A 72,089-nucleotide genomic window follows, 5' to 3' on the forward strand; every position below is an offset into this window, starting at 1 on the left:
AGGCAACAACAAAAAAATAACCCGCAGATCAAGAAGTTGCCTGCTGCTCTAAAGCTTTGACTGACGAGGTTAGGCCTACTATTGAGAGCAGATCTCAGGAGACAGAAATTGAGGCTTTGTCTTCATCCAGTGATAAAAAGTGGTTGCCCCCATGCAAAATTTGTTCCAAGGGGAAATTTTTTTTTTTTACAAATTTTGAAATATATAAATTTTTAAATTTTCATAATGTGTGTGGAATTGCCCCACTTGCCATGTTTTTGTGATAAAAGTTAAATATTTAAAAATTGTATTTTGTTTTGTGAATTATATCTATATTTGTTTGCAATCATATAAGTAATGCATGTCTAGTTATACCCTCAATATTATATTGTGGTAGTGTTAATTTTAGATTTTTTACAAATATTTTAGAAAAGTAGTGTATGGAATTACCCCAAGTTACCTTACATATTTTAGAGCTAAATTAAATTGAAAGTAAAAGGGTAAAAAAATATTTGGTTTGTATTTTAGAAGTACATTTTTAGACGTAAATTTAAAATGAAATTAAAATACTAAAACAAATTTAGGTTATTATTTTAGAGATAAATTAAAATTAAAGTAAAACGCTAACAAAATTTAGGTTAGTATTTTAGAGGTATATTTTTAAAAGATAAATTATAAAAGAAAGTAAATACTTAAACATTTTAGGAAAGAAAATTTTCTGAGCACATTACCGACAATAAAACCTGGGATACATATTTATCCTCAACCAATGGGTGAGGACAGATGATGACTCCACTTCTCTTTGACTCCGGTAGCGGTATGCAGCTGGCGTCTCGCTGACTCGAGCCCGCAGGTGGAGTAGAAGGGACTATGATGACATCAGGGTGAAGGTCAGTGTATGCTGTTTGATAAGATACTTTTGACAGAACATCCAGTACACGTATCGGATGGGGTTTAGCAGCTTGTAGAGTAACCTCACTTGATGGCTACACAAATTTAAAAAACAATCGTTATTACACTGCAGTAAAATTAAAATTATATTGGAATGTTATACACAACGGCTCTATATAGTTAGTTTTGAAGATTTTAAAGTGATTCTTAAGCGTTCTGTTTGTGTGATGCAAATCTTTGGTCTTTGAAAATGCGGCCAATAAGGGCGCCTTTATCATAGTTCTAAGTGAAAATAAATTATTTGTTGCGAACATTTGTAAAACAAAAAAAAATACCGACAATAAGAGAGTATACATTATTTTACAAAAATAAATGCCTTTGAATATGTTTATCATAAAAAAATCTTAAACTAATTTATTGAAGCTTTGTGTTGTTATATCAACATGAATTGACAGTATGATCACTCTTGTAGAAAGTAAACTGCAGGTCTTGTTCAGCCTTTCTGTAATGAGCATCGTGTTAGGTAAACGTACACTTGACAGTTTTTTAATAGCTACGACTTGTGGCTTTTTCTAGTTCATTTACTTCTATTTTTATAGTTGAAATGCTGTTTATTTCTGGTGGTTTAAGCCGAGCAGAAAAAAACCGGCATATTGTAATTTTGCAAGATTCACCACGCTTCATAGGCTTCCTTGAGATCTGATGAAACTAGAGCAGATTCAAAGTTTTAGATACAGTGGCTTATTAAGCAGTACACAATGTCTACTTTCCACGCATCCAACCTACCTTACTGAAAAAACTGACGCTATAATAAAGTCCAACCGCTAAGACACAAAGTACACCTATCATCCATCTACTCTGCGATATTTGTAGTCTAAAGTTCATTATCTCAAACAAGGTAAAATTCTTCTCGGAATTGTATGAACTGGAAAAAAACAAATTCTTTCAGGTTTATTAATCAGTAACAAATTATTTAAACTAAAAATATGTAACGTGTTTAAAAGAAACCGCGATCGTAGCTTACTTTTAACGTTGTGTAAATTTGATGTCTTTTAAAAGAATTTGCGAAGAAAAACGAAGGTATACAATCGCATTAGCATACCACGCTTAAATTGAGTCCAATAATGAAAGCGCGCGGTGGGTTGTGGTCCAAGGTAACATAGACACGCAACAATATGGCGGGCGCAGATAGTCCAATCTGCGATAGGACGTGCATGGTTGCACACGCTTGGCATTTGTGCTAGAATGCCGCTTATAGGTCAACTAGGCATGCTGCCCAGCTTCGCTTAGGCTTTGGAAAACATTGAGAATTTGAATGCTTAATTAATTCGCCCGAGGGTCGGTATACGACCTCAAGAGTTATGAAGAGGTTCCTCCGTGGACATTTTGTTTAAATTTATAGCTCATATAAGATACCGGTCAGTCGAGGTCAGTTTTGACCCCCTCATCGTAGACTTTTCGGCCAACCGGCCCCCGTGTTCTGTCGCCCCAAGGCAAGGTCCTGCCAAATTTGAAGCGCCTGCGGCGCCGGGAAGTGCCCTATCGGACACCCGACAATCTAGATCTAGATCTAGATTCCTAAAAGAATTTTTTTTTTAAGTTTAGCCCGAGCATAATTAAAATAAATACATTAACCAAGTTGACTTGGTGTGTCTCGAACCCGCACCACCTGCGTGGTTTAATGTACACTAACATCTCCGCTATTTAGGCACCTTATAATATAAGGAGAATGAAACACGTATTTTAAAATCTTAACTTACGCGAATATACCTATTCTTTCAAATTAATTTTTTTATCCCAAATTAGCCAGTTCCAAACAAAGATTTTGTATAAAATAAATAAGTCTTGAAATAGTTTAGTCCTAATATAGAAATTTATTTTTGGAATTGATTTTAGAGAAGTTAGAGTCTAAATCTAGATCTTAGCGTCTACGTCTAGATCTAGTTATTGCGTAGATTTAGATTTAGATTAAGTCTAGATCTAGAATCTCTAGATCTAGAATCCAAATACATAAAATAAATTTTATGAGTTTAGGCCGGAAAAATTGTATTGTATACATTTCATAGTGTACGTAGATCTAAATCAAATTTGAATGAAATAGTTCATTTCTTTTTATTCTAAACACGGCAGATGACGTCATTAGTTAATGTATAAGCAATAGTGACGTCACAGTTTTATGCGTTCTTTTTCACATATATTAATGCTTTTCCGGTTGCATAAATAATACTGTTTCTCTACATTCGAATACGCCTTTAATTTTTATTTTTCTTCTTTAAATAAAATTGTGGTTATACATTTAAAACATCTAACATATTATTTTCAACAAAAGTCCGTATAGTTCTCCATATATCGCTGCCGTTTCTGACGTGATGTCCGGCGAAAATATTTTGCGGACAGACAGAGAGAGAGAGAGGTGCGAACGTGGGGTTTTATAGATTTAGATGCGTAGTATTAGAACTGGATTACAATGGAACAGCCTTGTATATATATATATATATATATATATATATATATATATATATATATATATATATATATATATATATATATATATATATATATATATATATATATATATATATATGTATATATATATATAAATATTATATATATATATATATATATATATATATATATATATATATATATATATATATATATATAATTCTCTGTATGCGAGACACCACCAACAACTAAGCTCAGCAGACCATATCAATACCACCACTACCCTCACCAGTCTGGTGAGCTGTTAACAATCGTATTGACGGCTTTTAGGGGCAGATAATTTAGATTTGAAACTAGAGGGAGATAATAACATGTTCTGCTTGCTCTTTTCATTGTCCCCTGTAAACTGTCGTACAGACGGCTGCTTTCACGGAGGCGGAGTATGGGGGGGGGGGGGGAGGGGAAGAGGAGTGGAAAGTTAGGGTGAGAATAATCGTCCTTCACTAGCTACTGATAGTGTCTTAAAGCAAAATATTTTCAGTGGCAGCTTGGAAGTGTCGAATTCACAAAATATGAATTACTGAAAAAAAAGAAATTAAACTAAATAGCGGCGTATGTTACGTCGCGGGTCAGCTTGCAGGGAATAAAGAGCTGTCCGGAATACCAAACATGATTGGTACTATAAGATTGTGTAAAACAAAACTAGAAACTCAATTAAAGAAAAGTCAAGAAAGCTAAGGAGGTTGAGGGTGGAGTTAACTGGCCGTACGGCGTACAAACTGTTGACACATAATACTGAAAAGTGTTAAAACAAATACTAAATCGAAACATCACCTTTGTTGTCAATCAAAATTATGTTTCCTTTTAAAATGGATTAAACTCGAAATCTCAAATTCAGTGCCGTGATGAGAGGAGGGTGTGGGCAGGCCCAGACCCTGGACATCCACATCAGTGAGGGAGGGGGGGGGGGGGCGACATCTAACAGAGTGAATGTTTTTCATTGGAAGAAAGTTACAAGTTTTAGTATGTTGTGTCATCTTAAGGATTTATCCGTTCCCAGTCAGAATGAAAAATTTGCGAGTTCACCCAAAATGTTGTATGCACTCCTCTACCAATGATACAGACATGTTAATCATCAAACTGTCCATATTGCACAACTTTTATAGAGGAAGGGGCAACGGTAAAGGGTAGTGATATTGTAGTCATATGATACTTTTTAGGTATAGTGTAAGTAAAGAAATAAGTTTTAGAGAAGTTCATAATCAGTTTAAATATACCATTCATTATAATACACGGACGTTTTATTGAAAGGCTTCGTTCAAAGTTTTAGTAACGTAGTACCCGAACTTGGAGACCCTTTTTTGTGGGGTCGGCGTAGTCGAGTCGGTAAAGCTCATGGTTGCTAAACCGAAAAGTCTCGAGTTCGAGATGAGGCTCGTTAGATAAAGATAGTCACTCTTCTAAAAAAAAACTGCTGCCTTATAGTTTGTTCTTGGTTGGACAAAGGCTTATGCAGCAATCCCAAAAGAAAAGCAGGCTGAAATCGAAGTCAATATCCTCAATGTCTCATAACCAGTTGATACGTATACTTCATTGTGTTGGAGGGGATCTCTTCTAACGAAGAAGAAGAAGAAGAAAAAAAAAGCACTTTGCTCATTACCTGTCACCCACCACTAAGTTCTACCTTACAGAACGTCAATGATAACTTTTGCGTCATTTTTTTGGATATCCACAGCCGTAAACAGGGTTTTTACGAAGTATAGAGGAAGCTATGTAATCGTGCACAAAAAATAGAGATTTTATAAATCTCGATGTTTTACACCTTTCTGAGTAAAAAAAACAAAGTTTTGCAATCTTGACCGTATGTCTGTGTGTGTATGTCCGTATGTATGTGTGTCTTTAAACACGATAACTTAAGTACCGTTACAGCTAGGTTCATGAATTTTCAAAATATAAGTATTTTATCACATTTGTCGTTCTGTACTAACTTTTCAGCGATTTTCGGTAACCGGAATTGGAACTTATTCTACTCTTAATTGTTCAGATAGATTAATAAAATTTCACAAGTACGTAGACTATTTAATTCTCTGCACACTATCAAATTTTTAGTAGTTTCCGTTGACCGAAAAAAGTAATTTACGCTATTTACGATTTCTCAAAAAAAAAAAAAACGCATGTGAATTAATAAAGTACTAAAACTATTCCGTATTATTAAACACATTTTGTTTGGCGTTTACTTGGTGCGCAAGAGATTTTTTTCTACTTTAAATAGTTTTAGTACTTAAAAATTTATTAAAAATCATGTCTATATCCCAAGTTGCAAACCTCCGTAGTGTTATAAAAGAATATGTAAGCACTGCCTCAATGTGGATGATCTCACCCACTGAGGTGTTGTGTTTAAAAGGGCTGACCCTTAGAGAAAAAAAATCGACGAAACGACTCTGTTGTTGTTAGACACTGGCTTTATAGGGTGCGCGGATATTTGACCACAGGTGCTTTTACCATAGGGGGTTTGACCATAGCGGGTTTGACCACAGCGGGGCTTTGACCATAGCGATGCTTTGACCATAGGGGGTTTGATCATAGGGGGTTCGACCATAGGGGGTTTGACCATAGGGGGTTTGACCACAGATGTTTGACCCCTATGGTCAAAGGTCTGCTAAAAACGTACTTGCGAATTATTACTTGCGAGGATAGGCTAAATTGATTGGCATTATTAAATACTCACCGCGAAATTGAAATTTTAGCGGATGAGATTCTTGATGAATTAGCCAAGTCTAAGAAGACTTGAAATACGATTGTAGGTAAGTAATGTTATAAGCACTTTTATCTGTTTGCTGTGTTAAAGTATTGTTATTGCGTCTTCTGAATTTGTTATATATATTCCGCATATTCACTAGTAGGCTACTTGAATCTTCTGTAAATTTTAGAGCCGCAGATAGATCAAAGTTTTCGGTATGGAGTATTCTTCTGACAGGAAGTGTTATTGCAAAGATTTTTGAGATAACTCTAAGAGAAACTTGAAACTCAAGACTCCTAATTGCTCCTAAAAGTTGAACCGCTGTTGAAGAAGTTGTTGTATCGTGCCAGGATGACATAATTTCAAGTGCATTAACAGTTGATTTTTGAAGCTGTATAAAAACGTTGACAGACTCATGACGCTCAATCCATCTGGTTGCGCACAATCGTTTAAGTCGAGATGCTGATGCTTTAGGTGTTAATTTCTCTATTGAATTTGCAAGCAAAGATTGTCGTTTTCGGTGTGTTAAAAAAGTTGTATGTGCTATTAAGGATTCTTATACAGTTTCTCACAGCTAGTAGTTCGCAGGCATCAGAAAGTGCTAGATTTAGACTGTGAGATGCGCAATGCACGTAAATAGCCAAATCAAATTTCTCAGCAACATATTGTTACGCCCCATGGAGTCGACCACTCATTGCAGCGGCTCCACCATATCCTTGACCAATCACAAAATTACCGACTATGTGTACATTTTAGATATATCTGGATTTAGAGTTTTTGCCCGGTTATAATAAATCCCCTTTACTCCGTGTATGATGAAGTACTGAGGTGTAAAACAGTGAAAGCTAAAAAAATATATGTGACTTTCCCTATACTCTGTATACGAGAAAGTAAAAATATAAGTATTAAAAGTCCTTTTGATTGCTAACTACTAAAGTTCTAATATCAAAACCACGGGTTCATTAAGCTCTTTATCTGCGATAGCAACCTATCTAAGAGAAAAAAAAAACCTCTAAAATCTAAGAATTGTTAAATTGCAGATTGTTCTTGGGCGGACACAAGCTTTGGAAGTAAGTCAAGAAAGATAAGCAGGCTGTTCTTAGAGTCTACAGGCATCGACTATTAGCACACAATACTTAATAGGGTTGAACAAAAAGCACAAAATACTTAATAGTGTAGAACAAAAAAGCACAAAATACTTAATAGGGTTGAACAAAAAGCACAAAATACTTAATAGTGTAGAACAAAAACACTTTAAGGCCAGTGATCTCTCATGTTTAAATGATTTAACACTAAATCTTAAAATAATACCACTTAGCTATCTAATGCTGAAGTTTCAAACCTCTACCGCCAAATTGATCATTGTATTGTGAGGTGAAATATGGTCCCCCCCTTCCCCCCCCCCTCCGGTCCCCATTACCTTTGTGTACTTAGTCTATTTTAGATCGCCTTTATTGCCCGCGAGGCACCGTAAAGTGTACATTAATCTTTCGGCCTCACAATCGTGTACACGCTGGTGTAGTGAACTTTTCTCTTGGTCTAAACATTAGTTTTTTTTTTTATATAAGCGTTGTTTTCTAAAAAAGTAAAATTTCACGTAAAAATCAATATATGGGCACACAGGTAAAAATAAGGAATGAGAAAATAGTCTTTGATACAATCGGCCAGTACTATTGCACAAGGTAAATCAAAATATTTACAGTAGGTTGCGACTAACGATTAAGACTGGGTTATAATTGGAAACGTCACTGAAAAATGCTTCACAGAAAAAAAGTATTAGGAACAAAAAGTAACGGGAAAGAAAGTCATTAGAAAAAAGTCAGAAATGTGACTTTTTCATTTGAATTCGTTAATACTCTTATTTTCATTTAGTATTCAGAAATTAGAGCCAATAAACATACAAGTTATTCAATTTAATGGAAACATGTTAGATATGTGTGCGTATGTTGTATTCGTATGGTAATACATATAACGCATATAATAAATATTTAGTTTGAAATATGTAAGAGTAAAACAGAAGACAAAAACAACACCGGGCATGCAAATCACAATCATATAAATCTACATACTAAACCCAAAAGCCACTCATTTTACTCTCAGGAATATAAAATCATTTATATAATCTCACAATCAACGTAGTACGATTCTAGAACTCACCAGACTAAAAAGCCTTCCTTGTGTTTTTAAAATCTTTCTAGATAAACACAAAAGCAATTCACAAACCATAACAAAACAAGCAGCCAATCAGAGCTTTGCGAGTAGAGCATCAAACAAAGAGATGATCTAGCCAGTGGCTTTAAAACCATAGGTGTGTCCAAAATACATCCTGTTAAGCGAAGCATTTATATAAACATTAGAAACTATTTTCTGACTAAAAACAAAATTGCCATGAGAAATCTTTATTACTGTCTCGTATACAAAGTATAGTGAAAGTAATTGTGCAAAAAATCGAAAGCTTGATTTTAAGAAACAGCTTGGCAATTTTGTCAGTATGTCAGTGTGCCTGTCTGTGTGTGTCTGTCTGTCTCTCTCTCTCTTTCTCTCTCTCTCTCTCTCTCTCTCTCTGTTTTTTGTTCTAAAATACCGATAACTTGAATACCGTAGACACACTTTTAAACATAGTTATAAGATTTAATTTTAAAAGTTGATACAAAAATACAAATTCAATAAAATACCTATTCATGAAATTTCGTCATCTTAACTGAAACGGTACCGAAGTAATCTTGTTTATAGACACACGCACACACATAGTTCTTCACGGACAAAAAGCCCTGTTTTTCCCACTCGATTACGCGTAAAATGCAAAAAATTAGATATATCTGGATTTAGAGTTTTCGCCCGGTTATAATAAATCCCCTACACTCTGTGTATGATAAAGTACTGAGGTGTAAAACAGTGAAAGCTAAAAAAAAATTATGTGACTTTCCCTGTACTCTGTATACGAGAAAGTAAAAATATAAGTATTAAAAAAAAAGGAATAAAAAAAATTTCTACATCCGGATTATATGAAACCGACACCCACTTTACTATTATAAAAAAATTCAGACGTTTGGGTGTTATGTTGATTTTATGTGTCTATTCATTGAATAAGAAAACACATACGCCTATGCTGTCAGTTGTTACTTTAGTTTTAAAAAAATCGATTTTTACTAATGCCCCCCCCCCCCCCCCATAACCTCACTTATCTTATCGGCACAAGCAATCGCATAAACACGGCCCCATCCTTCTGACTAATAATACAAAACGGAATGTAACACTGAATTGACGAAATAAAAGTTTTAGTATTAAAATAAATCGCAATAAGTTAATATTTTCGTCAAGGCAACGTAGTGTCATTCAGGCGATATTGTCTGCGTCTCGTTCTGCGTTGCTTCGACATAGATGAGGTTGAGGTTAAGGTTAAGGTTAAGGTTAAGGGTAAGGTTAAGGTTAAGGTTAAGGTTAAGGTTAAGGTTAAGGTTAAGGTTAAGGTTAAGGTTAAGGTTAAGGTTAAGGTTAAGGTTAAGGTTAAGGTTAAGGTTAAGGTTAAGGTTAAGGTTAAGGTTAAGGTTAAGGTTAAGGTTAAGGTTAAGGTTAAGGTTAAGGTTAAGGTTAAGGTTAAGGTTAAGGTTAAGGTTAAGGTTAAGGTTAAGGTTAAGGTTAAGGTTAAGGTTAAGGTTAAGGTTAAGGTTAAGGTTAAGGTTAAGGTTAAGGTTAAGGTTAAGGTTAAGGTTAAGGTTAAGGTTAAGGTTAAGGTTAAGGTTAAGGTTAAGGTTAAGGTTAAGGTTAAGGTTAAGGTTAAGGTTAAGGTTAAGGTTAAGGTTAAGGTTAAGGTTAAGGTTAAGGTTAAGGTTAAGGTTAAGGTTAAGGTTAAGGTTAAGGTTAAGGTTAAGGTTAAGGTTAAGGTTAAGGTTAAGGTTAAGGTTAAGGTTAAGGTTAAGGTTAAGGTTAAGGTTAAGGTTAAGGTTAAGGTTAAGGTTAAGGTTAAGGTTAAGGTTAAGGTTAAGGTTAAGGTTAAGGTTAAGGTTAAGGTTAAGGTTAAGGTTAAGGTTAAGGTTAAGGTTAAGGTTAAGGTTAAGGTTACGGTTAAGGTTAAGGTTAAGGTTAAGGTTAAGGTTAAGGTTAAGGTTAAGGTTAAGGTTAAGGTTAAGGTTAAGGTTAAGGTTAAGGTTAAGGTTAAGGTTAAGGTTAAGGTTAAGGTTAAGGTTAAGGTTAAGGTTAAGGTTAAGGTTAAGGTTAAGGTTAAGGTTAAGGTTAAGGTTAAGGTTAAGGTTAAGGTTAAGGTTAAGGTTAAGGTTAAGGTTAAGGTTAAGGTTAAGGTTAAGGTTAAGGTTAAGGTTAAGGTTAAGGTTAAGGTTAAGGTTAAGGTTAAGGTTAAGGTTAAGGTTAAGGTTAAGGTTAAGGTTAAGGTTAAGGTTAAGGTTAAGGTTAAGGTTAAGGTTAAGGTTAAGGTTATGGTTATGGTTATGGTTATGGTTATGGTTAAGGTTAAGGTTAAGGTTAAGGTTGAGGTTGAGGTTGAGGTTGAGGTTGAGGTTGAGGTTGAGGTTGAGGTTGAGGTTGAGGTTAATGTTGAGGTTAATGTTGAGGTTAATGTTGAGGTTAATGTTGATGTTGAGGTTCAGGTTGGGGTTAAGGTTGAGTGTGGTGGGGGGAAACCTATTATAGACAGTATACGACTAAGACATGCTAACAACTTAAGTCCATTCACTTTTTAGTATTTTAATCTGATTCCAACATAACTAAATGCGTTATTTATAATGAACGTTTACATCAACAACTGAATTGTCAAAGTGAATTTTCTGAAATCTTTACAGCTTTCTTGTTGTATTTTACTCTTCCTGTTAAAGTAGCAAGTGTTGAGAGGTCATTTAGCAAACTTAAAATGATCAATGATTATAAGAAGAATTCTAATAGACAAACTAGGCTACGTGATCTGTCCATCCTTAGTATAGAACATAAAGAAGCAGCTAAAATGAACCTCAGAGAACTGATTAATAATTTTGCAAACATAAAAGCGAGAAAAAAACAAATCTAAATAAATTATGAGCAACTTTTTAATATTGTGTTTGGTTATTTATAATTTACAGGCTTAAATTCAATTTTTATTTAATATAAAAGTGATATAAAACGAAATGTAATTAACATTACATGGTAGGCTACTACATAATAATCTAATATATAAAGCTCAATTCTGTATGTAACACATGTTTGTCGTGGATCTTCCATGGATTTAAGTGTTAGATAATTAAAGTCCTTATGGTATAAATTTATGAGTTAAAAGATTAATATTGATAGTTTTGGGAAATAATTTTCATTTATCAAACTGAAAGTAATAATTTTCGGCATGTTCATTAAACAAAAGTTTAAAAAAAAAATATCATCTTGTACAAAAATTCTAATTATGTCTTTATTTAGACCTATAGCACTTACTTCCCTTTGATAAATTAGGAAAACACAATTACTTCCCTTTATAAAACCATTGCATTAGTGGAAAAGAATTTACTTTTTATTACTTTGTTTTGGTGTTGGGAAAAAAAAAAATTACATAATTAGCGGGGATTGTTCAAGTGCAAATGTTGTAGGTATTTTACGGATAAGCTTGGAGTATTATAATTGTTCATTAAATTGAAACAGGCGCGTTCGTTTAGTGAGTGCAAAAGACTATGAATAAGTTGGGGTACTATAGTCTTTTATTAAGCTAAAACAGGCGATTCCGCCCCGGGCTAGACTGTGAGCACTTTGCGTTTATGTTCGCGTTAGTGTTTTCTTTGTGTTTAGGTTGGGTTTGCGTTTTCACAGAAGCCAGAGCAGGGCCTGGCCGGGACGGCTAGTACAATATAATTTAATGTACAATCAGGACGTGCAAAAAAATTGGACAGAGCATTTATGCAAATTAAAACCTCTCCCTAATGTTGAATTCAGTAGTAGTCGATTTCTTCGCTGCGCACTTTTAATGCCGTTGTAGCATAGCGGCTGACGAAGGGGCCCCAGAGACGTAGAGAGGGGCGGGGCGAAGGCGCCGACCTTAGGGGGCGCCAAAATGGGATGGCAAAACAAATCGAAAGTCTGAGAGGGGTGGGGCTGCAAATCGAAAGTCTAAGGGGGGGTGCAAATCGAAAGCCTGAGGGGGGAAATGCAAATCGAAAATCTGAGGGGAGGTGCAAATCGAAAGTCTGAGGGGGGGGGGGGTGCTAATCGAAAGTCTGAGGGTGGGGGTGCAAGTCGAAAGTTAGTCCCCGGTCGCCGGGAAGGGTCGCTACGCCTCTGAGGGGCGCACTAACACTTTTTGCATAGGGGCCCAAAAATCCTAGCTACGCCACTGATTACAAGAATTCATATGGTCTTTATGAAACCAAACTATATTTTCTATAAAAAAAAAAACCCAAAAAAAACAACAAACTTACCAAAACAACCGATCTGTTTTACGAAATTTTTAAGAGTTGTGATTAAACTTTGTTGCAATTTGACAAACGTGGCACTCCGCACAGAACTCTACTGAACAATGCATTGTTTTATGGGCCCAACCATTGACACAAAGATGAAACGCTCCATTAAGTAACAAAGGTAGCTCGCAGCATAGGTAATTGAATCAATACACAGAAAGAGTTTTAGCACTTGAAATAACCAGTCGTTACAAAGTCAAAGAGAAATAATAGCATGAAACAATTGTTAGGTATTTATAATTGATTCAATGTAGTGTCAGAGAAAAATGAAAGAATCAACTATGAATTATGCATTTCTTTTGTAATACATTTTTGTGAAATTGTATAGTCGTAGATGTGTTTTGGTCTACGTAAAGTTTGTGTTACCATCAATAATGTTATACCTAGTCGTACACACACTACCATCAATAATGTTATACCTAATCGTACACACACTACCATCCATGATGTTATATCTTATCGTACACACACTAGTTTTGCAAACGATGAAGTTAGCCGTTTGTAATACAATTTTATAGAATCAAACGCTGGGTGTTTGACAGTAGCGTAGCCAGGATTTTTTCATTAGGGGTTGGTTTTATATATATGTATACATATTTTATATATATATATATATATATATATATATATATATATATATATATATATATATATATATATATATATATATATATATATATATATATATATATATGTGTGTGTGTGTGTGTGTGTGTGTGTATACATGTACATCTTGCTAAATATTTGTGCTTAACGTCAATATATGTTGTCTGAAACTCCGCGAATTACGTGCAGAACGATAGTGTTGCCAAAACAAACAAAAAACGTATTGAAGTTAACATTTTGTTTTATTGTACTTCTTGTACGCCGGTATGAAATTACTGGCAGCCGCGCAGTTAGCAAAGTCAAGGTCACACCTGCAGGCTTGATTGCCACAGTACGTGTTGAAAAACCCTGGAACAGAACAATGAGAGAAACACAGGTACAAGTCAGATGAATTGGCACGTGATTTTTTTTTAACAGGAATTCACAAACCATTACTTAACATTACCGTTGAGCAGTGGCGTAGCGAGGTCGGGTGTCACCATGTGCGACAGTTGATGGTGATACCCCCAGAGGCGTAGTGACCCTTCCCGGGGACAAACTTTCAAATTTTCGATTTGCGCCTCCCCATCATACTTTCTATTAGCACCCCCCCCCCCCCTCGAGCTTTCGATTTGCACCCCCCCTCAAGTTTTTCTCTATATATTTTGCTATTTTTTGCCTTGGTGTCACCCCCCTAAATGGTATCACCCGGTGCGGTCCGCACCCCCCCCCCTCGCTACGCCTCTGGCGTTGGGGGTTGGGGTAGGGGCTAAATTGTGACGATGTGTGATGATATAGAGTGGAAGGGGGCGGGGTCTGTTCATAAAGTGTGACGATTCATTCTTTTATTTTGTAAAATAATGTAAGAAACGGTATTTTCTTCGATAAATTCCAGTTTTAAAAGATTTTTTTTGTGTGTAAAATGTAACACAAGCTTATGTTAACACTTACGAAATCGATACCATTGTTATTTCATATTCTTTCTTTTTTTTCGGTGGAGGTAGGGTGGGGGCGATTGAAACTTTCGGGGAGGGGGGGGAAGGTCGGACTAAATTTCCCGAACAGTGGGAGTTGAAGGTTTAGAAGATACGTCATATTTTAAGGAGTACTTGCTTTGTATGACAAAGTGTGAGGACTGGGATGTGGGGGCAGTATAAATTGCTTTAAAAATCTTGATTGGGATTTGGGATGTCTCCTTAATCACTGCCAAATGTACGGCTTTAAAATTTATAAACAACAAGAACACGTAATTCAGTTATAGCTGTTAACTAGTTATCTCCCTTTATAGTGCCAAAAATCTTTAAGTTAGTTTTAAATACTATTAATTGTTGCGTTACCAATCCTATATTCTTAGACGTGAGACTTTGTTCTATAACACTGAGTTTAGTGGCGTAGCTAGGATTTTTGGACCCCTATGCAAAAAGTGTTAGTGGGCCCCTCAGAGGCGTAGCGACCCTTCCCGGCGACCGGGGACAAACTTTCGATTTACACCCCCCCCCCCCCTCAGATTTTCTATTTTCACCCCCCCCCCCCCTCAAACTTTCGAAAAAGGGCCCCTATTTGCCTTAGGCCCCTATGCCTTGCTTACGCTAGCTTTACAGTAGCTACGCCACTGACTGAGTTATTTAAATGTAAACAATGTCTGCGCTAAATTTCTTGGATAATATCCCACGACCACGAGATTTCACTTTTAACACTACCGCCCAGAACACCATAGTGCTCACAGGATAGCCCTAGGCGTCAAATCTCACCCTAACGGGGCTCCGATGGACGCGCCTGATTTAATTTAGTGAATGTCTATAATACCATTTCTTACCCATACCCTATCGCACTCTTTAAACCGGGGTGCCAGATAGCATCCTGCGGGGGCACCGGAGCATGCTGCTGGCTCAATTAAGTCAGCGACTATGCAACCCAGAGTAGCAATAGCCTATCGCAGTCTTTAAAACGGACGTAGGCGCCGTAGTGCTCACAGCGGAGCTCGGGACGTTGAGGGTCACGAAAATCGCGGCTGCGCCTGTTGCATTTACTCTACGGGGGAGCCGGACAACGCGTCTGGCTCAATAAAATGAGCGTCTATAGCAACCCATTGTATCCATAGCCTATAGCAGTCAGATGTCTACAAACCACAGAAACAGTTTTTGCTCCAGCAGACGTAGTCGTAGAAGACTGTGTAGGGGCTACAACTCTCAATTCTGCCATAGCACTCGTCGTGAACTTGGCAACACCTGTAAGTAGAGAACTTTATGACATTTGCATGGCATACAATGAGAATAAAATGATTTTCATGTGTGAAAAAAATGAACTCATAGGGTGAAAACTCTTATTTGGCTACATTGTCACACTTACGGGGAGAAAACTCTATCATTTGCATACGTTATCAATGCGGTTGTGTTATCCTGCTTGCACAATCCAAACAAATGGTACAAGACACACGCGGCACACATTTAAAGAAAACTTTGTACTCACCTGTCCGTATCATCGAGAGGAGTTCCGGACCCCCCAAACCCACAGTAACAGCCGTAGCCGTTGTAGTCCAACAGGGCACTTCTGCCTGTCACTGTGGACAGGATGTCGTTTAGAGCAAACAGCCCTCTCTTGCCCCTAGACACTCTTTGTGCGCCGTCTGAACACCAGGCTCATGTGAATAAACTTGTGATGGTTAGTAAACCGTTTACAGTTTCAGACTTAACATTAAGTTACAACAAAGTTTAGGGGCTGGCGTGGTCTGAAGGTAGAGTGCTAGTTGCTAGACTGCTAAACAAAAGTCTCGAGTTCGAATCCCCAGTTCAAGTCAATGTAACGTCCCTGAGTCCACTCAGGTCTAATGGGTACCTAACTAACGTTAGGGAAATGAAAAACGGCTTGGCATAATGCTGCCCACATCATTAATTCAAATGCCGAGTTCAAGAAACATATAGTACAGTTTAATTAAAACAACTTTAAATTTATACAACCACTAAATATTTTCATAAAGTTTAAAATATGCATGATTGTTAACTAAATTTATGGCCAGAGTTTCAAATATCTGATAGCAGGTCTAGACCTGCTTTACTTTTCAGAATTTGGAATTTAACAGGAACGCCTTCTATTCAGGGTGTTAAGAAATGATACAAACAGCCCTCGGTGACTTCTTTCGATTATAAAACAGCTATGTTTAAAAGTTTAGTGTTAAAAGTGAAATCTTGTGGTCGGTAGTATTTACTACTGTATGGACGCCTAGATCTCCATAACATTTTATTTTCAATATTCTTATTTATATCTTATAAATAAATATTAATTTAACAAACAAATAAAACATCGAACTGATACTGACATCTCATGAATTAAATTGGAGAAATAGAGGTAGATTACACTTGAACTTTTTAAAGACCTTGCCAAAAAAAAATCCAAGCCTGTTAAGTCAGCAAAAGAGAGCATGAGCCCTAAGTTATGCGATCAGAGTGTTATATCAACTAGGAAAAGTAAAATCTTGGACCTATTTTTACACAAGCAATATTTTACATTGCTAGCTTTATTTTTTTATTCATGATATGTTCTAGTCCAAAATTATTTTTAAAATATTTTGTCAATAAATTATAATTTTAAAATTATTTTCGTGTGTCGCTATTTGACTCGATCATTTCCTTAAATTTTATCCAATCCCCGGCAATTAATTTTGCCATCTCCCCAAGACATCCCTGTTGGCTTCAGTTCTTCAAGAAGACTCCGCCTCCAGGTCTGTCTTGTACGCCCTCTCTTCCGCTTTCCTGACGGTTCCACTCAAGCGCTAGGCGTGTCACATTTGGGTGAGCCTTTCACAGCGTGTGTCACACCCAGTGCCACCTTCTCCAGTTTATCTGCACTGTCATTGGCTCCTGCCTTGCTTTTCTCCATAATTCTATGCTTGGTACTTTGTAATGCCACCTCCATTTCAAAATCTGTCTAAGGCATTTGTTCATGAAGTGTCGCTATTTGATTACGGCTTATTGTTAGACCTAACGTAAATAGCTATTATTTCAATTCGACTCGAGGTTTACTAGACATAGGCCAGTTTGTCAGAAAACAGACTAGCCTTGTACTTGTATCGCAAATATACATAAAATAGTTGGCATAGTATCACATAATGGATTGCTTTAACATTTTGAAAAACAGCGAAGACGACGTAGACCAAAGCATTTGAGAAACTTAGAATGAGGACGTCGGTATTGATGCCAGCAAAACGGGTTGGCTTAGGCAAGCCAAGAGAAAACATCGCCTGGCAACATTGGACTGAAACACACATGTGGTGAGTATAGCGGTTCGGCTTAACAAATTCCTGGAGAACTACTCTTAAAAGTGAAGCAAGATGCTATGGAGTTACATGGACTCAACTAAAGAGAGTCGTCCTAAACAGTCCAGTGTATAAAAAATGTATTTGCTGTCTTTGCCCTTCGGGGCTACACAGGATTAGGTGAAATCGATTCGTTCAAAATAGGTCTGAGTACTTGTGTCGGCAGTGTTTCTTCCAGACTTTTTTCTCCGGGGGGGGGGCACTTGAAATTTTCGGGGGGGGGGGGGCGGTAGACTTTCTTCGGGGGGGCGGACACTGTTAAAAGTATATATTTTCTATATAAATTATATAAATTTCATTTCGTTCGGGGGGGCGGTAAAATTTTTTCGGGGGGCTTCGCCCCCCCCCCCCGAAGAGATGCCTGGAAGAAACTCTGTGTGTCGGTTAAGCTCATGGTTGCTAAACCAAAAGTCCCAAGTTCGATTTCCCGGGTAAAATAGCTAGGATCAGGGGCGTAGCAAGGGGGGGGGGGGCGGGGGGTGCGGAACGCACCGGGTGACACCATTTAGGGGGGTGACACCAAGGCAAAAAATAGCAAAATATATTGAGAAAAACTCGCGGGGCGGAGCAAATCGAAAGTTTGAAGGGGGGTGCAAATCGAAAATTTGAAAGTTTGTCCCCTGGGAAGGGTCTCTATGCCTCTGGGGGGTGGGGTAACACCATTAATTGCCGCACCGGGTGACACCCCACTTCACTACGCCACTGACTGGGATGGCTCATTAATCACTGCCACATGAACGGTTTTCAAAAGTTATAAACAACATCGGAAGTAAACACAAAACACGTAATTCAGTTATAGCTGTTAAATAGGATCAATAGCTGGGGACAGCGACTTATTTAGGACAGACAACTCCAAAAGCAAACAACTGCTGCCTTGCATATTGTTCTTGGTTGGATAACTGTTATGAAAGCAAATCCAAAAAAAAAAAAAAAAAAAAAAAAAAAAAAAAAAAAAAAAAAAAAAAAAAAAACCTGAAATAATATTCAACGGGTTATATGGCGCATAACAAGTTAACCTAATTTTGTTGGAGGGAATCTCTTCCAACACTAGAATTAAGAACGAAGAAGGAGAAAATAAAAGATTATTGAAGCTCGATTTGGGACGGAGTTGTCTAGCGGTAGAGAGCTGGAGTGCTAACCCGTAAGCCTCGAGTTTGAATCCGGGTTCAAGTCAGTAGACCGTCCCTGAGTCCACCCAACTCTATCTCTTCATATTTATAATTTAATCGCCAATGGCTTTATTGTATTTATAATATTTACAGTCCTAAGTTGGGCTCATTGTGATTTATTTGTTTTATAAGTTAGAAATACACGGTTTTAAACAATATCAATTAGAACGTGGCCGGGAGAGTTAAACAGCAAAAGATAAACACATTGTTATCTACTTACCCAATGTCTGCAGTAGCAAAAATAATACAACAAATACGAGCATTTTCCTTTGCCGCTGCATTTATAAAGGAAAAATAGTTTGCATTTAAAATATCTATTTTGGTTTTTAAAAAACGCATAAGTTATAACAAAATTAGATCTTCTTCTGAATTATTTACTTCTTTACAAGCAATTGAGCTACTAAAAACATTTTCTTGAATGGAAGAAGTATTTACCTTTCCTATTGACAAAAATGTATTTTGGTAAATGAGAGTATGAGAGTAGATGAAGAACTTTTATATAGCTCGCTCCCACCTGTGGTTTACCCAGGATTACCTGTGATAATATTTGCTGCATGTCCCTGACAGGTCTTTGATGCTCCTCGATCGAATCATATTTTCATTAACTTCCTACATCTGTTTTGGAGCACTTTTATGTGAAAAACATTATATTTTCATTGAAACAATACTTGCAAACATTTTGATGTATTTTCATTTTTTCACTTGGTAATAAAATGTTCAAACGAATTTGTAAAAATATTTTTTTAGTTCATCTACTTAATTTGCATTATATGTTGACGAGTTAACTTTTGATGATATTTTAGTTTCGAAACTGATAAAAAGAGGAACAATAGCAATTGATGGAAAAGAAATGAAAAATACAAGGTTAAAATTTTAAAGTTAGCTAAGCGATTGTCTATTGACGATATAAAACTCTTAGGGGGATCGGAGAGATCTGATTTCGGGCCGGCGTGTGACGAAATTTTCTTTTAAATACATTTTCGAAGCCATTATTCATGATTTTAAAAAGAGTTTGTGAAGTACTTTTTGAAGCCATTATTCATCATTTTTAAAAGTGTTTGCGTGTGAAGTACTTTTTGAAGCCGTTATTCATGGTTTTTAAAAAAGGTTCTTTGTGAAGGAAAAATCAAAACTAGACCAGTTAATTCAATTACCGATCTCAGTAAATGTTGACTTAATAATATTTTGTTTCATTTCTCCAAAGTGAAGTATAGAATATATAAGTATAGAAATATTTAAAATAACACACCGTAAATAAAAAAAAAAAACAAAAAAACTTTGAACTACTGTACATGTAAAAGTACATGGGTTTTCGCATAATAAATAAACCCATTTACAAAATGAGATTGGCGTTTGTAAACATAACTGTTTACGTGTCACCACGCTATGTAGCAAGTCAACCCCCCCCCACCTCCCATCCAACGCTATACGGTATACGTATGCTACTGATAAAAAGCTGTCAGTAAGTAAAGCTGCTTTTATGTTTAACACTGCAGTATTCTCAATTAAGATTTTTTAAAATAATATCTTAATTAACTGATTAACCTTGAATTTATAAACGATGAGATCAGTGTTTCTTCAAGACTTTTTTCTCCGGGTGGGGGCACTTGAGAATTTTGTTTGGGGGGGGGGGGTGGCGGTAGACTTTCTTCGGGAGGGGGGGCGGACACTATAAAAAGTATACATTTTCTTTATAAATTTCATTTCTTTCGGGGGGGGGGGACGGTAGGCTTTTCTCGGGGGGGGGGGGGGGGAGGCAGAGCCCCCCCCCCCCCCCGGAGAGATACCTGGCAGAAACTCTGGATGAGATGGAGGTCTGTCAATTATAAACAGCTAGCAGAGAGACCACACCACGCACGGGTGGCGTTAGCATGTCCATTATGTATGCTTCACATTGGTTTTGGATATTCCTTCAGCGTACACATTGGTATATTTTTTTATTGTGAAACCAACTTTCAAAACAATCGCTATTGATGGTGGAAAATATTGGCATTAAATAAATAATTTTATTTTCATTTGTTTATTTGTGCTGGTACATTAAAAACATCATTTTCAGTTCAAATAAATGTCACTGTGAGCTTATTTACACTTGTATAATAAAAGCAACAAAACACACGCATTATACTTTAATAAATACAACAACTTTACACTGTTTTAAATACCTCACATACGACGAGCAGCACATATGTAACACTAACATATTGTATTACACACAAGCGACATAAATAGTTTGTAAAATATTTTTTTAAATAATTAAAACACCTAAGCTTCAAGTAAATAATAAATAATAAGTATAGAAAGAAATATAAGCTAGAAACTTGAAAAATGATATTATATTCAGAAACAGAGAAAGGAGGCTTTTAAAAATAATTAAAATGCGATAGTGTAAAAACATGAGATTCGTTTTGTATGTAGTTTGTTTGTTGCCTCAGTCCACAATCACCCCACTGTAGTTTAACCCACAATTGTGTCTCAGTCCCCCACTGTAGTTTAACCAACAATTGTGCCTCAGTCCCCCACTGTAGTTTAACCAACAATTGTGTCTCAGTCCCCCACTGTAGTTTAACCAACAATTGTGTCTCAGTCCCCCACTGTAGTTTAACCAACAATTGTGCCTCAGTCCCCCACTGTAGTTTAACCAACAATTGTGTCTCAGTCCCCCACTGTAGTTTAACCAACAATTGTGTCTCAGTCCCCCACTGTAGTTTAACCAACAATTGTGTCTCAGTCCCCCACTGTAGTTTAACCAACAATTGTGTCTCAGTCCCCCACTGTAGTTTAACCCTCAATTGTGTCTCAGTCCCCCACTGTAGTTTTACCAACAATCGTGTCTCAGTCCACGTTAACCCCACTGTAGTTTAACCCTCAATTGTGTCTCAGTCCCCCACTGTAGTTTAACCAACAATTGTGTCTCAGTCTACATTAACCCCACTGTAGTTTAACCCTTTCGAGTTGTAGCCACAGTGCCGATGGTTAGACAACCAGTTACAGCCCAACCTGTAGACTAGAGCCCCACTGCTACCTGGACAGGTACTCGTTGTGTACGTGTACCTGGTCCACCTGCTATCTTCGTCATTTCTGTCTACCCAATGACCTATAGACACCTGCTTAGCACAGCCATGAGGATGGGAGACTATAATGGTCAGCTTGTCCACATCTTTATCTCCCCTGCATGTGTCCATGACGTCAACACACAGCCCATCAAACCGCTCCACCATTTTTTGCATCTTGTCCCCAATGAACAAGTCATGGGTCGCGCAAAACACCAAACACCAGTCACTGTCAATGTCAAAAAAACCCTCACCCCACCCGTAAACATTGACCACTGGACTTGTGTCCTCATCAAACCATAATCTACACCTGCATTTTAACGCCTCGCTGGGATCAAAAACTACATGAGTAGACGTCGCTATTACGACATTCCACCACTCTTTGCTGGGAGTATCTGAATGTTCACATTCAGGACATGGACAAGTTCTATAATCGTCCATTCCTTCTGTGAACTTATTCAAACGCCACACCCTTCCGGTCCCTGTTCTCAGTGAGTTCTGTCCCCTGGTGTTGTAGCTAGGATATGGATCTTTAGTGCCGGGTAAAAACTCTGGTCTGTCTAGACTGGTGAACGGAACGGCTATTCTGACCGTAATGTCGCCAAGAGCTTTGATTAGGTCATAGACTTCTGGGTGAGAACTGGCCGGTAGGGCATCAGTGGTTAATGCCTTGATGGGCACAAACCCAAGGTGACCAGGGTTCTTCAGACAGCTTGCTAGTTGTGTGTGTAGATCTGCTTCACAATGACATTCAAGGCATTCTTGTACTTCGTGTGTACCTATAAGGGTAAATACCATAAAGACAATTACCTTTCAAACCATAACATCCATGAACACTTGAAATAAAATTCATGTTTATTAAGTGATTTTGTCATATTAAAGGATGATTTGGTCAGAATTATGTCCTGTCACCTCTACTTTCCCCAATTTGAGTTAGGTACTCATAATTGCTGAGTGGACTCAAGGACGTACTACGGAACTGAGTCCGATTTTTGCATTCATTCTTTCTACCACCCGACTACGCCTTACCATAAATACTATCATTGCTTCAAATGTTTTTTAAAGTAACATTTGCATTTAAAAGAATTGTCATCAATGGATTTAACGAAGTACAAAAGTAATTACAAAAGAAATGAATGACGTATAAAACAAAAATAAGTACCGGCAAATAGATGAGATTGGTCACAAGAGTCTGTTGTGTTGAAGACTGCGCCAATGATGTCATGGATGCTGTAGGTCGGGAAGAAATTTCCCATCTACTGGGTAAAGTTATTTAATTAATTAATTAAAATTAAAGCAGAAAAAAATTAAAATTGAAATATAAACAAATGTTGATATACCAAACTAACTAAAATTTATTTGTTAAATAAAAATATTAACTATAAAATTAAAATTACTTTTTCGCTAAAAGGTGGTTTAAATTATACCATCGATGTGTACTTCACATGTCAGCTAAATTCAATATTATCATAGCATAGTTAGCTTACTTTATATCGTGAATGTGTATTATTAAGAATAATTTCATATTTAAAACATTAATGTATGTGGTATTTGACGGCGGTGAAAGGGGGGGGGGAGGGGAGACACACACATTATAACTGCGTAAATCTTGTATTATCTACAAGGATAAACAAAAATTATTTCATACCTGGTAGAAAAAAAATGACAGTTCACGAAAACGTAGCTCAAGCTATAAATATTTAACTTGGTTTAACTAAAGGTATAACACATTTCCTATTTTTTATTATTGAAGATTGAACAACCAAAAACGTAAAACAAAATATACACAATTTCTATGCGTCTTTTCAACTGAAACAAAGCTATTACTACTAAAGTGTTAAAGATTAATCTCTAGGCACATACAGACGTCAACACTCAAAACAGAACATTTCACGTCATCCGGTTTGATCCGATGATTGTCCAGAATATTCTATTTTAGAACGCCAAAGTGTCGTGGGTTTCTACTCATGCACACATTAAAAGATTTACTTCCTTGCTGTGATGCGCGACACGCCAACGCCTTCACTATATAGGACGGTGACAGATGTGAAGAGCTGATACGTATGTCTTGAGAGTCACTTACAAACATTGGTTTTTTTTTTTAAAAATTAGCAGCATCTTAAGCGTACACAGGAGACGATTTCTAAAACGGTCTGGATTGTACACATCCACGGAAGTCGGTGTTTTTGAAATTTCAACCAATGTGTGGACGTCATATATAAATAAACTCTAATTAGTCATATGTCAAAATAAACTCCCCACAGAGATCAACTCTCCAACAGGGCCGGCGCTACCTATAAGGCGAACTAGGCGGTCTCCTAGAGCGCTATCCATAGGGGAGCGCAAAAATGTGTAATCGCCATTATTAAAAAGTACCCAAAAATTAATTACTTTGCGTAGCGATTTATTTCGGTGGATAGCCGATTTTTTCCCGAAAGCCACTTGCCCGAATGCCGTTTGCACGAAGGCCGATTTCCCGAATGGACACTTGCCCGAATGGGACAAATGCCCGAAAGCCACTTGCAATATATATATATATATATATATATATATATATATATATATATATATATATATATTGCGGTGGGGGGGGGGGGGGCGTTCTGATACGTTTTGCCTAGGGCGCTAAATTACCTGGCGCCGGCACTGCTCCCCTTACAAATCAACTCTCAACACACATCAGCTTGAGTCCACACACACATCTATTTCCCCACACACGACAACCCAACACACATCTATTTCCCCACACACGACAACTCAACACACATCTATTTCCCCACACACGACAACTCAACACACATCTATTTCCCCACACACGACAACTCAACACACATCAGCTTGAGTCCACACACACATCTATTTCCCCACACACGACAACCCAACACACATCTATTTCCCCACACACGACAACTCAACACACATCTATTTTCCCACACACGACAACTCAACACACATCAGCTTGAGTCCACACACACATCTATTTCCCCACACACGACAAGTCAACACACATCTATTTCCCCACACACGACAAGTCAACACACATCTATTTCCCCACACACGACAACTCAACACACATCTATTTCCCCACACACGACAACTCAACACACATCAGCTTGAGTCCACACACACATCTATTTCCCAACACACGACAACTCAAGACACATCTATTTCCCCACACACGACAACTAAAAAACACATCAGCTTGAGTCCACACACACATCTATTTCCCCACACACGACAAGTCAACACACATCTATTTCCCCACACACGACAACTCAACACACATCAGCTTGAGTCCACACACACATCTATTTCCCCACACACGACAAGTCAACACACATCTATTTCCCCACACACGACAAGTCAACACACATCTATTTCCCCACACACGACAACTCAACACACATCAACTTGAGTCCACACACATCTATTTCCCCACATAAATTAGATTAAGACCGCACACATTACAATTATGGAGTCCACACAGGTCAGTTTATATTTACTTCTCCCTCACTACAAAGCCCCCCCCCCCAACTAAGAACCCCACCACGAAGTCCCCACATCCACACCAACACCCCCCCCCCGGTCACTCACAAACCCCGCACTTTTCAACCAGATAACCACATGGAAACAGGTTTTTCCCTTCACCTGAGATCAAAGCCAAATCAATTGATTGTAGGGGCGTGGGTCGCTCTACAGCTGCTGTTGTACAGCGGCTGTTCAGTTGTTGGCGATAAGATAAACAGCTGGGAACAGCTTTGTTGTCTGGGGATACAGCAGTTGTTGGCGATAAGATAAACAGCTGGGAACAGCTTTGTTGTCCAGGGCACAGCAACACCTCATATCCTGTTGAGGCTACCTGTCTACAAGGCCGCCGTTTGCCAACAACCCCCCCCTTTCCCTAACACCTCCAACTTCCTAACAAACCTACCCCCCCCCCCTAACACTCTTATACTTCCTTACCTTTTTACACTTAAATAACTCAGTTATAGAAAACCAAGTGTCGCGCCTAAAAGTAAGTAACAGCGGTATTATGACAGTAAAAAACAAATTTACAGAGGGGTCCATAAGAGGTGTAGCCCACCCTAACACCCCTCCCCCCCCTTCCTACGCCACTGATACATCTACTCCGTATACGAGAAAGAAAATGATAATATTGCATCTTCTTAATCTAAGTTTATTTCAAGCATCCAAAAATTTTAAGTGCTTCTTCCCCCCACCACTCTCCCCCCCCCCATCCATTCCATGCAGATAAATGTCTGAAAAAAACTTGATGTTACTTATTTTCGAGCACTAACATAATCCGCGATTCAAAACAAGTTTATCTGTCGCTGATTTGATTTAACTAGATAAACTAATATTGTATAATATCAACACAGTATAATATCAACACAATATCAACAATACAGAATTCTATGGTTTTAAAATTACTTTTTTAATCGATACCAGTAATAGAAAACTTGAAGTGCTAACTACTGCGATATTTGCGGCATATTTGACATAGGCCTTCTTACTGTGATTTCAGAGATATAAAGTTTGATGAAAGGCGGTGGATGTGTGTCGATGTGTTGCTGACGTTGCATGAGAGATATCTGACAACCACTGTACAGAACACAACAAGTCTTCTAGTCGAAATGTTAGGATCATGAGGTGCAACACAAACATACATACACGTGAACATATACACGAATACATCAAGATTTAAGTATACATTTTATTTACATTTTTATTAAAACGTAGAAGAAACAATTTAACACAAACTCAAACACACAGACACACAACCAACACACTACATGAAGTGTCCTTCATGTGTGTACCCCACAACCACCCACACACTCACATAAACACCAAGTGAAATAACATTCCAACATTGCAACTTTAAGTATTATTTTTGTCATTTGATTTATTGTACCATCCGTTTATAAGACAAAGAAAATACATTTTGTATAACTAAAATTAAGAATAATTAATATAATTGCACAGAAAAAATACAAGAGTAAATATATTTTAAGCTTTTTTTTAAAAATGGGAAGTACCAGATAGATACTATTATGTCAAACCAGACATATATATATATATATATATATACATATATATATATATATATATATATATATATATATATATATATATATATATATATATATATATATGTATATATATATATATATACACACATATATATATATATATATATATATATATATATATATATATATATATATATATATATATATATATATATATATATATATATATATATATATATATTATATATATATATATACACACATATATATATATATTATGTATATATATATATATATATATATATATATATATATATATATATATATATATATATATATATATATCAAGGTTGTATCTTGTTATTCAGGTGGTGTGTTCAACAAATCCCATGTTTTGCCGCTGTAGTTGATGCCTTCAGTGTTTACCCCACTGTGGGGGTGCCTGGGCCACCAGCACCCCAGTCTGTAGACCAGCGCTCCGCTGCTACCTCGGCAGGTACAGTTGGTGTATGTGTACCTGGTGTAGCCGTTAACATTTTTCCTGTTCAACCACCTACCGAGCGAGACCTGCTTAGAACATCCGTGCGGGTGGGAGACTATGATCATTAGCTTTTCATCATCATTGGAGTATTTTTCTCTTAGTTTCATATGCAGGTGTAAAAATGGCGAAACAATCTTTTCGAGCTTTTCGTGGATTTTAAAATCATGTGTGGCGCAAAACAGGAAACAGTTATCATCTAGGGGGTTTAACTCCACCAATTTATAACCAACGACGCTGACATCAAGACTTGCGTCATCGTCAAACCATAATCTGCACGTTGATTTTCTCGCCTCACTCACATCGTAAATCACGTGCCGGGCAGTTGAAATCTCGACCTGATACCAGATATCCCGGGGGGTCCCGGACACCTCACACTCCACACACGGGCACGTCGACCTCCCCTCGGTTCCTGCAACGCATTTAAACGTCGGGTACGCGACCCCAGTTCCTCTCGTCAAGATTTTCTTTCCTCTAGAACTGTAAAACGGGTATGGGTCTTTAGTGCCTGGTAAAAACTCGGGTCTGTTTGGGCTGATATACTTGACGGTTATCCTGACCGTAAGTGCGCAGAGCACACGGGTGAACTCTAACAGATCGTCGTCATGGTAACCGACCGGAAAATGTTCAAGGGTGAGGTTGTTGACGGGGATGTAACCGCCGTGAGGTTTCGGACAGTTGTTATTGTAAACTTCCAGCTGGGCCTCGTCTTCACCTTCAATACATTCTTGAACTTCATGTGTACCTGCATAGGTAAACAAAGATTCGTACGGGTTACTAAAGCATTTCAAAAATACTGAACGTAGACACAAATGCCAACAGCATTTTAAAGAACTTGGACATGAAAGACACATAAAAAACACCTCAAATAACACAGACGTAAAGTACACATATAACAGAATCATCTTAACCACTCATCTATATATATAATTCTCTTCTTGGAGACGCTAGAAAACAAGCTGTAAGCGCATTCCCTACCACCCCACCCCTACATGGTCTGGTAAGCTGTGGTTCACGCTAAATGTTTACAATCACAGAGCCGGGTTTAGTGACGGCTATTAGGGGCAGATAATTTAGTTTGAAAGGATTTTAAACTTAAGGGAGGCAACTAAGAGGAGGCTGCTTTTACGGGGGGGGGGGGGTGTAGGGTAGGGGTTGTTGGGGGAAAGGAGGGTGGGGGTAGTATCGTTCTTAACGACCTACTGATAGTGTTTTAAAGCAAATATTTTCAGTGGCAGCATTGGTACTGTCGATCTCACAAATTATGAATTATTGAAAAGTAGAAAAAAACAACTAAATAGCGGCGTATGATATGTCGCGGGTCGGCTCGTATATTTTAATATGGCTCCGAAATCCAATTAAACCATTGGATGATTGCGCATTGGAAAATACAAGCACAAAGCCTGGGCCATATGTTGTGAAGAGCCATATATTACAATTTTGAAAAATTACATAACATTCATTTTTACCACAATTATTAAAAAGCATTTCTTTCAACCACCGTGATCCGCAAACATTAGAGATAATCATTCTAATGTTAGTTTAGCAAGAAAACTACTATAAAAATAATTGGAAATGTTATTGATATGTTATAACTACGTACACTAGCTAAAATCATTAGAATTGTTATTGTAATAGGAGTCGACTTGGTCGGGCCGGTAACGCCAATCATTTCTAAACTTAAATTTCCAGAGTTCGAATTCCATGGCAGGTTAGTATCGATAACTTGGGACAGCCACTCATCTAGGAGAGCCAACTTCAAAGTCTATGGAAGTAAATCCATAAATAAAATCAGGCTTAAATAGGATTGAACTGGCCATATGTTGATATGGTGCATAACAAGTTGACTCGTGATACTTTATTGTGCTGGAGGAAATTTTTTTCTACATTAAATCTATGAACGAAAAAGACAAAAAAGAAGAAGGATGTACTGTTATAATTATGGAAGAGCGTCAAATCATCTACAAGCTTCAAAGACTATTAATGTAATGTTATGATTATATACACGAACTCCCCAGCGACAAACGACACGGAATGCTATTGTAGTGTTATATTTTTTTTTACTAAAACTACATAAGCTATAAACTATGGCTAGTGTAATGTTACTTGCCTGTAAAATCTGTTGACGGATCGTTGTTTTCTATCACTGTAGATGATACATTTTCATTGGTAGCCATTAACCTTGGTATCTTCTTAACAAGATAATCGCACAGCTTCTTTCTGTAATGTTTATATTCATCTGATTAGCATACTGTTATAAACGTATTAAATAACCAAACGAATATAAAATAAAATGACAATGATATATTTGTTAATAATATTTCACTAAAACAAATTTTCATGCAAATTGTAAATCTTTTAGTAGATATGTTGAATATTAACCAAACATAAGTAACCCAAGAAAAAACAAAGTACAATGAGACTATTCAAGTATATAGAAATTACAGTATACATTGTACACACCTCCTGTACCTGTTTGTGATAACGTGAGATGTAAAGTGAACTATACCCTCACCGACTACGCTGGTCACATGATTACACGATATCTCGTATCTACTTTAATGGTCGATCAACAACTGCTGATTAGGTTACCCTAGCCTAATACACATTGGTTGAACTTTGCTGGTAGATAAACTTGTTTTATGATATCAGTGTAGATGATATGTTACATTGGTGTAGGCTTTAGTAAAAAAAAACAGTGTGTTTTATATTATAAAGATTATAAATTTGTAAATGTATCACATTAAGGGTTAGCAGCAAAATGGCATTAAACATTTTAAAACAATCAGGTGAATGGAGGTATGTAGAGAGAATTGTGAAAGGTCTATATTGATCTGTTTTGCTGTATTAAAATGTCAATTTAAATGTCCAAAACGTACCTCATGTTTTTTGGAAAATTCTACTGAAAAGTGTTATGTTTTGATATTTTAAATCGCAATACCTGCTGTATCTTTAATGAAGACACTTTTTTATTATTTAGCTAAACAGATTTGACTGTGTGACTAATAGCCTCAACGCACATTACACTAGCCTCACCCACAATAAACTAACCCTTTCCACTTTAAACTAACCCCGCCCACATTAACCTAACATTTGACTAAACTTGTAAACTCGTTCAAATAACCGCTGCCACATTAATCTAATCCCGCCCACAGTAAACTAATCCCGCCCACATTAAAAAATAACCCCGCCCACATTAAGCTAACTCCACCTACATTTACCTAACATTTAACTATCATCGTCCTCATTCAAATAACCCCTCCAACATTAAACTAACCCGATCACATTAAAAATAACCCCGCCCATATTAAACTAACCGCACCCACAATTAAACTAACCCCACCCACAATTAAACTAACCCCGTCCACATTAAAATTGACTCATCCACATTACTTACCCAACGACATTAAAATAAACCCCACCCACATTTAACTAACCTTAACGATAATCAACTCCCCTAACCTCCAAAGACATTAGAAAACTCTAAACATTTTGCCAATCAGTTAAAATTTACAAAGTACGAAAGCTCGCCACATCATCAATTACACGATAACGGGTGTGTCAAAATTATCCTACAAGAATTAAACAATATCTATCTTGAGATAAACGTTGTCCTTTAGTGTTCATGAGCTTTGGTCTGGTTTGAAAAAACAAGGTAATTAAAAAGTCTAGTGACAATTTTAGCGCAATTTCCTTATGTTATCTAAAAATAGCTCGGTCGTAGCGTAAATCAAGAGCAGGGTTAGTAAAACCATTGGTTAGTTATTAAAACGTTTTTTATTAATTTTTTTTTTCAGTATTTTACATGTTTTATTTACAATAGAGTTACATGACTAAAAACCATTGCGCGCCTAGCTACTGAACGTGATGACGCAGCCATTGAACGTGATGGCGCAGCTATTGAACGTGATGACGCGTGTGGTGTTGTTGGATAAACATGCCTACTAATTCGGTCCAAATTTTAATTAATTAAAAAAAAATTTTGTGACCGAACGAAAGGATATTTTTGAAAATTTCTTCGGCAATATTGTTTTAAATTATGGCAGGAATCGATTGGTACATGTTTCAAGGTGGTCTGGTTGCCGAGATATGGGCCAAAAACTGCATTTTTTCGAGTTTTTTTGGCTTTTCCGGGAAATCCACGAAAGAAACCCGGAATTTTTTTGGCCTATGTTCATCCTCGTAACTTGCTTAACATAATTGCTTTTGGAACTAGTCCTCGATATTGCTTCGTTGAGGAGGAGATACGACTTAAAGCTGCGGACACACATCCATCCATTCATACATCCAGAAATGACGGGTTAATAAGCGCAATTCTCCAGAAAGGAAATTGCGCTAAAAATATTTACATCCTATTAATAAGTAATAACACGTTCTATATAAGAACATTAACATTAAGTTTAACACTTGTCAGAACATCACAGAACACACATATTACATATTTAGTTAGATAATGATTTGCGTGAAAAATACGACCTGGCCGAAATAGGGGGACTAAGTACAAAGATAATACATAGAACTAGGGACATTGTAATTAAACAAATACATACAACTTATATTTTATAGGGATATGAGGATAATAGTAATCCTTAAAGCTATATTTTATAGGGACGATTTAACAAGACTGCATAATCCTATATTTTAAAGAGACATTATTATAAACCTAATGGATAAACGTATATTTTATAGGGACATTACTATAACACGAATACATAAACATACATTTTATAGGGACATAAGGATAACACGAATGCATAAACTTATATTTTATTGGGATTCTGGTACAACATCAATAAAACATAGACCTTTATGTTATAGTATGTTATAGTACTCTTAGTACAATAGTAGTACTAAGACTCCATACAATCATTTAAAATACACTTTTATGAAATTTAACAAGTTAACCGATGTATTTTCTTTTAATTTTCAATGTTACGAACTTATGTCGCACTAAGGTTAGCACTAACTCTCTATGTCCTAATTTTCTGTGGAGGTTAGTGTACCTTTTACTGGAGACCATAGAAACAGAGGCGTAGCGATGTGGGGGGGGGGGGGGGGGGGGGGGGGGAGGGGGGGGACATATGTTCCCGGGCGCCGACCTTAGGGGCGCCAAAATGGGTTGTAAAAACAAATTAAAATGTCAATTCAGCTGCATTTTTGCAGTTTGAAAGGGGGGGGGGGTTGCAAATCGAAAGTTTGAGAGAGGAGGGTTTAAATCGAAAAGTTGAGGGTTGGGTGCAAATTGAAAGTTTGTCCCCGGGTACCGGGAAGGGTCGCTACGCCTCTGCATAGAAAACACCACGCATCGTAGCCACCACCGTCATTAGCGAATTCTAGATCACAATTACATTATTTCTGGCCTCATCTAGAATTATTTGGGGCTGGAATCTAAAACATATTCAGCATCAAAGTTCTAACGTCTAAAAGTTTGATTAGAAATTCAGAAAAAAAAATGCAATCGTCGGACTAAAATCTATAAATAGTCCAAATTTTTAATTGTCATATTTATTCTTATTATTCAATGCTTCATTCAACTAACACCTAAATGGGTTATAGTGTGTAATTGATTTCACAACAGCTATCCTTCAAGTAGTAAGTTGTAGCCGAAAAGATATTCGCTGGTGTGTTAAAGTTTACTCTAAGCTCTATAATTATCTAACTTATTAGAGACGTATTTTCATTTTGTGGGTAGGGACTAAAAATCAACACACGATAATGAATACAGGTACGATAACTCAACTCAAGCTGTATGCAATTCCTGTAACTCTTTACAAAATACATACACAGGTCCGGTAACTCAATGCAAATACATGTAAACAGGTCCGGTAACTCAATGCAAATACATGTAAACAGGTCCGGTAACTCAATGCAAATACATGTAAACAGGTCCGGTAACATACTACAATATTAATGTAACAGGTATCAACCCCCCCCCCCCCCTCCCCCCAATCCCTAGATTTTCAATTACATCCCGGAGTTAATATTGCTTGTAAAAGAGTAGCAAAACATTAACACGGGTATTAGTTTAGTCTTTTATAGCACACAATGAATCGCAGCTCTAAGATATATTTTCTACTGTTAGTTCACTATTGATTTACATATTACTTTGTGAGTTTTTTTAACCCTTTCAGGATCAATCAGCAGATATGGACTGTGCTGACAAAAAACACCAAGGAAAAAAAAAAACTAGAAGATACCAAACATTTATAAAGTTTTCTTGAGGTTTCATAAATTGTTTTTTTTTAATGTGTCAATAAATTCATGACGGCGAACAAAACTCTGATTAAATGTGGTCTGTGTGGATTTGTGAAGGAGGCAGTGGCGTAGCGAGGTCGGGTGTCATCCGGTGCGGCACTTAATGGTGTCACCCCCCCCCCCCCCCTAGAGGCGTAGCGACTCTTCCCGGGGACAAACTTTCAATTTTTCAATTTTCGATTTGCACCCCCCCCTCCAACTTTCGATTTGCACCCCCCCCCCTTCGAACTTTCGATTTTCACTCCCCCCTCAAATTTTTCTCTATATATTTTACTATTTTTTGCCTTGGTGTCACCCCCCCCCCCCTAAACGGTGTCACCCGGTGCGGTCCGCCCCCCCCCCCCTCGCTGGAAAGAGGCAAATGTTTTAAGATAAGGGGATGTACTAGAAATTATTGAATGTCTACAAGGTCAGCAAATAATCGTAATAACATACCCGTTAAGAAATCGTGATTCAATTCGGCGTTTGATGCCAATAGTGTAACATTTGAATTGTAAAACTTTCGCCAACAAATTAATTCCAAAGTCAAAGAACCACGAAGCTCAGAAAACAATCTTTAACACGGTCGAATTTTAGTTTTGAACATAAATTTTAATGGAAATAAATGATTCAATTCCAAAACGACAAATAAAATAAAATGCTAGGAAAATCAACGAATTAGAGATTAAACTAAATACTTGGTTTTATTTGTCTTATAACTTTACGTACTACATGCGTCATCAACATGTTGCAGATTACAAATCAACAATTGGATTTGTCGTAATGTTTCTTGGAATCGTCAAATGGGCTTTTAGCTGCGCAGTTGGCCAAATCGACGTCACACTTGCATGTTTTGTCTGCGCAGGACTGAGTTGACGAATCTGAAGTGAAATAGACACGTTCATGATTAATGTTTACACACTTCATGTACACAGTTATGTATACAGTTGACTGTGTTGACGAATCTGAAATAGACACGTTCATGATTCATGTTTACACACTTCATGTACACAGTTATGTATACAGTTGACTGTGTTGACGAATCTGAAATAGACACGTTCATGATTAATGTTTACACACTTCATGTACACAGTTATGTATACAGTTGACTGTGTTGACGAATCTGAAATAGACACGTTTATGATTAATGTTTACACACTTCATGTACATAGTTATGTATACAGTTGACTGTGTTGACGAATCTGAAATAGACACGTTCATGATTAATGTTTACACACTTCATGTACACAGTTATGTATACAGTTTCTGAAAGACGCCTATTCTATAGCAATGTTGACATATTTAATGTGTATACAATATTTGAAAATTCAATAGGAGCTGCTGATAAACAGACAGCATCGACTTGTGAGAACTGATACAGATTTACAATAGTGGTACTTCTTTCGGACATGTACTTTCATTCATTTAACTTTGTTTACTTGTACATAAATCTAATACAAAACGTCGAATTACATTTTTATTTTTAAACCTGAAAATGCATATATGTAAATTGTTATAGCTTTTTTTTTTAAAAATACATTTATTTTCATTACAAATTTCTTTTTTTCTCCGCCTCAGACATGTCATTTACAGCGTCAGTTTGCTTTGCATGTTCGCTTTAGTATTACAGTTTTCATCATCGGCTTGTGAGGACTAATACAGATTTACAATAGTAATACTTCTTTCTGACAGGTACTTTCATTCATTTAAGATGAGTTACTTATACATAGATCTAATACAAAACGTCTAAATATATTTTTATAACCTGAAAATACAAATATGTCAATAGTTATTTGTTGGTTTTTTTTTTTGTTTTTTAATACTTTTGTTTGTTTTATTTTTTTTTCTCTTTTTTTTCCGCCTCAGACATGTAATTTACAGCGTCAGTTTGCCTTGCATGTTCGCTTTAGTATTACAGTTTTCATTATCAGCTTGTGATGACTTATACAGATTTACAATGGTAATAATTCTTTCTTACATGTAGCCTACTCTCATGCATTTAACTTGGTTTAATTACATATATCTAATACAAAACGTCTAATTACATTTTTATTTTTACTTTCTCGTATATACGAAAAGTAGAGAAAGTCTTGTAATCGTGCACACACAAAAAAATCGAGATTAAAAGTCATGTCCATATCCCGAGTTGCCATCGCCTGTTGTTTCATATAAGAATATTCGAGAAAGTTTAGGGGAGATCACTCCCGGTTTATTAAATGTTATTATTATTTTTTTTTTAATTAAATTATTATTATTATATTATTATTAAATGTTATTATAAAACAACTAAATATGAAACCGGCTACGAATTCCCAATTATAGTGTCATGAAACTAATAATGTGTATACAATATTTGAAACAAAAATGTTTGTTGTCCATAAATAGCCATGCAACATATATGTGTATACAGAAAAGCTCATAAACAAAGTTAAAACATTTCATGCAACTAGTGTGTAGTATATTAATCTTGTAACAATTCCTACTTTATGATAAAACGTTTTCAGAACACTATGGTGTAATCTCCATTGGCGGATTTTAATCAATGTTTGGAGAGTGATCTCCCTTGTCGACTTAGTGTTTAAATTTTGAAAGGAAAAAGTACAATCTCTAAGCAGTCCGCAACATAATCTCGTGATCGAAAATTGAATCTAAACTTAAAACAACAACTATATCGAAGTAGCGGGATTTCTTATCTGTGTATTCCAAGTTTTCGATATATTGAATGTTATTTCAGATATGTATTTAAACGTGTAGATTGAAAGACACTTTTGGCGAATAACAATGTAGAAAAAGTAGAAAAATAAATTATAAATTTAATTTAAACGTGGAGATTCAAAAACATGTTGGCGAATAATGAATACAATTGTATCAGTTACAGTGGCGTAGCGAGGTCGGGTGTCACCCGGTGCGGCACTTAATGGTGTCACCCCCAGAGGCGTAGCGCCCTTCCCCGCGCCCGGGGACAAACTTTCAATTTTCCATTTTCACCCCCCCCCCCCCCCCCCACCATTATCGGGATTTGTCAAAATTTTCTCTAAAAAGACTTTTTAACACTCGAATTAATCCCTTTATTAAGTGGAATTATCATTTTTCTCTATATATTTTGTTATTTTTAGCCTTGCTTACCCCCCCCCCCTAAATGGTGTCACCCGGTGCGTTCGCAACCCCCCGCCCCTCCCCCCCCCCCCCCCTCTCGCTACGCCACTGATCAGTTATAAAAAGTAGAAGACATTTCAGATAGTAATTTTAACTTGGATATTGAATGACATTTTGGCGATTAGAAGCGAGAGATTAAAAATTCTGTGTGCTGTGTGTAGCTTAGTTACATGTTAAACGTTTAAATGTTTTCTTATAGTAATAATTTCTATCGTGACTCATATGCCATGTTTTATGTCTCTCCATTAGCTGTGTGGAGAGAGGGAGGGAGCCGGATGGATCAGACTCTCATCAACTTCTTGCCCAAGCCTTTTGCCTTGATTTCTCAAGGGAAATAATCCAGTCCCATGTCATATTAATGAGCCTTATCTCCCCTTAATCGTAGCGTAATTTTGCATCTGAATTTTATTTTTTAGTAAATCATTAATTTTATTTCTTAGTTAATCCTTAATTTATGTATAGATTTCAGTTATTAAAAAAATTTCATTAGTTTTATTTATTAGTTAATGCTTAGTTTATGTAAACAGCTCAATCATTATTTTTTAAATTAATTATTTTTATTTCTTAGTTAATCCTTAATTTACGTATAGATTTCAATTATTTATTTAAAATTGATTAGTTTATTTCTTAGTTAATTCTTAATTTATGTAAATAGTTCAATCATTGGTTGTTTTTTTAAATTTTACATTGGTTACTACTGCGCGAACAATTAATCTCTGAACCAGTCAAACAAATCAAGAGGGATGAAGGTTAAAAAAGATCCGGTGTTGCATTAGCACAACATTGCAATGAATATATTCCTTATATAGATTCTATATATAACCACCATCAAAGTAATAAACCCAAATATCTCGAATGTATTAAATGTGTGGGTTCATGTTCGTGAAATGTTCGCCCCATAACTCTATAAGCCCCTCCCCGGGGAGTTTCACAGAGATGTAGCGTACTAGAGAGTTCAATGGACAGTACTTGTTCAGGCTTTAAATACTCTCTGTTGTAATGTTTAAGTATTCGCGTAGATTTACAGTAGCGTCTTTTTTGTTTACATGTTCTCATTACCCTTCAAGCTATAGTCTATTTTATTTATATGCAGATTAAAGAATGTAAATAAACAGTACACACAATTCTGTAGAATAGGAACGATTGGGAGGGAAGTGACATATAGCACAGGAAATTTAGAGGTTAGGTAGGGTATAAAAGGTGGGGTTAGGAAAGTTTGGGGGTCCATTCTCTTATAGGCAGCCTAGGTTTCGTTCGTACTTTCAAGCAATAAATAAGTTAATTGTATACGGACTTCGTGTTGGTTTATTGTCGACCCTGTCCTTACCTCACATCACAACAGTCTCATATGTACTCACCACAGGTACACTTTCGGTCCTTGCACGTGTAATCGTAGCCGGTGAAGTACGGTACACAGCCGGATGCAATGAGCGTGTCGTAGCACTGGTCGTGTGTCTTGCAACAGCTGGGGAAAGACGGCGGCGATTTATGGCCTCATTAGTTAATGAAGTTAATGAATTTGAAACTAATTAGTAGAAAACCGAAACTTTGAATATACCACATTTTGCAAAAGATGTTCAATACACTAAATAATGTTTGCTATAATCATACTACATCTGTCTAAGGGGAAGGCGTGGTCGGGTGGTTCAACGTACGACTGTTTACTCGAAATTCTCCAGTTCGAATCACGTTCGAATCTCGAGTTCGAATCGAGTACCTGAGTTAATTCAGCTTTGATTGGTACCCGACTTACGTCATGAAAATCAAGGCTATTAGGCGTAGTGCTGACCACAAAATAGCTTATTTAGACTAACTCATAGAATTACAGTCGTATGTTATTGGTCTTTGATAAAATGTTAATGTCCTGCTTTATTAATTGTATTAACCATTACCTGTCCGTGGCGTCAACAGGGCTGCCCGACCCCCCTACACCGCACCAGCACCCGTAGCCCATGTAGTCAAAGAGGGCGCTGCGCCCTGTGGCGGTGGACAGGACGTCGTTAAGGTCACCCACATTTCTCCTGTACGTTCGCTTCTCCAGTTGGTCGGCTGAACCATCTACGCTAGTGCCTCCAAAAAATATTCAAAAGTTTTAGACTAGTAGAGAACATATTCAGGGGCGGAACTACAGTGCCGCCAGACCCCGCAGTGCGGGGGGACCCGGGGCAGTTTAGGGGCCCACATCCGACCGACCTTAATTTATATATATATTTGGTAGAGGTGTAGCAAGGGGGGGGGGTGCAAATGGAAAGTTTGAGGGGGGGGGGGTGCAAATCGAAAGTTTGAGGAGGGGGGGTGCAAATCGAATGTTTGTCCCCGGTCGACGGGAAGGGTCGCTACGCCTCCGACATATGGGGGCCCAAAAGAATTTTTTGCGGGGTGGCCCTATTTTTTTAGTTCCGCCACTGAACATATTGTAATGTATCAGTGCAATAATTTAATACAAACCAACCAAGTTGAAACGTATGTTCTAATTCAAAAAACTTATGTTATTTTTTAAAGAAAATGTTTATTTTAAACACAATATGTATTTCTTTAAACATTTGGTTCAATCTAACATTGGTGAAAATACACATTGTATGAAAAAAAAAGATTTTGCTGTTTTTGTATTAATTTTTTTAAAGTATGTTTACCCATTTTAATTTTTTTAAATATTAGTTCTTAAGTTAAGATGTAATGAATACCAGTTATTCTAAAATAGACTTAATTTAACAGATTTTCCAATGCGTTAGTTCTGAATGAAAACCTAAATATGCTACAATTACAACAAATTCAAACAATCTCCTTGACTTACCGGCGCCCCATGAGATTAGTAGCAAGACGATGTAGGGCCACATGTTTGACATAGCCTACAACACAATAATAAAAACTGCTAAAAAGCTTTACTACAAATCACATTGCTATAAGTATATACATGCAAATTTAATATGTAAAACGTAAAGAATCCTAGCAAATGAAGTAGAGTTTATTGTTACTTGACATCGACATTTGAAGGGGTGGTCAGCACTTTTCCCAGCCGCAGTTACTTTTCCTAAAACAAGTCAGGTACCCATTAGAGCTGTGTGGACTCAGGGACGTCCTACTGCCTTTGGAAACTTTCAAGTTAGCAGTCCAAGCGCGCTACTTTTTATGCCACGCCGTCCCTAGTATGTCAGTTAGCTGTTTTTAATATGAACGGCGGCGATCCTTTTTCATCAGACCAATAAATCATTAAGAACAATGTATTGTAGATATTTGTATTACCATTGTATCCGTAACACACTGAATGTAACAGAGAGATTAACAATGTCTGTTGTGCCGTGCTTTGTGTCGTATCAATGACTTTTATATATCTAGTACCAACAGGTGGGGGGACAATTACATGGCCTGGTGAGTTAGTGATTTTTTGCTGTCTCACACTGAAGTTACAGGGGAATATGGTGGTCAATTGTTGATTTTGTTCAGAGGCGTAGCCAGGGGGGGGGGGGGGGGGCGGACCGCACCGGGTGACACCATTTAAGGGGGTGACACCAAGGCAAAAAATAGCAAAATATATAGAAAAACTTTAAGGGGGGAAGCAATTCGAAAACTTGAAAATTTGTCCCCGGGAAGGGTCGCTACGCCTCTGGGGGGTGACACCATTAAGTGCCGCACCGGGTGACACCCGACCTCGCTACGCCACTGATTTTGTTTATGGGTAAATAGTTGAGGTTGTGTTGAGGTAAGTGGTTGGGTGCAGGTATGTTGTTCAGGTTGTCTTGGGGTAGGTTTTGGGTTAAGTAAGGGTAGGTTTTATGTTGTGTAAGGGAAAGTTGTTAGATTGTGAAGAGGTAAGTATTAGGTTGTATAGGTGTAGGTTTTAGGTTGTGTAGATGTAACTATTAGGTTGTGTTTATGTATGTTTTTTTGGACGTGTAGAGTTAGCGTTGTGTCGTTTTGTGTACAGGAATATGTAGATACGGTTGTGTACAGTAAGTTGTTTCTAGTTGGTTTTTTAATGTTGTTTTCGCATGTAACTGTATAATGTTTTGGTTCTGTAAGGGTGTGTTGTTGTTTTTTTTAAATTAAATGTATGTGTATGTTGTTTTGGCTATGTGTGAGAATTTGATGATTCGAACTCCGAGAGCAGGTAATAAAATGTTTGAGTATTGTTTTTTGATATTTAGAGTGCCATAAGTATTCAATGCTGGGCTGCTTTCCCGAAAGTCTCGAGTTCGAATCTGGGTACAAGTCAGTAGAACGCCACTGTGTCCACCCAGCTCTGATGTGTACCTATCTCACGCTAGGGAAAGTAAAGGCGGCTGGTAGAGAGCTTACTACACCTTCCTTTCATATGCAGAGGTCATGAAACATATGAACTCGACTATTCAAGCTCTCATACAATTACCTTAAAAAGATCTAAATAAGTAGCAGTTTAAGAGATGATGCATTAGAAATACATGTTCTGTTTAAATAAATGTATATTAAATGCGTGCTTATATTTTATTGAGGAAGCAATGCAAGCAGGGTATCTGTGAATCTATCAAAGTGTTATTATCAATTAGTAGTAGCCGCACGTACCATCGATTGTTGCAGGATGTAAACTGATTGTTAGCAGACACAGCGGGTTCAACACTCACAATGGAGACAGCTGGACACGACACTGAAACCTAATCACAAACATGACGCCAGGCTCAATGGGTAATTGTATCAGAGATTGGAGTCACATTCAAGCATGGATTGTCCTTATGTGTTGTTTTTTTTGTACAAATTTATTAGCACAATACGAACAGAAACACACGCAACAACATATCAATACTAACGTGTGATAGGTTTTTTTACGCACGCGCGCGCACACACACACACACGCGAACACACACACAGACAACCGATTGATTGTTAATTTGGATGATGTGTATGGGTAAAAGTGTATGTTTTAGGTGTGTAGGTGTGTGTAGGTATTGTCTAAGGTGCGTAAATGTGTGTTGCCCTTATGGGTGTAGATGTGTGTTATTCGGGTGTGCGGGCTGTGTTATTTAAGGTGTGTAGGCATTGTTTTGGGTATGCATGGTATGTTGTTTTCTATGTGTAGGGATGTCTTATTTATTTTGGGTGTATACGCTGTGTTATGTTGGGTGTGTAGAAGTATGTTATTTGGAAGTGTAGGCATTGTTTTGGTTGTGTAAGAGACGTGTGTTGTTTTCGATGTGTCGGGGTGTGTTATTTTGGGTGTGTACAAGTATTATTTTAATGATCCCAAAACATAAAACTGTCGGTAGTTTCCACAATCTCTACATTATTAATCTTATCAGAAAGACGTTACGGCAACCTCATGGATCTGACGGCTAAGAAGGAAGCTGTAGTAGAGTTCAGCTGTAGTGTAGCCATCGGTTTGTCCTACTGGCTTTACTTTCTAAATAATGAATCATGTACCCAGCAGTGCGTGGTGGATCCGAACCCTAGCCTTGGGTATGTCGATAGTATGTTGCTATAACCCATGTGATAGGAAGAATGAGAATGTGTGTGAGTTTTGAAATTTCCTTAACGAAACCTTTTATATCCTACCTTTTAAAACTTTTTACATTCTCCCCCAAATAATAATTATGCCACTAACGCTTGCGTGTATAGTATATTAAAATACCGTAAAACCAATACCTTTTTATACGATATCAAATATACACAAAGGGAAGCTATTCTAAACCTACGCTTTTGTTAACAATGTATATCTTTCAAACAAACTGTAGAATAATGTATCTATAAATTAGCCATAACCTTTATACAACAAATGTAGTGTGCGTAAAACAAAAACGTTCAGTTACCTTTACTTGACTCAAAAACCCTACAATACCGACGAGAAATGTGTATTATTTTTTGCCGTACACACAAAGTAAAGAATACGTTGAAATGTGTGTAGCGATATTCTCATTGTGTAACATTTTTATTGATTACTGTGTCGTTGTTCATGTGAAGCGATCTGTAGCGAGGCTAAGGACTCTTGTGTTGAGTAGTTTATGAAAAGGGACATTTCCGCACGCGAAAAATGCGAAAAAAGAAAAAATGTGCATATAGAAAAGCGCACATAAGGAAAATATTACGCATTCAGAAAATTGCGCAGACAAAAAAGGCGCAACTAGAAAAACGCGAACACAAGGTTTGATGTAGGTGGTGTTGGTGAGGTAGGTGGTGTAGGTGGTGTAGGTGGTGTAGGTGGTGTAGGTTGTGTAGGTGGTGTAGGTGGTGTAGGTGGTGTAGGTGGTGTAGGTGGTGTAGGTGGTGTAGGTGGTGTAGGTGGTGTAGGTGGTGTAGGTGGTGTGCAAAAAAAAAAATCGAGATTTTTACAAATCTCGACGTTTTACACCTCACTGATACGGAAAAACATAATTTTGCAATCTTGTCCGTATGTCTGAGTGTCTGTCTGTCTGTCTGTCCGTGTGTAAACACGATTACTTGAGTACCGTTACAGCTAGGTTGATGAAATTTCATATATATGTATTTTATCAAAATCGTAGATCCGTATCAACTTTTGAGCGATTTCCGATAACCGGAAGTGGTACTTTTCCTACTGTGAATTTTTCAAAAGCCTATAACTTGAGTACTATTTCAGATAGATAAATGAAATTTCACATGTAAGTAAAAGATCTAATTCTCTACCTTCTGTTAAATTTTGAGTAATTTCCGTTGACCGGAAGTAATAATTTACGCTACTTCCAATTTCTCAAAAAACTAATGTAAATTTTAAAAGTACTAATAATATTGCGCACTATTATGCGCTTTTTTATTTGGCGTTCACTTGGTGTGCAATTAATTTGTCTACGAGATTTTATTCAATTTTTAAAACTTTAAGTATTTAAAATGGATTAAAAATCATGTCTGTAGCCCGAGTTCCCATCCCCTATTATTTTATATAAGAATATTCGAGAAAGTTTAGGAGAGATCACTCCCGGTTTATTTATTTTTATGTTTCTCTTTGCGCATTATTCTTAGGGTCGAAATATCTGTTTGCACATTTTAATGCGTGCGAATTTTCGTGTGTGTGCATTGTTCTATTGAGCATTTTGTGTGCGTTTTGCGCATTTTTCCGGTATTCGTATTTGTAAGAACATGCCTTCGTTTTACCACGAATTTCAGTAAAAATCTGCTTAAATCCCTTTGTAAGGGATGTTAAATATTTTCATTTTTTTCATATTACGCTAAATATACCATCGATTTCCTACTAATGGTAATGAAGAAAGCAGATACTCAATTTTCAGCACAGATATATTACGTTTTTTAACATATTTCATCAACAAAATAATTAAACAGGTCAAAACTAATCATTTATTTTGATGTTGATTCTGTGTCTTGGTGTTTTAGATGTTAATAAATTGTTTTGTATATTTGTTCAATCTTCGTTTTCTATTAAAAATTCGAAGGCCTTACAAGCACACGTTAAGAAAAAGTAAAAACTTACAAAAGCCTGAACAAAATTTTAAGTCTAAGTCTACTTCTGCTTACGTTTTATTTGAATGTTACAGAAACGCTACGTCTGGCACTTAACATTTGTTTTTCTTATCATAGTTCCAGTAGATGGCGTTGTACTTGGACCTGGCTGCGCAGTTGGCAAAGTCAAGGTCACACTTGCAGGATTTCTGTCCACAGAAGGTGTTAGAAGGTGCTGCGTTAAAATAAATTGAGAAATTTTTTTATCCTTGATTTATAGAAAAGTGATGGAACTTGTCAGTTAGTTAATTTGTTAGATCATTTCTAAAATCGTAACATTTGTAATTTGACTTTAAGAACGTCATACTACACGAGTGCAGTACACATGGTCTCAGACAAAAGATCTCAATGACAACGTATTTCAGGACAAAAGATATTGATTGTAAAATATATCAGATAAAAAATATCTCACGGCGAAATGCCTGCTGTATTTTTTGGAGCTGTGAGTTGTAAATTGAACATTTGTCATGGAACCAAAATTTTACGTCCAGTGGCAGAACTATGTGTGTAGGTGTAAGCGTTTGTTTTTATGTGTGTATGTGTGCGCGTGTTTGTGAATACGTGTGTTATATGTGTGTGCGCGTGTGTGTGTGTGAGTAAACTCACCACAAGTACAGTTGTTGCCACTGCAGGAATATTTATAGTCTACGACGTAAGGCCAGCAATCCATGATGGTACCATAGCAGTCGTCATGGGCTTTACAACATCTGAAATAGGGAAATATTTCAAGCTTCATTTATATTCATAATTGTATGAACACTCACCAGAACGCATTGATTCGCATTAGAAATAGTAAAACTTGACAAACTTAACTGACTTAAGTTTAAAATTATTACTAATTTAACTTTAAATTTTACATATCCTACAATATTGCAGTCTATGAGCAGGTACTAATTTGAACCAGGGGATCAATGTAATAGATATTGTAGAGTTTAAATGGTTTCTGAGAATTCGGCATATAAATAGGATGTGTAATCAGTAATATGCTCAGCGGTATTTACTTACCACAACTTAAGACGTGTATCTTTAGATTTGAGTAGACTCAGGTACCTTTCTACACACCCAGGTGAAGGACAAAACTATTTCCGCCAGAGTTTCTTCCAGGCATCTTTACCCCCCCCCCCTCCACCCAAATGGAATTTATATAGAAAACATATACTTTTACCAGTCGTCCCCCCCCCTCCCCCCAACCCCGAAAATATTAAGTGCCCCCGGAGAAAAATCAGGAAAAAACACTGATTACCGCATAGAAGACCTATGATTGTAACCACTTTGCCAGTAGCTTATACCTGTCAGTGTCGTCCACGGGTGTTCCATAACCCCCTAAACCACAAAAACAGCCGTAGCCGTTGTAGTATATGGCGCCATCTCTTCCTGTAGCCTGGGTTAGTAGACCAGCTAGGTTGAAGATGCTTCTCTTGTGGATGATCACCTCGGATGGAGCTGTGTAAACAAAACACAGAGAGTTTCTTTCACGCATTTATTCGAGGTGGTACTGCCCCCTCCCTCCAACCCCCGAGCACGTCCACCGTCCTCTCCCCCACGGGCAAATTACAAAATTATAATGTTTACAGAAAATTTATACGTTGACCAGTGTCCGTCAGCCCCCCCCCCCCACCCCAGAAGTTTCAAGTGCTCTTGCATCCCTGAGAAAAATATCTGAAAGAAACCCTAAATACACATAATTAGCAATAACGTAATCACGTGGTGAGCGTTTAGTTTTAAAATTGAATATACTGAAAAAAAGGGTCTCGCACGACAAAGTAATGCTTCATTATTTTTACAAGTCAATAAAATAATATAGCATGAAATGATATTTAATGTTTTGAGCCCTACGCCACCACCACCACCATATAATCCACACATCATCACACCACCACCACCACATACCACACACATCGTCACACTACCACAAACCCCACACATCATTACACCACACATCATCACACCACCACCACTACCACGAAATCCACACACATCATTGCACCACCACCACCACAATGCCCACACATCACACCACCACAAACCCCAAACGTCATTACACCGCACATCATCACACCACCACCACCACCACTACCACGAAACCCACACACATCATCACACCATAACCACCACAAACCCAACGTATAGAATATATTCACCAAAAATTCCAAGAAGACAAACAAGCTAAAATGCCCATCCCATAAAGTACAATATATGTGTATGTTCCTAATTGGACAAACAAATTGTTGACGTATGTGTCACTCACCAACTGATACCATGGCTAGCAACACAACGAAACACTTGACCAATGTATTCATGTTGACTTGACTGAAATAAAATAAACAGCTAAAGAAATTACTCTAGCGAAATTTAAAAGACAAATGTAAAACGTTAAGCCTACACATTAATGTATTTGCGTGTTGATTTTTTCGCTAATTTTGTAATTTTTTTAGGACTTATCTTGCCCTTTTTGAAACGTTCTAAGGAGAGACAACTATTGGGTGGACAAAGGCTATTGAAGCAAATCCAAAAAGAAAAGCAGGCTGAAATCGTAGTCAACGACCTATATAGCATACATGTTGACACGTAAAACTTAATTGTGTTGGAGGGAATAGATCTTCCAAATCTAGATTTAAGAGCGAAGGAGAAGAAGAAATAAAAAACGTATCAAATATAAGACATTCTATTATTGTGTATTTATTATGTTATTAAATAAGTATTAAACACGTGTGTAAACATCAAAATGGAAACACAATTAACAACGCTCGTATTTTAACGTAGTCATCTTAAGAAAAACTGCAACTTCAAAGCTGGCAACAGAAATAGACTTGAGATAAAGAGTTTCATATAAACAAAGACAACTTGCATAATTTAGAGGCACTGTCTAAAAGAGTTAGATAAAAAATAACAATGTCTCATGAAGTTTATGTAGAGAATATTGTTTTTTTTCTGAATTTCTAATGCAATAAAACATACGCTTAAAAGTTTAAAATATCAAAGTTTTAACTAAAAACAAGTAGTTAAAAAAAGTCTAGTGACAATTTTAGCGCAATTTCCTTGTGTTATCTAAAAATAGCTCTGTCGTAGCGTAAATCAAGAGCAGGGTTAGTAAAACCATTGGTTAGTTATTAAAACGTTTTTTATTAATTTTTTTTCAGTATTTTACATGTTTTATTTACAATAGAGTAACATGACTAAAAACCATTGCGCGCCCAGCTACCGAACGTGACGTCGCAGCCATTGAACGTGATGGCGCTGCTATTGAACGTGATGACGCGTGTGGTGTGGTTGCATAAAACGCCTACTAATTCGGTCCAAATTTTAATTAATTCAAAAAAGTTTTTGTGACCAAACGAAAGGATATTTTTGAAAACTTTCTTCGGCAATATTGTTCTAAATTATGGCAGGAATCGATTGGTACATGTTTCAAGTCGCTAAGTGGTCTGGTTGCCGAGATATGGGCCAAAAACTGCATTTTTTCGAGGTTTTTTGGCTTTTCCGGGAAATCCATGAAAGAAACCCGGAATGTTTATGGCCTATGTTCATCCTCGTAACTTGCTTAACATAATAGCTTTGGAACTAGTCCTCGATATTGCTTCGTTGAGGAGGAGATACGACTTAAAGCTGCGGACACACATCCATCCATCCATCCATTCATCCATCCATCCATTCCCAGAAAGACGAGTTAATAAACGCAATTCTCCAGAATGGAAATTGCGCTAAAAATTCCCTTGTGCTTACATTGATGGCAGATCTAGAGTGCGGAGCTGTATGTTAATCAATACAGAAATAATTTGACGAGCCTTCAGCAGGTTAGTTAAAAAAATTAATAACCTGTATGTTTCAGCTGGAAGGTTTCAATCAACACAGTTTTCTTAGCATTTATATAACCCAAGCAAGTCTCAATTCATTAATTATTATTCATAATATAGAAAATTATCTGTACAACAATCGTTATATAGATACGTCTATAACTCGCATTTCTTATATTATTTTTAACAGAAATATCTTGCATTTTTAATATTCCGAAATGTGTAATGAATATTATCTCTGATGAATTATTTAAATATTCTATTCATGTTTTATTTAGCGTTTTTATGTCCCTTTACTGATGCTCTCAAAAGTTGATAAGAAAAATTCCAATATTCATGGGCTGATGTTAATAAGAACACGGCACAAAGGATTCATGATGCTATCGTGGCAACACAATCGTCCTATATTTTCTACAGAAGCAAATTTTAGATTAATTTACGTTATTTGCATTGCATGCCGGGAACATCTTGAGAAAAATTACTTTAAACTTTGTCCCACTGTCATTGACTTTAGCCCTACTGTCCTGTGGCTTGACCAGTCCTAATGCACTGTTACTTGACCAGTGCTACATCCCTGTGACTTGACCATCCCTACTGTTATGTGACTTGACCATCACTACTGTTATATGACTTGACCATCACTACTGTTATGTGACTTGACTAGTGCTACATCCCTGTGATTTGGCCATCCCTACTGTTATGTGACTTGACCATCACTACTGTTATATGACTTGACCATCACTACTGTTATGTGACTTGACTAGTGCTACATCCCTGTGATTTGACCATCCCTAATGTTATATGACTTGGCCATCACTACTGTTATGTGACTTGACTAGTGCTACATCCCTGTGATTTGACCATCACTACTGTTATATGACTTGACCATCCCTACTGTTATGTGACTTGACTAGCCCTACTGTTATGTGACTTGACTAGCCCTACTGTTATGTGACTTTAGCCCTACTGTTATGTGATTAGACCATCCCTACTGTTATGTGACTTGACTAGCCCTACTGTTATGTGACTTGACTAGCCCTACTGTTATGTGACTTGACTAGCCCTACTGTTATGTGACTTGACCAGCCCTACTGTTATGTGACTTGTCCATCCCTACTGTTATGTGACTTGACTAGCCCTACTGTTATGTGACTTGACTAGCCCTACTGTTATGTGACTTGACTAGCCCTACTGTTATGTGACTTGACTAGCCCTACTGTTATGTGACTTGACCAGCCCTACTGTTATGTGACTTGACTAGTCCTACTGTTATATGACTTGACTAGCCCTACTGTTATGTGACTTGACTAGCCCTACTGTTATGTGACTTGACCATCCCTACTGTTATGTGAATTGACTAGTCCTACTGTTATGTGACTTTAGCCCTACTGTTATGTGACTTGACCAGCCCTACTGTTATGTGACTTGACTAGTCCTACTGTTATATGACTTGACTAGCCCTACTGTTATGTGACTTGACTAGCCCTACTGTTATGTGACTTGACCATCCCTACTGTTATGTGAATTGACTAGTCCTACTGTTATGTGACTTTAGCCCTACTGTTATGTGACTTGACTAGCCCTACTGTTATGTGACTTGACTAGCCGTACTGTTATGTGACTTGACCAGTCCTACTGTTATGTGACTTGACTAGCCCTACTGTTATGTGACTTGATTAGCTCTACTGTTATGTGACTTGACCATCCCTACTGTTATGTGACTTTAGCCCTAATGTTATGTGACTTGATCATCCCTACTGTTATGTGACTTGACTAGTCCTACTGTTATGTGACTTGACTAGCCCTACTGTTATGTGAATTGACTAGCCCTACTGTTATGTGACTTTAGCCCTACTGTTATGTGACTTGACTAGCCCTACTGTTATGTGACTTTAGCCCTACTGTTATGTGACTTGACTAGCCCTACTGTTATGTGACTTGACTAGCCCTACTGTTATGTGACTTGACTAGCCCTACTGTTATGTGACTTGACTAGCCCTACTGTTATGTGACTTTAGCCCTACTGTTATGTGACTTGACTAGCCCTACTGTTATGTGACTTGACTAGCCCTACTGTTATGTGACTTGACTAGCCCTACTGTTATGTGACTTTAGCCCTACTGTTATGTGACTTGACTAGCCCTACTGTTATGTGACTTGACTAGCCCTACTGTTATGTGACTTGACTAGTCCTACTGTTATGTGACTTGACTAGCCCTACTGTTATGTGACTTTAGCCCTACTGTTATGTGACTTTAGCCCTACTGTTATGTGACTTGACTAGCCCTACTGTTATGTGACTTTAGGCTTCTGTTATGTGACTTGACTAGCCCTACTGTTATTTGACTTTAGCCCTACTGTTATGTGACTTTACTAGCCCTACTGTTATGTGACTTTAGCCCTACTGTCATGTGACTTGACTAGCCCTACTGTTATGTGACTTGACCATCCCTACTGTTATGTGACTTGACTAGTCCTACTGTTATGTGATTTGACTAGCCCTACTGTTATGTGACTTGACTAGCCCTACTGTTATGTGACTTGACCATCCCTACTGTTATGTGACTTGACTAGCCCTACTGTTATGTGACTTTAGCCCTACTGTTATGTGACTTGACTAGCCCTACTGTTATGTGACTTGACTAGCCTTACAGTTATGTGACTTGACTAGCCCTACTGTTATGTGACTTGACTAGCCCTACTGTTATGTGACTTGACTAGCCCTACTGTTATGTGACTTGACTAGCCCTACTGTTATGTGACTTGACTAGCCCTACTGTTACGTTACTTGACTAGCCCTACTGTTATGTGACTTGACTAGCCCTACTGTTATGTGACTTGACTAGCCTTACAGTTATGTGACTTGACTAGCCCTACTGTTATGTGACTTGACTAGCCCTACTGTTATGTGACTTGACTAGCCCTACTGTTACGTTACTTGACTAGCCCTACTGTTATGTGACTTGACTAGCCCTACTGTTATGTGGCTTTATCCCTACCGTTATGTTACTTGACTAGCCCTACTGTTATGTGACTTGACTAGTCCAACTGTCCTCTGACTTAACTAGTCCTACTGTCCTGTGACTATTTATGACTTAAGCCCCAGAATTTCACCCGTATAGTTTCAAATAACGAGTTTACAACTCACAAGAAACAGTTTTACAGTCACCACATCTCTGACCTTTAGCACTCTTGTTACATCTCGTGAGTGCTACAAAGTTATCGTTTAATAATAATTTTATTCTTCCTTCTATTTTGTATTGTTACCTCCCCTGTGAGCTCAAGAATTCAACAATTCAGTCGAAATTTAAGCCAGCTAATTTACAATTGTTACAAGCAATAAAATCCTACTGGGCTTGTTATTGTTTGGTTTAAATTATTTACCAGACTTTTTGTTTCAATGTGTTGTTGGATATCAAATTATGAGCGGATTTGTTTCAATTTAGCGTAACAATCATTGATTTTCACAGAAACGCAATGCTTATTTTACGTTTCTTATTGTTTTGCCAGCCATTTTGAGAAAGCTTAATTAAATTTTAAGTCAGTGCTGTCTAGTGTATTGATTGTTGTCAAGGTTTAACTAACCATTGGGAACTAGATGAATGACAAATTGTCGATGTTGCAAAAACTGGATCAAGACAAACTCAGCAAAACCGAAAATGTGTTAAATTTTTTATCCAATTTTCACATTTCAACCATGGTTTTTTTTTAATCAATGGGAATCATGTTCAAAGAAATGACTAGTTCGAAAATTTATCCCTGGCTAACGAGATTTCACATTGAAGTGAGACCGACCTAGACCTGAACAATACCTACTAGAGGTTTAATGGCTATTAACTCAATCACGGAGTGCCAAGCGATAGAGAACTAAACTCTTAACCGGTAAGTCTCGAGTTTCAAGTCAGTAGATTGTCCCATTGTCCACCTAGTTCTGATGGTTACCTAACCTACTATCGGTTTTTCAGTTTACCGACCAAATGAACTCGGAGCTCTGTCGACAAAGTATCAGGTTAGCAAATCGATTTGCAAATAAAAGTTATGGAAGGAGTAAAGGTATCCAAGTTAACTGATACAAAACATTGGAGATAACAGGAGCAGACAAAAAACGTGTTTGTTCGTACAATGCTACCACAGAAAGATGAATATCGTGTTTGATATTTATCAGGAACTAGACAGACTTATTAAACCTTGATAGTAAATACATTTCCATGACTCGCATAGTTTTATCTTTAAAATATATCGGTATAGTTAGTTGAAGTAAAGATTAATTTATAATTGATTCCCATTTCAAATTTACTTTATGATTGCTTAACAATGGTTTTACTTGATACAATTAATAGTTGATATAATAAACTACCTCAACATGTAATAATTCATGCAATATATGGTTACATTTAACTATACAACAAACAGAACACGCTTTAGTTAAGGTACGTTATTACTGCTCTGACAAGTTAGTAACAAGTTGAAACTTGAGTAAGCGATGCACAGTGGTGTCTAAATTGGCAGCTTACACATAACCTATCCCCCAGACATTTACCCATCATCTGATATTACCCCTATCAATTACTCCCTCATAACCCTAAACCTAACCACTGACAAAAACTTTAACCGTAACCCTATCCCTAACACTGGCCCTATCCTTAACATTAGCCCTTACATTAACCCTAACCCTTGTTTTAACCCTAACCCTTACCCTTGCTCTAACCCTAAAAATATCCAAAACTTATCCCTAAGTGGTTGGTGGGGGGTAAATGACATGGTTTTGTCGACAGGGGAATGTTCGGAGGGTGGGTGTAAGTGATGAGTGAGTAACGTCCTGCTCGAATACAAATATGTCCTAAAACGTAATATACTAATGTATCACATACGACAGTTTACACAAGTGTGTCATGAGAGCGTGCAGTTGATAAACACTTGCGAATATAATAACTTACTGATGGCTCATTGTTCCTTTAATTGTTTTACGTTTATGTATTGTAGTGTCCGTCCATCGACTAAATCAGGGGTCTCCAAACTACGGCCCGCGGGCCGGATGCGGCCCGCGAAGTCCTCTCATCTTTTTGTCCAAGGAAAAATCGTTTGTTGGTGATGGCTGAGGAACTTTACCCAGAAAAATCAAAGACATGCCTGGAAGAAACTGCCCCTGAACTGAAATTTGATAGTTAATGCGGCCCTCGGACTGAAAAGTTTGGAGACCCCTGGACTAAATAAATAATATCTGAACATTGTTTTCTTACAATATCATTATTTGACTTCTACTGTTACATCAATTGGCTTGGTATTGATTTAATTACCTATGCTGTCAGCTACCTTCATTTGTTTAGAAAAAGACCTTTCGAGTCAGTGCCCATGTTGGTGTTAATAAATAATTGTTCCGTCAAAAAAACGCTTGAAGTGAAACTTCATATATTACAATATGTAGAAAACAAATTAATTCGATGCAAATTATTCCAAAAATAAATATTCTTTCTTTAGTGATAATAGGATTTGATGTAAATATTTTCCATTATTAAATAACTGCATTCATTCAAACTTATTAATGTGTTGAAACTCGTCGCATTATAAATTATAAATAAAAAATCCACAAATGTATAAAAAAATTCTTTCAGACATTTCCACCCCCCCCCCCCCGATTACGTCTAGAGCAGGGTTAGAATGAAAAAAAATCAATCGAGATGTATAAATAATCGATCAGTTTGCGACAAAATTGCTATTTTTTTTTAAATTGCAGAGGTGAAAAGTGCTAAAAAATTTGTCTATGTTTCATATCTTTCGTTACCTAGTTCAATCTTTATTTAATATATTTTTTATCAACTACAAACTACCAACTAAACTGTAAACCAAACATTCTATACAAAGAAAGAACAACGAATCATGAACCCCTTGAGCTTGATCTGACCCACAACGCTCTGACCCCTACCCTCTGATCACCAGACTAAGACATCATCAACTATTAACACCTAAAACACCTATTGCCATCTACGAGTAGCTATAGCTATAGTCACTATCTGCCACTACATACAAACAAGTACATATATATATATATATATATATATATATATATATATATATATATATATATATATATATATATATATATATATATATATATATATATATAACTACAAACACACAAGTACATATCACCTGGCCACGTTGCTGTCACTTATTGAACTTACTGCCCAGCGTTTGGTTCTATAAAACTGTATTACGTACGGCTAACTTTATCGTTAGCAACACTAGTGTGTACGATTAGGTTTAACATTATTGATGGTGGTGTGTGTACGATTAGGTATAACATTATTGATGGTGGTGTGTGTACGATTAGGTATAACATTATTGATGGTAGTGGCTGTACAATTAGGTATAACATTATTGATGGTAGTGTGTGTACGATTAGGTATAATATTATTGATGGTAATGTGTGTACGATTAGGTATAACATTATTGATGGTAATGTGTGTACGATTAGGTATAACATTATTGATGGTAGTGTGTGTACGATTAGGTATAACATTATTGATGGTAATGTGTGTACGATTAGGTATAACATTATTGATGATAGTGTGTGTACGATTAGGTATAACCTTATTGATGGTAGTGTGTGTATGATTAGGTATAACATTATTGATGGTAGTGTGTGTACGATTAGGTATAACATTATTGATGGTAGTGTGTGTACGATTAGGTATAACATTATTGATGGTGGTGTGTGTACGATTAGGTATAGCATTATTGATGGTAGTCTGTGTACGATTAAGTATAACATTATTGATGGTAATGTGTGTACGATTAGATTTAACATTATTGATGGTAACACAAACTTTACGTAGATCTAATCTAATGTACGACCATACAATTACACAAAAATGTATATAATGGCGCAGAGAAAACACTTAATACAAAAGAAACGCTGTATTCATATTTGGTTCTTTCATTGACTTTATGTTTGACGTTTTCTTCAGACACCACATTGAATCAATTATAAATACCTAACTATCGTTTCCTCTTGTTATCGCTGTTTGACTTTATAACGACTTGTTCTTTCAAGTTTCAAAATTCTTTCTGTGTATTGACTCAATTACCTATGCCGCGAGCTGCCTTTGTTACTTAAAGTAGCGTTTCAACTTCGAGTCAATGGTCGTGCCAATAAAACAATGGCTTGTTCAGTAGATCTTCTGCGCGAAATGCCACGTTTGTCAACTTGCAGCAAACTTTAATCACAATTCTTAATATTTCTTAAAAAAGATAGGTTGTTTTGGTAAATATATATCTTTTAATATCTGAAATTATTTTAAAGAACATCATGTTTTATTTGAAAAAGACCATATTAAGTATTGTTATTCTACGTTTTTATATTTAAACAATTACTTTCTTTAACAATATTAACCTCTTGACATTGCGTATTTGTTAAGATAGCTGGTTCTGAAATTAATTTTCTTGTCTATCTAAATAACATTATATATTACAATGTAATATTTTTTTAAAATTTTAAGATGTGTTGCGGAATTTTGCCCGTATAGACTATAAATATATTTCTGACTACGAAGGAGTTTCTTAATTTTAACATTTAGAATCCATCAATAAACTCTCTATGTAGTTATTCAAGATTTCCCCAACGATGTATACACTAAATATGTGTTTGATACTAATTACTCTAGACTTCTAAACGAGAATGCAAGCTGACCTACTGCAAGGTGTTTTGGCGACTGTTCTGCTATATTTCAATCGTGAGTCTAGAGTTATTTATTTTTCCATTTCTGTATAAGGGCTTGCCAGTTACAAGAAACCAATAACGGTTGTTGAAGGTTAAAGGTTATGTTTTCTGTAAATACAACTCGTTCGCACGTATATTTAACACTAGATAAAAGGCCCGTTGAGGGTGATAAACAACGGGTTTACGGTTGATAGTGTTGTCCTTTTCTCTAAACCAAAACCAAAACCAAAATAAAAAAATTAAAAATTTCACTTTAAGAAAGTATACATAGTCTTGCATAATTGGTTACGCGTGAAGTATTTTTTGAATTAAAGCAAAAATATAAATGCAAATAAATATAATGTTTGTTCAGTTGTAAGAATATACGAAAATAACTAAACTAATCGACCATCAACAAAATATAATGTATGGTTTTGTTCTTTATTACATCGTCTCAGTTTGTGTTGTGACGGCCTCTACTCAGCTACAAACATATACCATACTGACTGACCGCACGAAAACCATTTGGGACCTGGGCTACAGATTCAGCAACACCACAGCCATTTCCTGTGGCGTCTTGTGCATGACGTCATCCGTCTTTTGTCGCAGCTTCATCCACAGTCAACAGACCGGGGAGTGTAAAGGAGGTAGAGTTTCGAATTTTGTAAAACTAAATATTCAGTCAAATGTAATAAATAGTTATGTGTCTTAGCTCAGTAAGTTGGTGGAATGAGGGACTGCCCGTGCTGCTGATAATAGGCTAAATAAAATATTGTAATTGGGCTGTATTTTATTAAAATTTATATATTAAAACCTAGACATATCAAGACATCAGTAGAAACTATTATTTTAAATAAGTTGTTCCATTTTAGAACCACTATTACTTGATAATAAAGTAGCATGTTTAAAGATTTATTTTCTTCATTCTATTGCATCACATTTCTTACCAAACTTTGGTTGTTTAAAGATAAGACATGATAAATGCAATTCGATTTTCTACCCAGATATACTTGCGTACATTCAAATTGAAGTCAATGAGTTACAAAGTCATTTTTCACCTGAAACTAAAGGTGTCATCCCCCATCCCATCTCCCTCAAGCAATTCCTCATGTTTGGTTTGGCGTCGTCCTCCCTCTATTATAACTGGACCAACCTATGTTTCGATAGTTAATTTTACGATTTTGTTTTACTTTACTGTCACCCCCCCCCCCCAATTTGGTATTGTCCTTTACATGGTTTAACTGAGTAAATGGTATCAGACCCACTACTTACTGGCTTATTTGAAGTTTTCAAAAAAATAAAATAAATAAACACTTAATAATATGGGTTAACACAATGTTTTCATTACTTATGTATTTTTAATAAACTAACAAATAAATTGCACAGCTACAGTTCAAATAGACAAAGTTGTAGATTCAAAACATTCATCCCCTGACTCAGATCATTTGAAACAAGTTAGTTTTTTTAACGTTTCATTAACGTATAAGACTGACTACGATATTGCTCACTACTAACAAAACAGTAGTTCATCATATGTGTGTCAAAAAAACAAATATCTCCCGAATGTATCACTTCTCTACTCCACCTTACAGGATCTTGGCTCGTGACGTCTGGGCCTAGCACTCAGATTGTGAATGACGAGAAGATTTACCACAGCACCAACTTCTGTAACACGACCGATTTCTTCATCACAACAACGGACAACAACACCTACTGCATCTTCCTGTCGAATAAAACGACAGACTACATCACGGCTAGAAACGACTGTAAAGGTATCTTTGATCATGGCTCTTTTTAAGGTGTTACGTGCTGTTTTTTTTTCTAAATAGAAAACAAATCTAAATGATTTCAATATATAGAATGTGTACTTTTTGTAATGTATTGTATTTAAACAAAATATCATAGTTTCCTAGTTTTTTATTTTTTTTATTTTAATTTCTTTATTTTTGGTATACTAGGTATAGTCTACATTGCGAGTGTAAATCGAAACTTCTAACTTATTGTTAAATAGAGGAAGAATTGATAAAACTAATAACCATTATTTAACACGAAAGTTATAGGACAACATATTGCAACCTGAAAGAGGGTATATTTGTAATGCAAAGTATAATATTAAGAAAGTGTAAAACAATGCATTGCTATCTAGAATATTATTGTTATTCAAGCCAGAGGAGCACATCTTTTCACGCCTAAAAATGCAGAGAAATTAAAGATCATGAAAGGACTCTTGGACCCTCCGATCGGCAAAGCATGGTTTGGGTTGAATGACATTGTGACTGAAGGGGACTTCAGATGGGAGGATGATGGGACAAAACTAGACGAGGTGTGGAAAAGATTGCTTTTCTGGCCAGGTACTTATACATCAACCTTAAAAACATTCAATCCCCGTTTTGAAACTTCTTTCGATTAAATATAATCTACCTATACAAACCTTTTTTTCTTCAATTTAGAAGAACATAGAATGTGTATTAATCACAGAGATATCTTTTAAATGTTTTTCCAACATAGAACTCCTAAATGAGAATTATTTTATTCTTCAGGAGAACCCAGCAATTCTAACGCTTGGGAGGATTGTGTGGTGTATATTTCTTTGAACTACGTGAATGATTGCCCTTGCAGTCAGCTCTTCAACTACATGTGCGAAATTGATTTCAACTGAAAGGCAGTTTAAAATACACATCGAAACAAATGACAACTCTTTATATAAACGCATCTTCTCCAAATTGATACACTCATAAACGTTACATTGTTATGTAATTGAAAAGCTAATTCCATCACTTACTAACATTTTTAGAGTTTATTAAAAAGAGTGCGGACATACATTTTCTACAAAGTTGTGATATATATCTGTCTTTACATGCTTTTGTTTAACATATTTCCTAGTTCTTTTGTCTGTCTACCGTGCTAACTGCTTCGTCAAGCATGGGTCGAAACTGGCGAAAAAATTTCGACCATTTCATACAGGCTAATTTCTATGAAACTTGGCTCAATACATTGTAGCATCGCATTTGAAAATTTGACTTAATAATACACTATTTAAGTAACCATTAAAAAATCGTGTGTCACTATATTAACTATTGGATTCCTTTGCAAATTTATAGGAATAAACCCACGTTTTTTTATAGTTTTAGTAGTCTATTATTATATATTTAAAGAAAATTATTCCTTCTCCTTTTTAGTGCATTATTACATAAAAGCTTGTTATTAACACATTTTTATTTGTTTTTTTCGGTATTTTATAATATTTTAATACAATAGTTTTCATGACTATAAAATATTGCACACTAAATGAACATGATAACGCGCGTATAAGTGTGCGGAATAGTAGTAGGTCACCCAACTAATTTCTGAAAATTTTAATTAAGTCATTAAAAAATTGATTAGGCGACCAATTAAGTCAAATTTGATGTCATACTGCATTGTCATTGAGTCGACACATGTGCCAAGTTTGAAACAAATCCAACAGTTAAAAGATCTATGACGACAGAAAGACAGACAAAAGCACGACAGTGGAAGCAAGTTATATTTTTTTAAAATTTGAAACCGTTTTAATAATAAGCTTTTATATAAGAATATTCGAGAAAGTTTAGGCAAGATCACTAACGGAATTTTTCTTGTTCGTGTTCTGGTGAGATTAACAAATGCAACTTGTTTATTTTCTCCTGATCATAGCCATTTTCGCTTTGAATTGTTTTCTGAAGAGATCTACTTGCAAAACACTAAAATGGTATGCTATAAAACAATGTTTACAAAAATTGTCACTTTTAATTAATCAAATTTTTAAATATGGTAATGAATTTATTGTGCAGTATTGTAAATAATATGTACACATTTCTTGTTTGTCTTTTTATTTTGTATGTTTCAATAAATACATCGACAAGAGTTTCTTGCAAATGTTTTTTTCCTTTAACACAATTTTAAGTCTCCTGCAATCATTTCTTACACTTTTTTCCTAGTATTTTAAAGTACCATATGATAATGTAGTTTTTGGGTGTTGGTCAATGGGAATCGTAAAAAAAAGTATGATAGGTAGTTTAAAATTGCAAACGTATTAACTTCACTTTTAAGAATTAACGATTTTGTTTAATATGAAAAGAAAAATAAATTCTATCCTCACTATATGAGTATGAATTGCTATTTAAGTCAAAAGGTATGATGCTGCACTGTTGCTTGTCCGTTTACCTTTCATGTCGCTGTATGACTGGTTGAGTTGTTTGTGATTAGAGGTACTGTACGTGTGTAGAGTGATTACAGGTACTAAACGAGTGTAGAGTGATTATAGGTACTGGAAGTGTGTAGAGTGATTACAGGTACTAAACGAGTGTAGAGTGATTATAGGTACTGAAAGTGTGTAGAGTGATTACAGGTACTAAACGAGTGTAGAGTGATTATAGGTACTGAAAGTGTGTAGAGTGATTACAGGTACTAAAAGTGTCTAGAGGGATTACAGGTACTGAAAGTGTGTAGAGTGATTACAGGTACTAAATGTGTGTAGAGTGATTACAGGTACTAAAAGTGTGTAGAGTGCTTACAAGTACTAAATGTGTGTAGAGTGCGTACAAGTACTAAAAGGGTGTAGAGTGATTTCAGGTACTGAAAGTGTGTAGAGTGAGTACAGGTACTGAAATTACTTTATTTTGAAAATGCCCCACAACGAAAGCTAAAACGTAGAAACATTAGGGTAAAAACACATATGCTTTATAACCCTATAAGAAGTGAGGCATTAAGATGCTGTTTTTTTTTTTTTTTTTTTTTTTTTTTTTTTTTTTTTTTTTTTAATTTCATTGCAGAAGTCAAGATGGTTTGGATATTTCAATAGAGTCGAGCGTAGGGGAGTTTTGTAGAAAAATAGTTTTATCGTAATATGTTATCCTTAGTATAAATAGTTATAAATGTAAAAATTGAGCTGTTGTTTTGACTTTTTTTTTAGATAACTCAGTATTAATATTTAAATCTCAGCTATGATTGTATTAGCCTATATAAAAGTGTGTTTAATATAGTTAACTTAGGAGACAGTGCTATAGCGGGTAAAAATGTAGGCTTAAATGCAAAAGTGTGTTTGTTTGTGTGTGTATGTTGTGTTATGGTGTGCTTATTAATATATATTTGTGATGACACACATTGCAATCATATTCTCCCGGCAGAACGTCCAACAACCCCCCCCCCCCCCACAAAAAAACCGAAATATAATTTATATAGAAAATATATACTTTTACCAGTATCAGCCTATCCCGCCTCGGAGAATTTTATTCGTTCCTGTAAAGATGCAAGTGCCCCATCATCGGAAAACAGTCTGAAAGAAACACTGTCTGCGTAAGATTTATCGGCCAAAAAACGGGTCTATATTATAGAAGTAGGCACTACTTTCAGTGTGTATGATCTACAAATGCGACCAGTGTTTCTTTCAGATTGTTTCCTCTCCTTAGGAGAGGGAGTACTTGAAATTTTTGGGGGTGGGGGTGGACTAAATTTACTAGGTGGGGCGGACACTGGTAAAAGTATATTTTCTATATGAATTCTATCTCGTTGAATTGGACCCTCACCTCCTCCGCGTAGAGTCGCCTGAAAGAAACTCTAAATGCGACTTTTGTCATACTTGAGATTAGGTGTATAGAAATGACTATATTTAGTATCAATGTGCAGTAACTACGTATAGATCAACCTTACATTCGATTAAAATGCCGATTCTGGATAAAAATCCGCTTTTCAATGACATTTTTCGTTGAAGTTGAGGTAGTGATTTTGGTTTTGGTTTCGATTTAGATGAAATAGACAACACTATCAACATAGCGTCCGTTGTATTTCTCCCTCAACGGACTTTTTATCTCGTAAATAATAATCATCTGCTACATTGAAAGGGAAACAACTCTGATTAATACTTAGAGAAAAATGGCGTCTGATTTTATTAATAACTAACTATGTGTCGTGTGTAGAATTACTTATTTTGATTTAGTATAACTACTACTTAAGTTCTACTAGTAACTAGATCTAGATCTAGTTAAATATTTAATATTTGAGGCCTCAGACCTATGGAGTGGGTAAAACTGGGTAGAAAAAAACTAGTTTATTATAATAACAGACTAGGCCTTTGATATAGTATGTAACTACCGTAATCTATCGTTTTAGGTACGTAAAATTGGCCGAGACTAGTAATGTGAAAAAAATGTGACTCCTTAAATTTTAGTAATAATTTCACATTTCTAAAAGTATTTATGTTTTAAAATTTACAAAGATGATTCAAACTTTCAAATTTTCGATTTGCAACCCCCTAAAACTTTCGATTTGCACCCCCCCCCCCCCCGACCCGCCAATTTTTTTTCTATATATTTTGCTATTTTTTGCCTTGGTGTCACCCCCCCCCCCCTCCCCCTAAATGGTGTCACCCGGTGAGGTCCGCACCCCCCGCCCCCCCCCCTACGCCTCTGACACCACCATCACGACAAAGCCACAACACACATGAAACGGTTTTGCAGGCACCACATCACTGATGTTTTAGCACTCTTGTTTAAAAAGCAACCCTCGCTTATGTTTATAACTATTTAAATAGTGCATAATTATAAAATTAAAGAAAAACGTTTATTTTCTCCTGTTTTGATGCACAATTATAATTAAATGCTTTTTTTTTTATTAAAACGTTTTATGCTTTTTTTTCTTGTTCTTTTTCTGGTGATATAAGCATGAGCAAATGCAACTTTTTAATCTTGTCCTGATCGTAGTCATTTTCGCTTATAGGCCTACATATTTGTTGTAGCAATCTACAAGCAAAACACTAAAATGACATTTTATTAAACAATTCTTACAAAAATTGTTACATTTAATAAATCAAATATTTAAATACGGTTATGAGTTTATGGTGCGATATTGTATAAATATTCGCCTTATCTGTGCTTAATATCTACAAATTTCTGTTTTGTCGTTATTTTTTTTTTATTTTTATACGTTTCAATAAATGCACCAACAAGAGTCGTTTGCTAATGTTTTATTTCCTTTAACACAATTTTAGGTCTTATACGATCATTTCCAAAACTGTTTTCTTAGTTTTTTAAAGTACTAAATATGCTGTAGTTCTTGGGTGTCGATCTATGGACATGTTAAAAAAACTTTGAAAAATTAGTGGTAGTTCAAAATTTCAAATTTATTAACTTTACTTTCATGAATTAGCGATTATGTTTAATATGAAGGAAAAATAAATTCTATCCTCACGATATGAGTTTGAATTGCTAACTATGTCAAATGGTTTGTCTTAAATTGTGTTATCTGTTTACGTTATATTTTCTTGTCACTAATTGTTGAATACTATATGTTGGCTGGTACCTCATTCAAGCACCCATTCACCTTTATCCAGCCTGGCGTAATTTCAATGTCGCCATAGTTGTGGGTTCTGATTAACATGTAACCCTAGGTCACCTACCAGGCGTACGAAACAAGAGAGTTATGATTGAAATGGAGGGAAGCCTGAGCAATAGAAAACCTAGGCTTGGAATGGTGTAGTAATATTGAGAGTGGTAGGGCTGGACGCTTAGGCGGGCCGCTGTTGTTGACCAAGCTGTAGTCTTGTGTGTGTGTGCCCCCTGATGTCAAGCAGTCCAGTACGTGTCTGTGAGATAATATCCAGTATTTGTCGGTGAGAAGCTGTCCATTACCGGTCGATGAGATGATGTTAATACCTGTCGGTGAAATGCTGCCCAGTACCAGTCCAGTGAGATGTTTTCCACTTCCTTATGGTTGGACGCTGTCCAGTGCCTGTCCTTTAAGACGCTGTCCAGTACCTGTGAGATGCTGCCCAGTACCTTTTGGTGAGATGCTGCCCAGTACCTTTTGGTAAGATGCTGCCCAGTACCTTTTGGTGAGATGCTGCCCAGTACCTTTTGGTGAGATGCTGCCCAGTACCTTTTGGTGAGATGCTGCCCAGTACCTTTTGGTGAGATGCTGCCCAGTACCTTTTGGTGAGATGCTGCCCAGTACCTTTTGGTGAGATGCTGCCCAGTACCTTTTGGTGAGATGCTGCCCAGTACCTTTTGGTGAGATGCTGCCCAGTACCTTTTGGTGAGATGCTGCCCAGTACCTTTTGGTGACATGCTGCCCAGTACCTTTTGGTGAGATGCTGCCCAGTACCTTTTGGTGACATGCTGCCCAGTACCTTTTGGTGAGATGCTGCCCAGTACCTTTTGGTGAGATGCTGCCCAGTACCTTTTGGTGAGATGCTGCCCAGTACCTTTTGGTGAGATGCTGCCCAGTACCATTTGGTGAGATGCTGCCCAGTATTTTTGGTGAGATGCTGCCCAGTACCTTTTGGTGAGATGCTGCCCAGTACCTGTGAGGTGCTGTTTAGTGCCTGTGACATGCTGTCCAGTACCTGTCGGTGAGATGCTGTCCAGTACCTGTCTGTGAGATGCTGTCTAGCATTTGGCGGTATGATGCTGTCCGGTACCATTCAACGAGATGCTGCACTGTTGCTTGTCCGTACCTTTCATGTCGCTGTATGTCTGGCTCAGTTGTTTGTGATTACAGGTACTGAAAGTGTGTAGAGTGATTACAGGTACTGAAAGTGTGTAGAGTGATTACAGGTACTGAAAGTGTGTAGAGTGATTACAGGTACTGAAAGTGTGTAGAGAGATTACAGGTACTAAATGTGTGTAGAGTGAATACAGGTACTGAAAGTGTGTAGAGAGATTACAGGTACTGAAAGTGTGTAGATTGATTACAGGTACTGAAAGTGTGTAGAGAGATTACAGGTACTGAAAGTGTGTAGAGTGAATACAGGTACTGAAAGTGTGTAGAGAGATTACAGGTACTGAAAGTGTGTAGATTGATTACAGGTACTGAAAGTGTGTAGAGAGATTACAGGTACTAAATGTGTGTAGATTGATTACAGGTACTGAAAGTGTGTAGAGAGATTACAGGTACTGAAAGTGTGTAGATTGATTACAGGTACTGAAAGTGTGTAGAGAGATTACAGGTACTGAAAGTGTGTAGAGTGAATACAGGTACTGAAAGTGTGTAGAGAGATTACAGGTACTGAAAGTGTGTAGATTGATTACAGGTACTGAAAGTGTGTAGAGAGATTACAGGTACTGAAAGTGTGTAGATTGATTACAGGTACTGAAAGTGTGTAGAGAGATTACAGGTACTGAAAGTGTGTAGATTGATTAAAGGTACTGAAAGTGTGTAGAGAGATTACAGGTACTGAAAGTGTGTAGATTGATTACAGGTACTGAAAGTGTGTAGAGAGATTACAGGTACTGAAAGTGTGTTGAGTGATTACAGGTACTGACAATACTTCATTTTGAAATAGCCCCACAACGAAAGCTAAAACGTAGAAACATTAGGGTAAAAACACATATGCTTTGTAACCCTATAAAAAGTGAGGCATTAAGATGGTGTTTTTGTTTTTTGTTGTTTTTTTTTTTTTTGTTAAAATTTCGTTGGAGAAGTCAAGATGACTTGGATATTTCAATAGTGTCCAGCGTAAGGGAGTTTTGGAAAAAAATAGTTTTGTCGTTAAATGTTATCCTTAGTATTAATAGTTATAAATGTAAAATTGAGCTGTTGTTTTACCTTTTTTTTAGATAACTCAGTGTTAAAATCATATTTAAATCTCAGCTATGATTGTATTAGCCTATATAAAAGTGTTTAATATAGTTAACTTAGGAGACAGTGCTATAGTGGGTAAAATATAGGCGTAGATGTAAAAGTGTGTGTGTTTGTGTGTGTATGTTGTGTTATGGTGTGCTTATTGATATAATTATGATGACACACATTGCAATCATTCTAACAACCCCCCCCCCTCCCCAAAAAAAAAAACCAAATATAATTTATATAGAAAATATATACTTTTACCAGTATCAGCCTATCCCGCCTCGGAGAATTTTATTCGTCCCTGCAAAGATACAAGTGCTCCATCATCGGAAAAAATTCTGCGTAAGATTTATCGGCCAAAAAACGGGTCTTTATTATAGAAGTAGGCACTACCTTCAGTCTGTATGATCTACAAATGCGACTAGTGTTTCTTTCAGTTTTTTTCCTCTCCTTAGGAGAGGGAGTACTTGAATTCTTTGGGGGTGGGGGTGGACTATATTTACTAGGAGGGGGCGGCCACTGGTAAAAGTATGTTTTCTATATACATTCTATCTCATTGAATTGGACCCTCCCCTCCTCCGTGAAGAGTCGCCTGATAGAAACTCTAAATGCGACTTTTGTCATGCTAGAGATTAGGTGTATAGAAATGACTATATTTAGTATCAAGGTGCAGTAACTACGTATAGATCAACCTTACATTCGATTACAATGCCGATTCTGGATAAAAATCCGCTTTTCAGTGACATTTGAAGTTGAGGTGGTGACTTTGGTTTTGGTTTCGATTTAGAGAAATAGATAACACTATCAACTTAGCCCCCTTTGTATTTCTCCCCAACGGACTTTTTTATCTCGTAAATAATAATCATAGGCTACATTGGAAGGGAAACAACTCTGATTAATACTTACAGAAAAATGGCGTCTGATTTTATTAATAACTAACTGTGTGTCAAGTGTAGAATTACTAATTTTGATTTAGCATAACTACTACTTAAGTTCTACTAGTAACTAGATCTAGATCTAGTTAAATATTTAATATTTTAGGCTTTAGACCTATGGAGTGGGTAAAACTGGGTAGAAAAAAACTAGTTTATTATAATAACAGACTAGGCCCTTGATATAGTATGTAACTACGGTAATCTATCGTTTTAGGTACGTAAAATTGGCCGAGACTAGTAATGTGAAAAAACGTGACTCCTTAAATTTTAGTAATAATTTCACATTTCTAAAAGTATTTATGTTTTAAAATTTACAAAGATGATTCAAACTTTCAAATTTTCGATTTGCAACCCCCCTCAAACTTTCGATTTGCACACCCCCCCCCCTCGACCCGCCAATTTTTCTTCTATATATTTTGCTATTTTTTGCCTAGGTGTCAGCCCCCCCCCCTAAATGGTGTCACCCGGTGAGGTCCGCACCCCCCGCCCCCCCCCCCCCCCCCTACGCCTCTGACACCACCATCACGACAAAGCCACAACACACATGAAACGGTTTTGCAGGCACCACATCGCTGATGTTTTAGCTCTCTTGTTACAGCTCGAGAGTGCTACAAAGTTATCGTTTAATAATAATTTTATTCTTCCTTCTATTTTGTATTGTTATTTCCCCTGTGAGTTCAAGAATTCAATAGTTCAGTCCAAATTTAAGCCAGCTAATTTACAATTGTTACAATCAGTATAATTCATACAGGGCTTGTTTTTGTTTGGTTTAAATTATTTACCAGACATTTTGTTTCAATGTGTTGTTGGATATCAAATTATGAGCGGATCTGTTTCAATTCAGCGTAACAATCATTGATTTTAACAGAAACGCCATGCTTCTTTTACGTTTCTGATTGTTTTTCCAGCCTTTTTGAGAACGCTTAATTAAATTTTAAGTTAGTGCCTCCTAGAGTATTGATTGTTGTGGAGGTTTAACTAACCATTGGGAACTAGATGAATGACGAGTTGTCGATGTTGCAAAAACTCAATCAAGACGAAGTCAGCAAAACCGAAAATGTGTATAATTTTTTATACAATTATCACATTTCAACCATGTTTGTGTTTTTTTAATCAATGGGAATCATGTTCAAAGAAATGACTTTAGTTCGATAATTTATCCCTGGCTAACGATATTTCAAATTTGAAGCGAGATAGACCGAGACCTGAAAGCTCTATTTTTAAAAAAAAGGCTCGTCACAACAATACATACTAGAAATGAAATTCAATGGCTGTTTACTCAAACACGGAGTGGCCTAGCGGTAGAGAGCTAGATTCTTAACCGGTAAGTCTCGAGTTCGAATCCGTTTTCAAGTCAGTAGATCGTCCCTATGTCCACCTAGTTCTGATGGTTTCCTTACCTACTATCGGTTTTTCAGTTTACCAGCAAAATGAAATCAGATCTCTGTCAACATAGTGTCAGGTTAGTAAATCGTTTTGCAACTAAAAGTTATGGAAGGAGTAAAAGTATCCAAGTTAACTGATACAAAACATTGGAAATAACAGCAGCAGAAAAAAAACGTTTTTGGTCGTACAATGCTATCACATAAAGATGAATATCGTGTTTGATTTGTATCAGGAACTAGACAGAAATATTGAACCTTGATAGTAAATACATTTCACTGACTCGCATAGTTTTTTCCTTAAAATATATCGGTATAGTTAGTTGAAGTGAAGGTTAATTTATAATTGATTCCCATTACATATTTACTTCGTGACCAATTAACAATGGCTTTTCTTGTTAACATTTATAGCTGACATAATGAATAACCCGAGCGTGTTACATTTAACTATCTAACAAACACTGGAAACACATTTAAAAGACACACGTACGTAAGAAATTGTAAATGTACTTATTAGTGTGCAGAGTTGAAAATTGTGCCGTACACAAAAATGTCTTAAATGGCAGCGTACACATATGCTCTGTAAGACAGTGTATAAATGAGTCCTACAGGGCTGCATACAAATTTATCTAATAATGATGTATACAAATGTGTCTATGGCATTACCCCCCCCCCCCGTCTGTTAACAAATCCCTCAGACATTTCCCCATCATCTGATATTACCCCTTGTCAATTACTCCCTCTTAACCCTAAACCTAACCCTGACATTGACCCTGACCCTAACTCTAACCGTAACCCTATTCCTAACACTGGCCCTATCCTGAACATTAGCCCTAACCCTTGTTCTAACGGTAACAATATCCTTAACTTATCCCTAAGAGGGGGTAAATGACATATTTTGTCGAGAGGGGATTGTTTGGAGGGTGGGTGTAATTGACGGAGTGAATAATGCCCTGCTCCAATACAAATATGTCCTAAAATGTAACATACTAATGTATCACATACAACAGTTTACACAAGTGTGTCATGAGAGCGTACAATTAATAAACACTTGCGAATATAATAACTTACTGATGGCTTATTGTTTCTTTAATTGTGTTACGTTTATGTATTGTAGTGTCAGGCCACAGACTAAATAAATTATATCTGAACATTGTTTTCTTACAACAAGAAGCTTCTGACTTCTACCGTTACATCAATTGGCTTGGTATTGATTTAATTAACTATGTTTTTAGCTACCTTCATTTGTTTAGGTATAGACTAGTCGAGTCGGGGTCATTGTTGGTGTTAATAAATAATTGTTTCGTCAAAAAACCGCTCGGAGTGAAACTTCATATACTACAGTTTGTAGAAAAAAATTAATTCAATGCAAATTATTTAAAAAATAAATCTTTTTTTTTTTAATTGATAATAGGATTTAATTTAAATATTTTTTATTATTGAAAAAAAAATTCTCTCAGGCATTTCTCCCTCCTGGGTACGTCTATAGCAGGGTTAGAATGGAAAAATGAATCGAGATGTAGAAATATTCTATCAGTTTGTGACACAATTGCTCAGTTTTTTTTTTGGAATTACAGAGGCGACAAGAGCTAAAAATATGTTGCTTAATGATAAGTGTTGTCTCTATCTCATATCTTTCGTTACCAAGTTACATCTTTATTTAATATATTTTTTATCAACTACAAACTACCAACTAAACTGTAAACCAAAATTTTATACAAAGAAAACACAACGAATCATGAACCCCTTGAGCTTGATCTGACCCAAAATGCTCTGACCCCTACCCTCTGATCACCAGACTAAGACATCATCATCAACTATTAACACCTAAAATACCTATTGGCATCCACGAGTAGCTATAGTCACTATCCGCCACTACATACACACAAATACATACTTTATACATACGGCAAACGTTATCGTTATTAGGAATAACATTAATGATGGTGGTGTGTGTACGATAGGTATCAGATTATTGATGGTGTGTGTGTACGATTATGTATAACATTATTGATGGTAGTGTGTGTACGATTATGTATAACATTATTGATGGTAGTGTGTGTACGATTAGGTATAACATTATTGATGGTAGTGTGTGTTTACGTTTAGGTATAATATTATTGATGGTAACACAAACTTTAAGTAGACCAAATCTCATGTACGACCATACAATTACACAAAAATGTATATAATGGCGCAAAGAAAACACTTATTACAAAAGAAACGCTGTATTCATATTTGGTTCTTTCATTACTTTATGTTTGACGTTTTCTTCAGGCACCACATTGAATCAATTATAAATACCTAACTATCGTTTCCTCTTGTTATCACTGTTTGACTTTGTAACGACTGGTTCTTTCAAGTTTCAAAATTCGTTCTGTGTATTGACTCACATAACTATGCCGCGAGCTGCCTTTGTTACAGGAGCGTTTCAACTTCGTGTCAACGGTCGTTCCAATAAAACAATGCCTTGTTAAGTAGATGTTCTGTGTGAAATGCCACATTTGTCAACTTGCAGCAAACTTTAATCACAATTCTTATTTTTTTTAAACAGATAGGTTGTTTTGGTAAATATATTTTTTTAAATATTTGAATTTATTTTAAAGAACATTATGTTTTATTTGAAAAAGACCATATTAATTATTGTAACTCTACTTTTTTATTTTTAAATAATTACTTTCTTTAACAATATTAACCTCATGACATTGCGTAAATTGTAAAGATAGCTGGTTCTGAAATTAATTTTCTTGTCTACCTAAATAACATTATATATTAAATGTAATATTTTTTTTTAATTTTAAGATGTGTTGCGGAATTTTGCCCGAATAGACTATAAATACAGTTCTGACTACGAAGGAGTTTACTCATTTTAACATTTAGAATCCATCAATAAACTCTCTAGTTATTCAAGATTTCCCCAACGATGTATACAATAAATATGTGTTTAATACTAATTACTCTAGACTTCTAAACGAGAATGCAAGCTGACCTACTGCACGGTGTTTTGGCGACTGTTCTGCTATATTTTAATCGTGAGTCTAGAGTTATTTTTTTTTTCCATTTCTGTATAAGGGCTTGCCAGTTACAATAAACTAATAACGGTTGTTGAAGGTTAAAGGTTATGTTTTCTGTTCGCACGTATATTTAACACTAGATAAAAGGCCCGTTGAGGGTGATAAACAACGGGTTTTAGGTTGATAGTGTTGTCCTTTTCTCTAAACCGAAACCAAAACCAAAAATAAAAAGTTCTTTTTAAGAAAGTATACATAGTTTTGCATAATTGGTTACGCGTGAAGTATTTTTAAAATTCAAGCAAAAATATAAATATAAATAAATATAATGTTCATATTCGAAAATAATGTAACTAATCGACCATCAACACAATAAAATGTATGGTTTTGTTTTTTATTACATCATCTCAGTGTGTCTAGTGACGGCCTCAACTCAGCTACAAACATATACCATACTGACTGACCGCACGAAAACCATTTGGGACCTGGGCTACAGATTCAGCAACACCACAGCCATTTCCTGTGGCGTCTTGTGCATGACGTCATCCGTCTTTTGTCGCAGCTTCATCCACAGCCAACAGACTGGGGAGTGTAGAGGAGGTAGAGTTTCTAATTTTGTAAAATAAATATTCAGTCAAATGTAATAAATAATTATGTGTCTTAGCTCAGTTAGTTGGTGGAATGAGGGACCGCCCGTGATGCTGATAATAGGCTAAATAAAATATTGTAATCGGGCTATATTTTATTAAAATTTGTAAATGTAAAAACTAGACATATCAAGACATCAGTAGAAACTTTTATTTTAAATAGTTTTTCCATTCTAGAACTAGCATAACTTGATAATAAAGTAGCATGGTTAAAGATTTATTTATTTTCTTCATACTATTGCATCACATTTCTTCCCAAACTTTGGTTGTTTAAAGAAAAGATATGATGAAGGCAATTCGAATGTCTACCCAGATGTACTTGCGTACATTTAAATTTAAATCAATGAGTTACAAAGTCATTTTTCACATGTTACAGAAACTAAAGTTGTCATCCTCCACCCCATCTTCCTCAAGCAATTCCTCATGTTTGTTTTGGCGTCGTCCTCCCTCTATTATAACTGGACCAACCTATGTTTCGATAGTTAATTTTACGATTTTGTTTTACTTTGGTGTCACCTCCCCCCCCCCCCATTTGGTTTCCTCATTTACATGGTTTAACTGAGTAAATAGTATCAGATGTGCTGACCCACTACGTACTGGCAAATTTGAAGTTTTCTAAAAAAAATAAAAAATATACACTTAATAATATGGGTTAACACAATGTTTTCATCACTTATGTATATTTAATAAACTAACAAATAAATTGCACAGCTACAGTTCAAATAGACAAAGATTTAGATTCAAAACATTCATCCCCTGACTCAGATCATTCGAAATAAATTAGTTTGTTATTGCAGCAGCGAACTTTGTTTCATTAACGTACAAGAGTGACAACGGTATTGCGCACTACTAACAAAACAGTAGTTCATCATCAGTGTGTCAAAAAAACAAATATCTCCCCAATGTATCACTTCTCTACTCCACCTTACAGGGTCCTGGGTAGTCGTGTCCGGGCCTAGCACTCAGATTGTGAATGACGAGAAGATTTACCACAGAAACAACTTCTGTAACACGACCGACTTCTTCATCACAACAACGGAGAACAACACCT

The 72,089-nt window shown here is 36.4% G+C and overlaps 6 protein-coding genes across 6 annotated transcripts in view; all 6 read right to left on the reverse strand.

Annotated features, from left to right (window-relative positions):
* The window catches only part of LOC131948995 (uncharacterized), an 11,711-nt gene extending 10,781 nt beyond the window's left edge, over nucleotides 1-930 (reverse strand). The window contains exon 1 of the mRNA XM_059310743.1: nucleotides 711-930. The gene's annotated coding sequence lies outside the window, so the exon portion shown is untranslated. The remainder of the gene's footprint in view (nucleotides 1-710) is intronic.
* A 12,385-nt stretch (nucleotides 931-13,315) lies between these two features.
* Nucleotides 13,316-16,977, reverse strand: LOC131948988 (basic phospholipase A2 caudoxin-like). Its single transcript, XM_059310737.1, has 4 exons — nucleotides 16,848-16,977; nucleotides 15,535-15,691; nucleotides 15,193-15,293; nucleotides 13,316-13,434 (listed from the first exon to the last, which is right to left on the reverse strand). Exons 1-4 carry the CDS (start codon nucleotides 16,975-16,977, stop codon nucleotides 13,316-13,318), a joined length of 507 nt encoding a protein of 168 aa, XP_059166720.1.
* Nucleotides 16,978-21,383: 4,406 nt separating this feature from the next.
* Nucleotides 21,384-22,859, reverse strand: LOC131948992 (uncharacterized). The gene is made up of 2 exons (XM_059310741.1): nucleotides 22,759-22,859; nucleotides 21,384-22,375 (listed from the first exon to the last, which is right to left on the reverse strand). Exons 1-2 carry the CDS (start codon nucleotides 22,850-22,852, stop codon nucleotides 21,459-21,461), a joined length of 1,011 nt encoding a protein of 336 aa, XP_059166724.1. The 5' UTR covers nucleotides 22,853-22,859; the 3' UTR covers nucleotides 21,384-21,458.
* Nucleotides 22,860-26,957: 4,098 nt separating this feature from the next.
* On the reverse strand, nucleotides 26,958-29,659 carry LOC131948991 (uncharacterized). The gene is made up of 3 exons (XM_059310740.1): nucleotides 29,628-29,659; nucleotides 29,275-29,384; nucleotides 26,958-27,909 (listed from the first exon to the last, which is right to left on the reverse strand). Exons 2-3 carry the CDS (start codon nucleotides 29,339-29,341, stop codon nucleotides 26,987-26,989), a joined length of 990 nt encoding a protein of 329 aa, XP_059166723.1. The 5' UTR covers nucleotides 29,342-29,384; nucleotides 29,628-29,659; the 3' UTR covers nucleotides 26,958-26,986.
* Nucleotides 29,660-34,075: 4,416 nt separating this feature from the next.
* LOC131948994 (phospholipase A2-like) lies at nucleotides 34,076-38,592 on the reverse strand. Its single transcript, XM_059310742.1, has 3 exons — nucleotides 38,447-38,592; nucleotides 37,913-38,019; nucleotides 34,076-34,279 (listed from the first exon to the last, which is right to left on the reverse strand). Exons 1-3 carry the CDS (start codon nucleotides 38,506-38,508, stop codon nucleotides 34,161-34,163), a joined length of 288 nt encoding a protein of 95 aa, XP_059166725.1. The 5' UTR covers nucleotides 38,509-38,592; the 3' UTR covers nucleotides 34,076-34,160.
* A 5,452-nt stretch (nucleotides 38,593-44,044) lies between these two features.
* LOC131948989 (phospholipase A2 'basic'-like) lies at nucleotides 44,045-45,471 on the reverse strand. Its single transcript, XM_059310738.1, has 3 exons — nucleotides 45,281-45,471; nucleotides 44,598-44,698; nucleotides 44,045-44,166 (listed from the first exon to the last, which is right to left on the reverse strand). Exons 1-3 carry the CDS (start codon nucleotides 45,469-45,471, stop codon nucleotides 44,045-44,047), a joined length of 414 nt encoding a protein of 137 aa, XP_059166721.1.
* Between the last annotated feature and the right edge of the window lie 26,618 nt (nucleotides 45,472-72,089).

The sequence above is a fragment of the Physella acuta genome, unplaced genomic scaffold, assembly GCF_028476545.2.
Source record: "Physella acuta isolate Inbredline_101_S28 unplaced genomic scaffold, ASM2847654v3 ptg000668l, whole genome shotgun sequence".
NCBI lineage: Eukaryota > Metazoa > Mollusca > Gastropoda > Physidae > Physella > Physella acuta.

What these genes read in the sequence shown, in the direction of transcription:
- LOC131948988 (XM_059310737.1), bottom strand. Translation starts at nt 16,977, where the DNA reads ATGGAGGTGGCATTACAAAGTACCAAGCATAGAATTATGGAGAAAAGC. An exon ending in TGTGAAAGGCTCACCCAAAT is followed by an intron (nt 15,692 to 16,847) that starts GTGACACGCCTA and finishes CCTGGTGTTCAG; the next exon opens with ACGGCGCACAAAGAGTGTCT. An exon ending in CCTCTCGATGATACGGACAG is followed by an intron (nt 15,294 to 15,534) that starts GTGAGTACAAAG and finishes CTCTACTTACAG; the next exon opens with GTGTTGCCAAGTTCACGACG.
- LOC131948992 (XM_059310741.1), bottom strand. Translation starts at nt 22,852, where the DNA reads ATGGGAAATTTCTTCCCGACCTACAGCATCCATGACATCATTGGCGCA. An exon ending in CCAATCTCATCTATTTGCCG is followed by an intron (nt 22,376 to 22,758) that starts GTACTTATTTTT and finishes TTACCCTTATAG; the next exon opens with GTACACACGAAGTACAAGAA.
- LOC131948991 (XM_059310740.1), bottom strand. Translation starts at nt 29,341, where the DNA reads ATGGCTACCAATGAAAATGTATCATCTACAGTGATAGAAAACAACGAT. An exon ending in TCCGTCAACAGATTTTACAG is followed by an intron (nt 27,910 to 29,274) that starts GCAAGTAACATT and finishes TTACCTATGCAG; the next exon opens with GTACACATGAAGTTCAAGAA.
- LOC131948994 (XM_059310742.1), bottom strand. Translation starts at nt 38,508, where the DNA reads ATGGGCTACGGGTGCTGGTGCGGTGTAGGGGGGTCGGGCAGCCCTGTT. An exon ending in CCTGTTGACGCCACGGACAG is followed by an intron (nt 38,020 to 38,446) that starts GTAATGGTTAAT and finishes GTCTTTCCCCAG; the next exon opens with CTGTTGCAAGACACACGACC. An exon ending in GGACCGAAAGTGTACCTGTG is followed by an intron (nt 34,280 to 37,912) that starts GTGAGTACATAT and finishes ATTTCACTTCAG; the next exon opens with ATTCGTCAACTCAGTCCTGC.
- LOC131948989 (XM_059310738.1), bottom strand. Translation starts at nt 45,471, where the DNA reads ATGCGTGAAAGAAACTCTCTGTGTTTTGTTTACACAGCTCCATCCGAG. An exon ending in CCCGTGGACGACACTGACAG is followed by an intron (nt 44,699 to 45,280) that starts GTATAAGCTACT and finishes TCCCTATTTCAG; the next exon opens with ATGTTGTAAAGCCCATGACG. An exon ending in TGGCAACAACTGTACTTGTG is followed by an intron (nt 44,167 to 44,597) that starts GTGAGTTTACTC and finishes ATTTTAACGCAG; the next exon opens with CACCTTCTAACACCTTCTGT.